Here is a 54,863-nt window from a genome sequence, read left to right on the forward strand (position 1 = left end):
CCATTCATAATTTATAATCAATCACTGATTTGTGAGATATCAGCAGTAGTAGATCATGTTTAACTGGTTTAATATTGTTTAAGCGCTGATTATCGGCTGTTTTTCGTGAGTATGTTGGGCGGTTTTCCATGCATTTTGGCGGAGTTTTAAATGCGCAATCTGGCAACCCTGACTGAAGCGTTCATTCATATTTTGGAGCGATGTATGTTTGTATGCTAGAATATAAATAACATCTTTTACAAACTGCTGTCTATTTACATTGACATTTTCCCTTCTGTCTAAACCTTAAAATTGGATTTGTAAAAGTAAGCGATACTGTGGATAATATATTTAATGAGCTGAACTAACCGAGAGAAGCGCTAACGGTGGTGGAAGAGTCTAAAAGGGTTTGGAACAAAGTCGTATCATCATAGCAGTACAACACAGTTTTGTCCGTAGTATCCGAAAATATTGTTAGGATAAATCTTTTGTTCAAAAGGTCCTGAAGAAAGCAGTCGAAGGAAGTCCAGAAAGTACTCTTTAAAACACTTTATTAAGTGTAAAAATAATCTGTGAATATATATCAGAGCTAAGCCGGCCGGCGCTCCTTTTCTCCTGCAGTCTAGACACACCACGTAAGAAAGAGGCCGATCTGAGCCCGCCATCCCTTTTTTAAAACTAGTCTAGGCTCCTCCTACGCCGCTGCTGTTGGAGCCAATGAAATGTGCTAAAAAGCCCCGGGCTCCGCCTCCCCCCTTCGGTATGAGTCAGGGGGGGGGGATCCGGGTCACGGCGTCATTTTGAACAATAGACCATGTGGTCTGGATGTAATTTATGTTTAATAATGATATGTTAAAAACCTAACAATCCCCCCTTGGAAGCATCTTAATGCTTTCACAATAACTTTTAACTATAGGTTAGGTGTTTCTAGATCCCAGGAGATAAGGATAGCTGTCAGCAACCCCCCAATTTAACCCCTTCTGACTACATGGCCACTGGGCTGAATTTTATACAATAAAACGTTTCTAAAAATAAAAAGGCTACCAATTAAACTAAAGGAACCGTACCTATCGCAACAGCTCCTAACCCTGAAACAAACAAACAAAAAATAATAAAAACAGGAAATCAAAAATAAAGTAATTTAAAAAATAGGAAATCAAAAAGAGAAGAAAAATAAAATAAACACAATGGGTGCGTAGCTTCCACAGGAAGTCCGTTCAGGTTGTCCTCCACCAGACGGAGCTGCAGATATTCAGAAGGGGCCCATAGCTCCTGTGTCTCTGCATGACTCCTAATGTCTTATGGATTCTCCCCTGTCGGTCTTACCTGTTTCCACAGCAGCACAAACATTTCCTAAAAGTACCAAACATATATACATTGTAAACAATCCTGAACTAACCCCTTGCGTCTTGTAGCTAAACTATGTGTGTTGCACTTAACTAGTGTTTTCAAAGATGGTCTATGTGTCTGCGAACTATATGTTTATGTTTTTGTCTCCTAGTCTAACTAAATTCTCCCCCCTCGTCTTGTTCCGCTCCGTTGATTCCGCTGGACTCTTCTTCCACATAGTCGGTTTTGTCGGGCTTTTCTGCTGTGGGTTGTTCCCTGTAGGCAGGTCCAGTTAGTGCCACTTCTGTCCCTTGGAGTGGGTCTTCCAGTCCCCTCAGTGTCTGCCTCTGCCAGTCCTTCCAAGTCTCCTTCCTTCATCACGGTGTGTGATTAGTAGTGCTGGTCCTCTCTCCTCATCTTGTCTGGTCGGTTTTACCTTTAATTAAGCAGAGTTAGTAGCACTTATGCCGCTCGAAGTGGGTCTTCCGGCCCACCTTCAAGGGTATCCTCCTCATCATCATCTACCTGATATCTCGACAAATCATCCAACACCATCTGGATAACTGGTGGATCCTGCCCCCCTCTGCTTCCTCTACTCACTATATCTATTACAAATCTTCCCATTAACACCCTGATACACGGGACACAACAACCACATACCACTAAAATTGCCGTTCCCACGCATGCTGACATCACCAAACTTGCAATAACTTCCTTCCATGGCCCAAACATCCCTTCTAGCCACTTAACCCATTCATACACACATACAATCATACAACAGACAAACATATAAGCTACTTACCCAGCCCTCACCGCAGCCACCCCACTCCCAACAACGGGATACACGGCCACGGTGAGCTTAGACACCACTGCCGCAAGGCTTTCTGGGTAAAGCCCGTGCCAGACCCAGTGGCGACGCTACACTGCCCCCTCCCTAATGGTCAACCGTCCCGGTGACCCACTCACCAGCGTCCACTGGGTGGCTCCATGTCCGGACCGCACCCCATTACACTGCCGAGTCGCTCTTCCACCCACTGCTGGACCGGGCACCCTGCCCCTACAGCCACCTGGGCTAGCGCACTCGCACAGACCGGGCATATTGGCTCACCAAACCATCAGAGCCACCCAAACACCACGATCCCACTTCTGACACCAATGTGGCGCCGGCGAGTAAGGAAGGTTAGCGTCAGGGCCGCAAGTGAGCTGCCTTTGGCAGTTCATTCAGTGTTTTAGGGACAGACACCCATTCATACACACATCCCTTCTGAAAAATGTCCCCTGTTTATCGGTTCTGGTTTGTTGCTCCTGAAACAGGTGTAATTGTCTTTATAAGCTTTGATGTTGGTTGGAGTTGGTTCCTGAGTTAGTGGGTGAGACATGGATAAATTCCCTATGTGTTAAATTAGACATTTTAGACCGCTTTAAACAACCTTTCGAGCAAAATCTGTAACACGTATTAAGACAAAGATAAACTGGTTTTAACGAGACACACCCTAGAACAGAAAATTCCTGCCTAGTCGAAGAATACGAGTATTCTTTTAACATTCACTGGCACAACTCACTCGGTTGTCCAAACACAACTCAGACAAAAGAACGTAAACCTCAGTACAACAGTGTCTACTGGAAACAAACAATTACTTCACCGCGACCGACAATGGCCCTATGGAAACAAACATATACTTCAGGGCAATCGACAGTGATCCCCTGGAAACAAACATTCACTTCACCGCGACCGACAATGGCCCTATGGAAACAAACATATACTTCAGGGCAATCGACAGTGATCCCCTGGAAACAAACAATTACTTCACTGCGACCGACAATGGCCCTATGGAAACAAACAATCACTTCACCGCGACCGACAATGGCCCTATGGAAACAAACATATACTTCAGGGCAATCGACAGTGATCCCCTGGAAACAAACAATCACTTCACCGCGACCGACAATGGCCCTATGGAAACAAACATATACTTCAGGGCAATCGACAGTGATCCCCTGGAAACAAACAATTACATCACAGCGACCGACAATGGCCCTATGGAAACAAACATATAGTTCATTACTTGTCTCTCATACTGCATTAACCCTTCCTGCTATATAAAATTCCACTTCAAACAGTTCAAACTGATCAGAGCAGAAGGTGCATACACATTACATCTAACATTTTCTACACTTATTCTACTTCATCATCGTCGCATGCTAGAGAGCCTTCAAATTTTCTAAATCACATTCCAATACAAATCCCCAATCCACTATTTATTATTTACTCTGTCATACTTAAAATAACAACAGCTCTGCTATATCAACTTCCATCAGTCCTACAAACCCCTGACTTATATTATTTATTCATTCAGATTTTTACCCCAACTTTTGGTCACTGGTACTAACACACCTCCTGCTTCTAACAATACAGACTCCATTTCCCACAATCCAACAGACTCTCACATGACCATCTCCTGCTCCTAGTCAGCCAATCCCTCATGCTCATCATCACCAGCGCTTTGATCCACTTTGGCTTTCTTGAATCACATTAAACTCTACTTAAACAGTTCCATTTAGTTAACTCACTGCAAAGTACTACCAACCTTACTGTAAAATACATCCAAAACCTCTATAAGATGTTACCGAACCCCTCACTTTTTATTATGGAACTCAGATCTTCAGGTGGATGTCTATTAAAACACACTACTGTCCCACACGGTCTTGAGATTTCACTGCATAACGTCTCCATCCAGTCTCACATCAGCTTTCCCTTCCTCTTGTCTGATGAGGTCATTACTTTGGCATTCTGTACCTCAGCACCCCATATGCCTCTTGAACACTGCTTTACTCAAACATCAGAATGCAACAACAGCCATGACACACATCTGCAAGATCTGGTATTCATAATTTTTACATCATCTTTGGTACTGCATAAGTGTCCACCATCCTCAGCCAGTACACAGTAGATTAAATATCAGACTTCTCTTTACTCATGCAGGGCCTGCAGTTTATGGCCTCAACCCCCCGCTGGGTTGCTGTGTGTCTGTGAAACCTATGACCTGGGTCTCCAGTCACCCCCCTTCATGTACTTCTCTCCTAACAAGTTATTTTCTTCTCACTATTCCCTCAATCTTTAAATTGCACTCGTCTGCCACTCATCTATGATCATGCATAGTATTGCCACAAGGTTTACTGCACCACATTGAACCAATCTAACTTCTTCAATAAACTATATAGTATAAAATGAGTGAGTTGACCTGATCAATTAGCTAGAAAAGATTCATCGGATACAACACAAGCATCAAATATTACCAACTGCCAATTAACAATTTCCAAAAAATATTACCAATTAAATTGAATCTTACCGGAGTCCGTGTAAGCAATTATATTTAATCTCCTGAGACCCGAGCTTTGATTTTTTCAATGCATTTTTCCTATTCCTTATGTTTTTAACCTTATTAGTTGGGTGACACGGTGGCTCAGTGGGTAGTACCGTCGCACACTGTCACAGCAAGAAGGTCCCCCCTCCGCGGAGCCCGCATGTTGTCGCGTGGGCCTCCCCCGGGTGCTCCGGTTTCCTCCCACAGTCCAAAGACATGCCAGCGAGGCGAACCAGAGACACCGAACCGTCCATGTCTGTGCCCGATACAACCTGAATCCCGTGCAATGAGCAACCACCGCTCCTGTCATAAATGCAACCAAAGTGCAAAACATAACGTCAAAATCTTAATAAAGAAGCAAACAAACTTTATTAGTGTTCTAGTACTTTTGCTACCACTAGCTGGCAGACAAAAGTGTCCACTAATGGGGACAATCGATCGAAGTTTAGCAGGTCAAGGAATAAGGCATAACAAAACCAAAATTTAATGTCCTCATATGTGAGGTAAGACTGAAGATTACCTTCACCAGGCGTCCCTAAATCTGCATGCATATACGTACCTGAATCTGCATGCATATCCGTAGGTCTGCCAGTCCAGCTGCCCCAGCACAATGTATCACAGGATTTAATACACAAAGCGGCATTTTAAACATAAATTCTTATTCCTGCCATAATACTCCCCCCTTTTTTCAAATTTTACAATCAAATCTTGAAAATAAAATATTAAATAAACCTACTAAATGTGTTTATCCTGTTGGAAAGCACAGAATTTTAAAGTTAGTTCAATCAAAGTCTGGTGTTAGCTGGACCTGTAAACAAAAGTACACTGCAGTGTTTATACAATCATTAACTTGATACGTGAGATGTGTTCCTTTCAGTTATAGAACATAATTTGGCACTAACCGAGTTAGATAAGTATAACCCTCAAGATCACTTAGTATAACTACGGATATTTCTGTAGCAGACAAAGACAAAGAAAATTCTGCACAAATCCAGAAGGGATCAGAGTCCCTGTCCTGTACAGAAATAGTGGTACCTTCAGGCATTATTTCCAATTTAATTCAAGAGGCAAACAAATGATCACACCTCATAAGATTTATAGGGCTATGAAATCTCACTCTTCACAACTACACAATATTTTAGAAATAGTAACATATTAGCTTTTACCTTTTACTTGTATTCAGCATTTGTACACAGTGAAAAACACGACATCACTCTCAAATAAACATAAGCTTTGACAATATATAATCTAATATATCAACACATGTCTTAATCAGAAATGGAAAGAGTACAAAAAATTGTATTCAAGTAAAAGTACTATTACCTTAATGAATCTTTACTCAATTACGAGTAAAGTTACTACTTTGAAAATCCACTCAAGCAAAAAGTAGAAAGTTACTCATTTAAAATGTACTCACCGAGTAAACAGCAGGGGGTCTCCTCTGTGTAATGTAAACAGGAGTGGATACAAACCTCAACAGTAGTTTTTAATTCAAATGTAATAGAAGAAACGTTGTCCTTAACTCAAAAGCAATAAAAGAAACATGTTGATGCAACACTTAAAACAGTTAGGGATGTGTAATGTGTCATTTCAAATGACATAAAACTTTTTCAACTTGTATAATCACTAGCGATGTGTCGCAAAATGATTCGAATCTATGAACCGGCTCTTCTAACCGAAACAAAGGAATCGACTCTTCCGGGAGTCGCCATGTAAACACGCGGCTCTTCAAAAGGAACCGAGACAAAAGACTCGACTCCCTGTCGCAACTCACTGAATTCGCGATTTCTTTTAGCGTTTTTTTATTTTTATTTTGCTCGGTAACAGATGCTATTCAAAATGTAACAATTACTAATACAAAACATACTTAAGCAAAAGCAAAATTACAGTCTGTGAAATGTGCTTTAAAAACTACTGTGTTACAGTAACCAGTGTGATCAGAGCGGTAACACTAAGCACTGGATTCGTGTATGTATGTGTATTGATCGAATTTGTTTAAAATCATATCCCCGCTATTGAAACATTCCCCACTTGCGACATATTGATGTCGAATTATTGCCCAGCATTACCCCACACATTAAAACAAAAAACAATATAACAATCTCTCAACAATACATGCAAAGCTCCTAACACGATTAACAAGCGTTGGGTTAGTCAAAAAATTTTTTAATCTTATTCACTATAACAACTCTGATTAAGGAGATTTTCCTTAACTATTTGTGTGAAAATGTCCTATGTCACACATGGATGAATTCCACTCTTTCCTGGTTTAAGAACCTTAAAGTTCAAGAGCGCTATCTACCTTAAAACACACTTAATAAGGTACCATAAATACTTCATCTTAACTCAGTTATCTTAAGATTATAAAAATAAAGTTGATTATAAAATTAACTGCAGCACTTACCCAATCCAGGCGTACAAAGACAAAGATAGCCGATGGACAAGATACGGCAAGCTGCTCACATGGAGCCAAAAAGGCGGATACACAGAAAAATACGCTCAGCTCTCCCAGAAAACCACGCTCAGCCCTCCCAGAGCCAAAATGGTGGACAGACAGAAAACCACGCTCAGCTCTCCCAGAGCCAAAATGGTGGACAGACAGAAAACCACGCTCAGCTCTCTGGTCCAAAATGGCCGCCGAACAAAAGAAACCACGCTGCGCAACCCAGAGCCAAAATGGCGGACAGACAAAGCCACGCTGCGTTCTCCAAGAAACAAAATGGCGGATAGACAGAAAGCCACGCTGCGTTCTCAAGAAACAAAATGGCGGACAGACGGGAGACCACGTTGCATTCCCAAGACAAAATGGCGCCTGACAACAAAAGAAACCACGTTGCACATCCAGCACACGGTTTCACAGACAAACATACACAGAGACTTACTGACGAACAAAACTCCTGATGTACAGTTTTTCGAACCTGATTTAGAATTTAAAGTAGTCTAATTAACCGAACTCCGTTCCCGAAACAGTCAAGTCCGAATTTAGAATAATCTTAATGATCAAATCTAGTTTCCAGCACCAAAAGATTCTTTCAAGATTAAACGGCTCTCCGTTACCGTAACAGACAAGCCCGTATATAGGACAATCTTATAGATCGAATCCCGTTTCCAGCACCGGCAGATTCTTTCAAGATTTCCCACACGAATTTACGAATTCCGCTCCCATAACCGACAAATTCGTTATAATTTAGAACTATCAAATTAATTAAACCCCGCTCCCATAACAGTCAGGCTAATTAAAATGTAGAACAATTCGAATTAGACGAGTCTCGCTCCCATAGCCGACAGACTCCCCTTTCCCTCCAATAGTGTTCCATACACAATGGCGCCCTTAACATTTATTTTAACCGGTTTGGTTCAAATTCAGATATCAGGAAACACACATTTTTTAGCTCCAACATATATTCACAGTTTTAAACTATCTAATGATACTTTAGTAATTTAATCAGACACTTACGGAATCTGTGATTCACTTTCACACTCAGTACACTAAATAATAAATGCATCTAATATATATACAGAGAACGTCTGTTTACTTTAAGCAGGCGCGCGCCCTGTACTGAGTACAAAAGATTTTTTCAGAATTCCTGGTCTTACCTCAGTCAGCTGAATTAATTCTGATGCAATCCTCAGACCTCTTGAACCATCCTCTGGCTACCATTTGTTAGGATAAATCTTTTGTTCAAAAGGTCCTGAAGAAAGCAGTCGAAGGAAGTCCAGAAAGTACTCTTTAAAACACTTTATTAAGTGTAAAAATAATCTGTGAATATATATCAGAGCTAAGCCGGCCGGCGCTCCTTTTCTCCTGCAGTCTAGACACACCACGTAAGAAAGAGGCCGATCTGAGCCCGCCATCCCTTTTTTAAAACTAGTCTAGGCTCCTCCTACGCCGCTGCTGTTGGAGCCAATGAAATGTGCTAAAAAGCCCCGGGCTCCGCCTCCCCCCTTCGGTATGAGTCAGGGGGGGGGGATCCGGGTCACGGCGTCATTTTGAACAATAGACCATGTGGTCTGGATGTAATTTATGTTTAATAATGATATGTTAAAAACCTAACAATATCCAGAAGCTAATATACAAAAAAACGTTTATTTTAATAAACTTACCTTGTTGAAAAAAGTATGACCACAATTTCTAAACAAACACAGTATCCGCTGCTGCAGTCTCTACACAAACTTTTCTGCACTGAAATCGCAAGGACACATTTTATGGATATTACGGTAATGCACTGAAAACTCGTCCTACAGTCATGCAAGCACATACAACAGTGTGAGTTTACACTAATCAACCATAACATTAAAACCACCTCCTTGTTTCTACACTCACTGTCCATTTTATCAGCTCCACTTACCATATAGAAGCACTTTGTAGTTCTACAATTACTGACTCTAGACTGCTCACTCTGTTCTTCAATGGTCAGGACCCCCACAGGACCACCACAGAGCAGGTATTATTTAGTAAGTGGATGATTCTCAGCACTGAGAATCAGGGCAGTGGTTCATTATTCCTGGTTCAATCGATTAAGACTCCCATGAAGTCACCCAAATGTCAAAGCATCCCCACACAATCACACTTGATAGATGGCGGCGCCCATGTCGGCAGCGGCTGCATCGGCTCACGATAAAAACACCGGTAAAAACACCGTTAGGGAATCTGGCATTGTCCGAAATCGCGCAGAAAGACTGATCTATGATCGTAACAGCTTGTTGTTACTGCATAAAACGATACAAACGAGTCCTGTTGATTCAAATACTTTGGATACGTTAAAAGAGCTCGGCTTGCTACGCTCACCTGGAGAGGCCTGTACAACACCGACAACTCCTACCAACGCTGCCCGTTTTCGGAGGAGACGCAGACGGTGTACGCGGAGGCGCAAGCGGGGTACCCGCGGAGGAGCTAGCGCTAGGCTAAGAGCTAACCCATGGAGAACACCGATGCCGTCTATATTGCTGGCCAACGTCCGCTCCTTGGAGAATAAACTGGACTACCTCAGACTGGATTTAACAAGAAAACGGGAGGTGAGGGACTGTTGTGCTTTAATCTTTACCGAGACCTGGCTTAACGACGCGGTTACGGATGACGCGATTAGCATGGAGGGGCTAACCATCTTCCGAGCAGACAGATCTGGAGCTCTGAGTGGTAAAACCCGTGGCGGTGGAGTGTGCATTTATATAAATAAAAGATGGTGCAGAAACGCTGACAGGATCTATTCTTATTGCTCTCCGGACATTGAACTTTTGTCAGTTAAATGCCGTCCCTTTTATCTCCCAAGGGAATTTTCCACCATAGTCATCAGCGCTGTTTACATACCCCCCGACGCAGACGTAAAGGCAGCCCTAAACACCCTCTATGTTTTAATGAATGACTGGCAAACCACCTATCCTGAGGCAGTATTTATTGTTGCTGGAGATTTTAACCAAGCAAACATGCGGAAAGTTCTCCCTCACTTTTACCAACATGTGGACTTTGGGACAAGAGGTGACAATCTATTGGACCATGTGTACACTAACATCAAGGGAGCATTCAAAGCATCCCCCCGCCCCCACCTTGGCTCTTCTGATCATAACTGTGATGTTAACACCCGCATACAGACCCATGCTCACCAGAACTAAACCTTCCACAAGACAGGTGAGGATCTGGCCTGAGGGAGCCACAACAGCTTTGCAGGACTGCTTTGACTGCACTGACTGGTCTGTTTTTAAAGATGCTGCCACCAAGGACCAAATCACAGATGTCAGTGAGTATGCTGAAGTAGTCTCAGATTACATACAAAAATGCATGGACGACGTCAGTGTCACAAAAAACATCACTGTCCGGGCAAACGAAAAACCATGGATGACTACTGAGGTTCGGGCTTTGCTGAAAGAAAGAAACTCAGCTTTTAAATCTGGCAACACTACTGCCCTCAGGTCTACCAGGGCCAATCTGAACAAGGCTATCAGAACGGCAAAAAGAGCCCATGGGCAAAGAATTCAAGGACACTTTCAGGACCACAGAGACACAAAGAGCTTGTGGCGGGGAATCCAGTCTGTCACAGACTACAAGTCTACTCCTCAAACCTGGGATGACAGCACTGACTTTCTAAACAACCTCAATAACTTTTTCAGTAGGTTCGAAGCTCTTAACAATACACCTGCAGTAAAAGTCACACCGCATCCTGACGACCCAGTGTTAATTCTGGACCCATCGGACGTCCGTCGAACACTAAGGAATATAAATCCTCAAAAAGCTGCAGGTCCTGACAAGATACCTGGTGGTATGCTCAAGAGATGTGCGGATCAACTGACTCTTGTCCTAACAGACATATTTAACATCTCCCTGAGTCAAGCTGTTGTTCCATCATGTTTCAAAACCTCAGCTATTATCCCAGTTCCAAAAAAATCCACAGTAACTAGTCTAAATGACTTTCGACCAGTAGCACTCACCCCCATAATAATGAAGTGTTTTGAAAGACTAGTCAAGAACCATATAACATCTGTCCTACCTCCATCACTTGATCCTTTTCAGTTTGCCTACCGCCCTTGCCGGTCTACTGATGACGCAATTTCAACTGCTCTTCATCTAAGCCTGGAGCACCTGGAGAAAAGGAACTCACATGTACGGATGCTGTTTGTCGACTTCAGTTCGGCTTTTAACACAATAATCCCCCAGCATCTGGCCAGCAAACTGGTCACACTGGGACTAAACACCACACTGTGCAATTGGATTCTGGATTTTCTCACAGACAGACATCAGTTTGTGCATGTAGGCAACAACACATCAACCACGGTCTCACTGTCTACTGGATCTCCACAAGGATGTGTGCTGAGCCCTCTACTGTTTACTCTGATGACCCATGACTGTCGTGCTAAGTCCAACACAAATCACATAATAAAGTATGCAGATGACACAACAGTTGTGGGACTCATTCTGGACAACAACGAGACTGCATACAGAAAGGAGGTGAGACTCTTTGTGGAATGGTGCAGCAATAACAACCTGGTCCTGAATGTTGATAAAACCAAAGAGATGGTGATTGACTTCAGGAAAAAACAGCCCATTCACACCCCGACCTACATCAATGGCACGCCGGTTGAAATTGTCCAGAACACGAAGTTCTTAGGGGTTCACGTTACGGACAACCTGACCTGGTCCTTGCACACCTCCTCTCTGGTCAAAAAGGCTCACCAGCGATTGCATTTCTTACGCCGATTGAGGAGGGCCCATCTCAGTCCACCCATCCTCACTACTTTCTACAGAGGCACAATAGAGAGTGTTTTAACCAGCAGCATCTCTCTCTGGTATGAGAGTTGTAACATCTCAGAAAAAAAGGCCCTCAGGAGAGTGGTTAGGACAGCAGAAAAGACCATAGGGGCCAGACTTCCACCTATTGAGGATCTGGCTCAAAAGCACCTCTTGTCAAAAGCCAGGAGCATCATTAGTGACTCCACTCACCCCTGTCACAGACTGTTCACCCTTCTGCCCTCGGGTAAAAGGTACAGTAGTCTACGCTGCAACACGGACCGGTTCAGAAGAAGTTTCTACCCAACTGCCATCAGACTTCTGAACAGAACAAATTAACCCAAATCTGATAAATATTTTCATCTATGGGTATAACATGTGCAATATCCTTAAATCTTAACAAGCAGTAACAAAATGTGCAATAACAAAATGTGCAATAATTATCATTATGTATAACCACTGTGAATTTTTATGCATGTGCAATACTTTAACTACAATGTGCAATTTTCATAATGTCAGTATTATTATTAGTAGTATTATTTAACTTTACTATTCTATTACTATTCTATATATATTTCTTATTTTTTAAACCTGTGGTGTTTTTAACGTGAACCAATGCACGTAATCTCGTTTTTTCTGTACACTTCGGTGTACAGTAAAATGACAATAAAGTAAATCTTGAATCTTGAATCTCTTGAACAATCACACTTCCACCACCTGGTGGTATGATGGATGTTCTTATTGTTTCTTATTATGGAATACATTAATTCATTCACTGCCTGTTTTATCCTGGTAATGATCACTGTGAGTCTTTTTTTTATAAAAAAAAAACTTCAAAAAGTAAATAAAAAAGATAACAATAATATCATTTCAGTTATATAAATAGCAGCGATCAAACTAAGAAATAAAACTCTGGTGCATTTTAATATTGTAGCATTATAAGTTCATGCGTTTCTGTCAAAACAAAACAAAAAAGTTATGTAAATAAAACTGTTTAAGAGTAAACAGGGCGTTAATGACATTGTAACACTGACAGACTGGCCTAAAGATTAATGCTGCAACGAATTTCACCATAATTTTATCATTTCAGATTCCGAGTTGCTGCCAAATGATCATAATGTTTCTGCACTGGAGAATGCGGGCATCGATCCCACTACCTCTCGCATGCTAAGCGAGCGCTCTACAATTTGAGTTAATTCCCCTTACGAAGACCCCACCTTTACTAATGTACTAACAGAGCGTTGATGCTGCATTATAAAGTCAGGGTGCAAGTGTTTAAGCTCAGACTCAGCTTTATAGTCATTCTATTACATAATACAATATTAACTGTATTTATATTATTCAATCTTGTGGACGATTGAATAGCCTACAACAAGCACAAACCGGGTTTGAGTTCGTAACAAATAATCCAGTCAGTTAAAAAGCCAACAAGAAGGCTGTACCTAATACACTCATATACCAGAGAAAACACACCCTAACATGCTAGTGCCGTTACAGTGCTAAGAATGGTCCACCCAAAAAACATTATTTGGTCAGTTGGAGATCTCATATGGGGCTCCCTTTCTATTGATATATGGTTTACAGCCTAGTGACAAAGTGTACAGTGCAGCAAATGGGTTACAGATTAAGGAGTTTGTACAAATCTTAGTCCGTGTGGGGTGAGAGTGGTATTAATCATATCCTGGCTAGACAGGATGGCCGAGCGGTCTAAGGCGCTGCGTTCAGGTCGCAGTCTCCCCTGGAGCCGTAGGTTTGAATCCCACTTCTGACAGCACATACTTGATATAAATTTATGTCATTAACCCACTACCATACATAATAATGTGAAAAGATATAACAGTTCGTACAAATCTTAGTCCTAGTTAGTCTTAGTTTTCTATTACAAAAACTATCCTTTACTCTTTGTAAATTTTAATGGATTAACAGAGCGTTGATGCTGCATTAAGTAGGAGTGCAACGTGTTTAATCTCACATACTCTTTTCTATATTATGTGGTGCTTTTATATCATCACAGACTCAGTTTATTTAAAATGTTCATCCCAGCTTTTAGGACGAACTGAAAAAAATAATAACTGTCTTTGTACCACTGACAGACTGACTTAAGGGTTGATGCTGCATTTAAAGGGGATGTCGTGAGTTTCAGCTGTTTATCTTTTACAAAGCAGTTCACCAGATGAAAAACCAACAAAATGTCACGTACCGCTGCTTTAACCAAAAACATTTCAAAATTGAAAAATTACAAGTTATTGCGTTTGTCAATTTAAAAATCAAAAATTATTTTTAAAAAATCTTTTAAAAAATTAAAAAATGATTTGAGTGAAAATAGAGCATAAATGTTATTGTTACATTGTAAATTTTGATGCTGCGTTTCAGTGAGCATTGACGCAACAAGTTTCATATTACGTGATGCCTTAAATGATCATAATGTTTCTGCACAGGAGAATGTGGGCATCGATACCGCTACCTCTCACATTCTAAGCGAGCGCTCAGCCATTTGAGCTCATTCCCCCTACTATGAACCTCCTTTACCCTTTGCAAATTGTAATGTACTGACAGAGCAGAGTGTTAATGCTGCATAACTGTCTTTGTACCACTGACAGACGGACTTAAGGGTTGATGCCAAAATAGTGCAGTTCAAAAAGTCTCAGTCAGCCGACAGTGCCAACATGCAGCCATATTCGGGGATGAGATCTTTTATGAAGTGCATTCTCTTTGATTTTGTTGGACTTGTAGGAGATAGTTCTGTTCTTGTTGCAGTGCTGCTGGAGGGTTTTCTTTTTAATGGTGGTGGTGGGGTGTTTGTGATTATATGTAACTGTAATACCTTATGTGCATTTGCATCTTTGTTCCCATTTTGAAGGTATAAAGCATGAGCTGTCAGAAGAGGAATTCGAACCCACGGCTCCAGGGGAGACTGCGAGCTGAACGACTGCTTGGCCATCCTGACTTGCTTGCACATTACCAATGCCAATTTTGCTCAACACCCCCACATGTCCTGAGATTTGAACTGCAAGCTGCTTGAGCTACAGCAACAAGGCGCCGAGGAACTAATACACAGAGTTTTGCTCGAGTCCAATCATAAAGGCCAATTCCCATAGCAGAAGTCGAAAACCTGGGTAAAAATCAGGAATCCTGACCGCTAGACCATATGGGAAACTGCAAGGCTCAGCACCGGCTGACGCCAGAATCAGCCACTTCATTCTGCTCTGCCAAGTCTTTGTCACCTTGACAAGACCTGCATTGTTGGATCTGGGGTACAGAGAACCATACACAAGGAGTTAGAGAGACAAAAAAAGAGTGAGAATAGGAACCTTCGAAGCACGGCATACAAAAAGACAGTGCCGTGACCCAGATTCGAACCGGGGTTGCTGCAGCCACAACGCAGAGGACTAACCACTATACGATCACGGCTTCCCAGCAGTCTGCCACTGGTGGCTCATGTCGGCTGCTCCCTGATAGACTGCAGTCATAGTTCCAACAGCATCAGCCACTTCTTTCCGCTCTGACAAGTATTTTTCACTTAAGACCTCCATTGTTGGATGCATTGTTTGTGCTCCATACACAAAGAGTTAGAGAGACAAAAAAAAGGCATAAGGTAACCGAGCCAGCCAGGAGTCGAACCTTTAGGTCTTTAACCCTCTAACATACATAATAATGTGAAAAGATTTAGCAGTTCGTACAAATCTTTGGCCATGTGGGGGTGTTGAGGAGAATTGGCTTTGCTAAAGGACATTCAAGTCAGGGTGGCCGAGCGGTCTGAGGCGCTGCGTTCAGGTCGCAGTCTCCCCTGGAGGCGTGGGTTCGAATCCCACTTCTGACAGCTCATGCTTTATACAAATTTACATCTTTAGAGGACACAGCCATCAGGGAATACAGTTTTCATCAAAGGGTGTACATGGTCTGCAACAATGCTGAGGTAGGTGGTACGTGTCAAAGTAACATCCACATGGATGCCAGGACCCAGGCTTTTGATCACTGAAAATGTGAGAAATTTAATCATGTATTTATACTGATCCAGGGCTGGACGATATGGCTAAAATTTATATCACAATATAACTCCTAATTTCGGTCGATACGATATAATTCCGATATCGATATGAATAATACAAATGTCAGAAAAACTGCTAAAAACACCAAAATTGGATGGCTGTACCTGCAAACCTCTTTTCTGGTTTCTGGCAAGAAATACAAGCTGAATACACCACTGAATTAGTCCTTCATCTCTTATCAGCTATTTCGTCTCTGCTTCTTTTTCAACTGTAGACAGTGGCAAAGCCAGACAGTTTTCATAGGGGTGGCCAAACTGAGACCATTAATCACACAGGGGCGGCACAGAAACTGTCTGATACCTTATTTTTTGTATGTGGCTAGTGGCTGTTGATCTAGTAGCGTTTTGGTCACTCACTCGTTTACCTATGGCAGTGAGTACCATGTAGAATTACATCAAGCCTAGCATAATACGCTTTTTTTATTTTTTTCTCATTTTCCCTGACAAGTGAAAAACTAAAATACAGCCTATAACCTTAACAGAATTTCAAAGATATTCCTGTGCAATACTTGATCATTTGACTGCAAACTTGTGTGTACTGATGAGACTCATTTGAACCCCAGAACATGCTAGTGTGAATGCATGGAAAACAAACTTTAATTTTCTTTCAGGAATATGATACATTCTGACCAACACTATTAAGCCAAATCAGCATTGAAAATTGACTTTACTTTTAATAGCCTTGTACAATGTTGGGGCTTCTTAAAACTGAACATTATATTTTCAATAGAAGTGTTATTTAAATGCTATTAAATTGTCTTTGAAAAAAAAAAACCCCGCCCAATTAGGAGGAAAACCGCCCAATCTGGCAACAGCGGAACGCTAATATTCCGTTGGTGCCTTTACTCGTAGCGCGCCACAACTAATAAGAAGTAGTAGTAATAACTGGTATTGGTACTCAGTAGTATTAGTACTCAGTAGTACTACTTCTTCTGTAATTGTCTTGGTGGGTGACATTCATGTTAAATGTGTTACTGCACTGTTTTGGTGAAGAACTACTTGCTTGAGGTGCGCTGTTGAATTGCGTCCCTGTGGGAACACCTGCGTGCAGAAATGCTTCCGCAAAAAAAGTAACACTTGTGTTGATGCTGCATTATGTAAGGTCCAGAATAGTGCAGGATATACCAACTGTTTAATGTAGTGCAATTACTACAGTTTGTTTGAAACGGCTGAGCGTACAACTAGTTGGTGTGGAGAACATGTTACACATACAGTGTGCTATTATTTCAAGCTGATCAAGTACATGCTATTTCACTTAGAAATATCTCACAAAGTACAAATTCTTCATCATTCTAAATAAACCATGTAGTACGGGACATTACTGCTCTACCGACTGAGCTATTCGGGCTCTGCAACCTGCTTTAATCCCACAAGGATGTGACATAAATTACAAACTTTAACATACGTTGTCATGTAAAACTTTCAAGAATTTTAACAATTAATATAAAAAGGTTTTATTGCCAAAAGTATTTACTCGTCTGCCTTCACACGCATATGAGTTCACCCTAACACGCTAGTGCCGTTACAGTGCTAAGAATGGTCCACCCAAAAAACATCATTTGGTCAGTTGGAGATCTCATATGGGGCTCCCTTTCTATTGATATATGATTTACAGCCTAGTGACAAAGTGTACAGTGCAGCAAATGGGTTACAGTCAGTAAATTTACCATACATAATAATGTGAAAAGATTCAGGAGTTTGTACAAATCTCAGTCTGTGTGGGGCGAGGGTGATGTGTGTGGTGCTCCAGCTAGTCAGGATGGCCGAGCGGTCTAAGGCGCTGCGTTCAGGTCGCAGTCTCCCCTGGAGGCGTGGGTTCGAATCCCACTTCTGACAGCTCATACTTTATACAAATTTACATCTTTACCTTTCTACCATACATAATAATGTGAAAAGAAATAACAGTTAGTACAAATCTTAGTACTAGTTAGTCTTAGTTTTTTATTATTTCAAATGCCATTATTAATTTGTAATCACTGATTTGTGAGATATCAGCAGTAGTAGGTCATGTTTAACTGGTTTAATTTTGTTTAAGCGCTGATTATCGGCTGTTTTTCTGTTTTCCATGCATTTTGGCGGGCTTTTAAATGCGCAATCTGGCAACCCTGACTGAAGCGTTCATTCATATTTTGGAGCGATGTATGTTTGTATGCTAGAATATAAATAACATCTTTTACAAACTGCTGTCTATTTACATTGACATTTTCTCTTCTGTCTAAACATTTTTGGAATTGGGTTTGCTGAATATCAATACAGGCAAATGAAGCGCATTTAAAAAAGCTTTAAAGCATTCTTGAAAAATGATCAGGCCAACCTTTTTAAAAAGTAGATCCCGATGACCTGTTGACTGAAATAGTAGATCCCAAGCCACAGAAGTGTGGGCACCAGTTTTACATTGGCTACGTTTTAACAAGACGTACCAAGAATGGCCTGTAGATGGCGCACTGTAGTCGTTTTTTAAAAGCAAGCTATGGCCAATTATGCCACCGAACTTAAATATGTACAATACTTTATAATGTATCAATTGTAACAGTATCAAATAATAAAACATTATAAAAAATTATAAGTTTATGCGTTTCTGTCAAAACAAAACAAAAAAGGTATGTAAACAAAACTGTTTGAGCGTAAATAGGGCGTTACTGACATTGTAACACGGACAGACTAGCCTTATGGTTAATGCTGCAACGAATTTGACCGTAATTTCATCTTTTCAGATTGCAAAATGATCATAATGTTTCTATACTGGAGAATGTGGGCATCGATCCCACTACCTCTCGCATGCTAAGCAAGCGCTCTACCATTTGAGCCACTAGGTTTACAGCCTAGTGACAAAGTGTACAGTGCAGCAGATGGGTTACAGTCAGTACATTTACAATACATAATAATGTGAAAAGATTAAGCAGTTTATGTGTTCAAATCCCACTTCTGACAGCTCATGATTTAAACAAATCTACTTACAGCCATTAGGGAATACAGTTTTCATCAAAGGGTGAACATGGTCTGCAACAATGCTGAGGTAGGTGGTACGTGTCAAAGTAACATCCACATGGATGCCAGGACCCAGGCTTCTGATCACTGAAAATCTGAGAAACTGAATCATGTATTCATCCTGATCTTGTTCTGTTTATTGTTGCAGCTCTGCTGGAGGGTTATTTTTTTGGTGTTTGTGGTGGTGGTGGTGGTGGGGTCTTTGTTCCCATTTTGGTTTATTTAGTATATGATGTACTTTACATCCATTTAAATATGTACTTAAATACTTAAATATCCATTTAAGTATGTTTATTCAGCGTCCATTTACATTGTTACAGCAGTATTTTACGACAAAAATGGAAATGTTCACATTATTTAAATGGATGTAAAGTACATCATATACTAAATAAACCAAAATGGGAACAAAGACCCCCCCACCACCACCACAAACACCAAGAAAATAACCCTCCAGCAGAGCTGCAACAAGAACAGGACAATCTCCTACAGGTCCAACAAAATCAAAGAAAAAATGCACTTCATAAAAGACCTCACATTGTTCGTCCTAAAGGCTAAGATCAACGTTTTAAATAAACTGAGTCTGTGATGGTTTAAAAACATAGCGTAATACAGAAAACAGTACGTGAGCTTAAACACGTTGCACCCTCACTTTATAATGCAGCATCAACGCTCTGTTAGTACATTACAATTTACAAATTCTAAAGGAAGGTTCTGTGTAAGGGGAATTAGCTCAAATGGTAGAGCGCTCGCTTAGCATGCGAGAGGTAGTGGGATCGATGCCCACATTCTCCAATGCTGAAACATTATGATCACTTAAGGCAACACATAATATAAAAGTCGTTGCTCACTGAAACGCTGCATCAAACATTAGGTCAGTCTGTAAGTTCTACAGTGACAGTTATGCTCTATTTTTACTCAAATCGTTTGGTTTAAAGACCTTTTTTGACATGTTTAAATTGACAAATATAGCGTCCCCTAGCACCCCTGGCTGTATTTGGAAAGCACTCCCTGACTTCTTTTAATTGTTTAAGAAATCTCTTTCTTTGTGGTAATGTAAGGATTTAAAAGGGCCACTACTTATCAGTACTTACGATTATTTTATATTTAAGCTATACTCTTATTTAAACCGAAAAAACTACTTCAATTTCCCTATATATATGTGGTACTAACCTTGCACAAAAAAACCTGCGACTAACACCATTTACAGTAGCTGTATTAACATTATCCCTGACTCACATACCAAACTTGTATACGTTAATAATACTTAAACAAATTAACTATTTACTCATTTACACAATCATTAATATGCATTTCAAACCCCAATATATTTTACAAAAATGTTATAATACAGATTCACTCAAATTACCATCAGTAATATTCAAAATATTATCAATCTCTCCTAAGTTAGGTAAATAACTAACTAAAAAAAAGGGTACCCAAAATTTCCGTTGCAGGCCTGATCCAACCTAATAGTCCCAATCAGCACAGATCATGAAGTATATTTGGTCGGTTGTGGTGGAGCTGTCCACGTTCTTTGTTTACATGGATGAAACAGAAAAAATCCACCAGTCTTTTTCCTTTTGATCTTGGATGAAACAATCAGAGTTTATCCGATGCTTTTAATCCACTGTAATCATCACAGCTGCTGAGGAAGCGTACTGCCTTCAATGTCCATGCGCGAAACTCAAGAGACGAAGTTCACGGCTGATGCAGCATAAACAATGTCACTAATCGACTGTAAGATGTTAATATAAGACTCACTGTCCGTTTGTCTTTACGCATCAAGAGAGATAAATCCTAAACAGGTGTTTTACCCGCTTACATGACACTTGTTTCACATCACGCTATTTTCTCCACTTTTTTCTTCTTTTTCCACCCACTTTCTCCCGCTCTTTTCCCGACCTGTGACAGTTCATGCTGATTGGCTTAAAAATAAATCAAGGGAGGGCTATACATACACTTTACTTTAAACAGCATAAAACAACCAGAACATTATTTACAGAACAAATAAGAACAACTTATTTACTAGTTATAAATTAACATAAACAAAATATTAGTAATCTCCAAATTTTAATTGGGCTACACAAACACACAATAACTTATAATTCTCCAATTTTGAAATGTCTCGGAGTTTTATCTGAAACGACTTTTTGTTAAAGTAGCGGTACGTGACTTTTTAATGGTTTTTCTTCTGGTGAAACTGCTTCATAGAAGATGAACAGCTGAAACTCACGACATCCCCTTTAAAATGCAGCATCAACCCTTAAGTCAGTCTATCAGTGGTACAAAGACAGTTTTGATTGGGTTTAGTTCGTCCTAAAGTCTGCGATAAAAGTCTGTGATGGTTTAAAAGCAAGGTATAATACAGAAAAGAGTATGTGAGCTTAAACACGTTGCACCCTCACTTTATAATGCAGCATCAACGCTCTGATAGTACATTACAATTTACAAAAGGCTAAAGGGGATTAATCGTAAGGGGAATTAGCTCAAACGGTATCGCGCTCGCTTAGCATGCGAGAAGTAGCTGGATCGATGATCGCATTCTCCAATGCAGAAGCAGTGCAAACTTTTAAGCACATTTCCCTGTGAGATTAGTAGTAAATAACATTTAGACTTTCTAAACAAACCATGTACTACGGGACAATGCCGCTTACACAACACAGTCAGAAACAACTCGCCCGAACAAGGACTTGAACCCTGGACCCTCAGATTAAAAGTCTGATGATCTACCGACTGAGCTATCCGGGATGTGAAAACCTGGGCTGTCTCTCTTGAGGGTGATTATATAAAGTTTTAGGTGAAGGCTGTTGCTGTTTACACACAAAGAAAAACACCTCTTGAGGAGAATTTTGCAGGTGGATTACAAACAGATTCCTTTCTTTCACCTTTTTCCTTTTTTTTCTGTATCAACTGCACGACTGTTTTCCAGTCATTAAAATGTTTTGTGCATTTATATGTGGCAAGAGAAAAAAAAATTCATAAAAATCAAATTGAGTTAGCAAAGAACCTTGAATTATACTAAAGGGTTCTTCAAGTAGAAACAGTTCTACCAAGAACACAAAAAGAACCCTTTCAAAAAAACATTATTTGGTCAGTTGGAGATCTCATATGGGGCTCCCTTTCGATTGATATATGATTTACAGCCTAGTGACAAAGTGTACAGTGCAGCAAATGGGTTACATTCAGTACATTTACCATACATAATAATGTGAAAAGATTAAGCAGTTCGTACAAATATTAGTCCGTGTGGGGCGAGGGTGGTGGTGATGGTACCCAAGCTAGTCAGGATGCGGTCTAAAATGCTGAGTTCAGGTCACAGTGTCCCATGGAGGTCTGGGTTTGAATCCCACTTCTGACTGCTAGTGCTTCATACAAACTTATGTCTTTAACCCTCTAACATACAGTGCCTTGCAAAAGTATTCAGCCCCCTTGAACTTTTCAACCTTTTGCCACATTTCAGGCTTCAAACATAACGATATGAAATTGTAATTTTTTGTGAAGAATTAACAACAAGTGGGACACAATCGTGAAGTGGAACAAAATTTATTGGATATTTTAAACTTTTTTTTAGAAATAAAAAACTGAAAAGTGGGGCGTGCAATATTATTCAGCCCCCTTGCGTTAATACTTTGTAGCGCCACCTTTTGCTGCGATTACAGCTGCAAGTCGCTTGGGGTATGTCTCTATCAGTTTTGCACATCGAGAGACAGAAATTTTTGCCCATTCTTCCTTGCAAAACAGCTCGAGCTCAGTGAGGTTGGATGGAGAGCGTTTGTGAACAGCAGTTTTCAGCTCTTTCCACAGATTCTCGATGGGATTCAGGTCTGGACTTTGACTTGGCCATTCTAACACCTGGATACGTTTATTTGTGAACCATTCCATTGTAGATTTTGCTTTATGTTTTGGATCATTGTCTTGTTGGAAGATAAATCTCCGTCCCAGTCTCAGGTCTTTTGCAGACTGCAACAGGTTTTCTTCCAGAATGGTCCTGTATTTGGCTCCATCCATCTTCCCATCAATTTTAACCATCTTCCCTGTCCCTGCTGAAGAAAAGCAGGCCCAAACCATGATGCTGCCACCACCATGTTTGACAGTGGGGATGGTGTGTTCAGGGTGATGAGCTGTGTTGCTTTTACGCCAAACATAACGTTTTGCATTGTGGCCAAAAAGTTAGATTTTGGTTTCATCTGACCAGAGCACCTTCTTCCACATGTTTGGTGTGTCTCCCAGGTGACTTTTTATAGATATCTTTGAGAAATGGCTTTCTTCTTGCCACTCTTCCATAAAGGCCAGATTTGTGCAGTGTACGACTGATTGTGTCCTATGGACAGATTCTCCCACCTCAGCTGTAGATCTCTGCAGTTCATTCAGAGTGATCATGGGCCTCTTGGCTGCATCTCTGATCAGTCTTCTCCTTGTTTGAGCTGAAAGTTTAGAGGGACGGCCGGGTCTTGGTAGATTTGCAGTGGTCTGATACTCCTTCCATTTCAATATGATCGCTTGCACAGTGCTCCTTGAGATGTTTAAAGCTTGGGAAATCTTTTTGTATCCAAATCCGGCTTTAAACTTCTCCACAACAGTATCTCGGACCTGCCTGGTGTGTTCCTTGGTCTTCATGATGCTCTCTGCGCTTTAAACAGAACTCTGAGACTGTCACAGAGCAGGTGCATTTATACGGAGACTTGATTACACACAGGTGGATTCTATTTATCACCATCAGTCATTTAGGTCAACATTGGATCATTCAGAGATCCTCACTGAACTTCTGGAGTGAGTTTGCTGCACTGAAAGTAAAGGGGCTGAATAATATTGCACACCCCACTTTTTAGTTTTTTATTTCTAAAAAAAGTTTAAAATATCCAATAAATTTCGTTCCACTTCACGATTGTGTCCCACTTGTTGTTGATTCTTCACAAAAAATTACAATTTCATATCGTTATGTTTGAAGCCTGAAATGTGGCAAAAGGTTGAAAAGTTCAAGGGGGCTGAATACTTTTGCAAGGCACTGTATGCTGCCATTAGGCCAAATGCTACAGGCTAACAACATTGATTACCATAGTTATGCAGATGACACACAGATATATCTGGCTCTCTCATCAGATGATTACAGCCCAATAGATTCACTGTGTCAGTGTCTGGAGGACATCAATAACTGGATGAGCCAGAATTTTTTACAATTAAATAAGGACAAAACAGAGATTGTGGTGTTTGGCAGCAAAGAAAAGAGGTCTAGTGTCAGTGAGCACCTCAGTTCCCGGGCTCTAAAAACCAAAGACCAAGTCCGAAATCTTGGCGTGCTAATAGACTCAGATCTTACATTCACCAGCCATATTAAAACCATCACCAAAACAGCCTTCTACCATCTTAGAAATATAGCCAAAATCAAGGGTCTAGTGTGCCAACAAGACCTAGAGAAGCTGATCCATGCTTTTATCTCCAGTAGGGTGGACTATTGTAATGGTCTCTTAACTGGACTTCCCAAAAAGACAATTAAACAGTTACAGCTCATTCAGAACGCTGCTGCTAGAGTTTTAACTAAGACGAAGAGAACTGAGCACATCACTCCAGTTCTAAAATCTCTACACTGGCTTCCGGTTAGTTACAGAATAGAATTTAAAGTGCTGCTACTGGTCTATAAATCACTGAATGGGTTCGGCCCAGAATACATCTCAGATATGTTTAGAGAATATAAACCTAGTAGATCTCTTAGATCCATGGACTCAGGTCAGCTAGTTGAGCTCAGAGTCCAAACTAAACATGGTGAAGCAGCATTTAGCTGTTGGGCTGCATATAACTGGAACAGACTGCCAGGAGATATTAGATGTTCCGCAAATGTAGAAATGTTTAAATCCAGGTTAAAAACTTTTCTTTTTTCTTGTGCCTATGATTGAGCTCGAAATTTTTGCTATTACCCTATTTCTTTTAGTTTTTCATGCTCTTAATAATTCTTTTTATAGAGTAGTGTACATTCTAAATTGTAGTGTATATTTTACTATATTTTCTTTTAGTTTTCATGTTTTAATTGCTTATCTCTCTTGTTTTAATTTCGTATTTCCCAAATTGTAGGGTATATTTTACAATATTTTCTTTTAATTTTTCATGTTCTTAATTTTTATCTCTCTTGTTTGAATTTCATGTTGTCTTAATTGTAACTAAATGTTTGCAAGAAGTCTTTCTGAGGTTCTAGATCTCAGGAATGTTTTAATGCTTTTAATTTTTCCTTATGTAAAGCACTTTGAATTGCCACTGTGTATGAAAGGTGCTATACAAATAAACTTGCCTTGCCTTGCCTTGCCTTGCCTTACGCCCAGTTTAAATCTATATTTATGTGCAGCCTAATAATGCACTGAGTTTTACATATTAATACCCACGTATTTTATGTTGCCTTAAAGACTCACTTAGATCCTGACCAAATTTTTGATGCTGTGTTTCATTAAGCAATGCCGCAACAAGTTTCATATTACATGTTACCCTTAAATAATCATAATGTTTCTGGAGAATGCGGGCATCGATCCCGCTACCTCTCACGTGCTAAGCAAGCATTCTACCATTTGAGCTAATTCCCCTTTCAAAGAACACACCAAACTGTATAATGTACTAACAGAGCGTTGATGTTGCATTATAAAGTGAGGGTGCAACGTGTTTAAACTCACGTACTCTTGTTTATATTATGCGTTGCTTTTAAACGATCTAAGACTCACTTTATTTAAATGTTGATCTTAGCATTTAGGATGAACAATGTGAGGTCTTTTATGAAGTGCATTTTCTCTTTGATTTTGTTGGACTTGTGGTGGTGGTGGTTAGGGGAAGGGGGTTGTGATTATATGTAACTTTACTACCTCATGTGCATTTGTGTCTTTGTTCCCATTTTGAAGGTTGTGATATTACTTTAAGCTTAACTTTTCTTTTTCATGTAATTACTGATATTTTACTGGATCTCTGCTGATATCTTGTGGGCCATATTGACTAATCAGTGAAAATTAATGTTTCCTTGTATAATAAAACCATTATGCTTATTTAGCTTTAATTAGCTTTAATTATTAAAGAGTTAATAAAATAGTGATGGTGAAACTAAAAACCTGTTATTACCATCACTAAGTGTCTTTACCCTCACAAGAAGTTATGTGTTGGTAATGACATGTTGAGGTAATGACAGTTTTTACTTAGGAAAAAAGTAAACAGCTAGTATACAATGTACTTTACATACATTTAAATAATGTGAACATTTCAATTGTAAAATACTGCTGTAACAATGTAAATAGACGCTGAATAAACATACTTTATGATCAGAATGAATACGTTTAAATTTCTCACATTTTTAGAAATCAGAAACCAGGGTCCTGGCATCCATGCGGATGTTACTTTGACACATACCACCTACCTCAGCATTGTTGCAGACCATGTACACCAAGTTCATGCAAACTGTATTCCCTGATGGCTGTGTCCTCTAAAGAAGTAAACTTGCATAAAGCATGAGATGTCAGAAGTGGGATTTGAACCCACGCCTCCAGGGGAGACTGCAACCTAAACGCAGCGCCTTAGACCGCTCAGCCATCCTGACATGCTCGCAAGTTCGTTATGCCAATTACCAACAACACCCCCACATGGCCAAAGATTTGTACAAAGCGCTGAATCTTTTCACATTATTATGTATCTTAGAGGGTTAAAGACATAATGTGTATAAAGCACTAGCAGTCAGAAGTGGGATTCAAACCCACACCTCCATGGGACACTGTGACCTGAACTCAGCGTTTTAGACCTCATCCTGACTAGCTTGGGTACCATCGACACCACCCTCGCCCCACACGGACTAATATTTGTACGAACTGCTTAATCTTTTCACATTATTATGTATAGTAATTGTACTGACTGTAACCCATTTGCTGCACTGTACACTTTGTCACTAGGTTGTAAATCATATATCAATCGAAAGGGAGCCCCATATAAGATCTCCAACTGACCAAATAATGTTTTTGGGTGGACCATTGTTAGCACTGTAACGGCACTAGCATGTTAGGGTGTGTTTTCTCTGGTATGAGTGTATTAGGTACAGCCTTCTTGTTGGGTTTTTAACTGACTGGATTATTTGTTAAGAACTCAAACCCTGTTTGTGCTTGTTGTAGGCTATTAAATCGATCACTAGATGGCATAATATGAATACAGTTAATATTGCGTTAGACTCAAGCAATAGAACACGAGAGGGAGTGTGTTATCGCGAATAACATCACGGCTGTGATTCGGTCGCAGGCACGCGTGTTATTCGCGATAACACACGACCTCAAGTGTTCTATTGCTTTTATACAACAGTTTTTACAAAATAAAGAAAGAAAATAAATCAAAGAAGCCCTGAATTTCATAATAAATATGCTTTAATATTGACAATACCTTCCGCCAAAAAGTAGTTCCACAACGAATATAAAGTTTAACACTACAAAGCAGACATCCCAAGTTGCAAAAACTCATTTCAGGGAGGTAAGAACAACAAGAAGAAAAAGGCAAGAACCTCCGAAGGAAAAAATAAAAATAAAAAACCTCTTGCACACACCAAAGGATATTGGTGATAACAGAACTTTTAGGAGCTGCTAACTGGGCTATTAAACTAACTGTTCGCGTTACAAACACATTAATGTACATACATAGTGCACTAGATTGTGTATCAGATCACGGATTTATGTTCCCTACATAGTGCACTAGACAGTAAATTAGACAACTGATTTATGTTCCCTACACAGTGCGCTAGATTGTATATCAGATAACGGATTTAAAACGCGATCGGGAAAAAGGTCTGTGTCGCCTGCGTGCGCGTTTGTGTGCATGAAGCTTGTCGTTACTGGCAACGCGTCAGCGGAGTAATACAGTTGTGGTGTGAAAAGGCTGTGCTGTTATCACGAATATCAGCACGGTTAAAACGCTTCTCAACCAATCAGATTGTAAGGTCGGAACTAACTGTTGTATAAAGTAAAACGATGTCTGTTTCTATCACAGTTTCATCGCATGCTGACCTCTAGAATACAACTAATGTATGTAGCACTAAGAAGTGTTTCTTAAGGGTTCTTTTTGTGTTCTTGGTAGAACTGTTTCTACTTGAAGAACCCTTTAGTATAATTTAAGGTTCTTTGCTAACTCAGTTTGAGTTTTATGGATTTTTTTTTCTCTTGCCACATATAAATGCACATAACATTTTAATGACTGGAAAACAATCGTGCAATTGATACAGGAAAAAAGGAAAAAGGTGAAAGAAAGGAATCTGTTTGTAATCTACCTGCAAAATTCTCCTCCCGAGATGTTTTTCTTTGTGTGTGTAAGCAGCAACATACTTCACTTAAAACTTTATATAATCGCCTTCAAGAGAGACAGCATGGATTTTTAAAGCCTGGGTAGCTCAGTCGGTAGAGCATCAGACTTTTAATCTGAGGGTCCAGGGTTCAAGTCCCTGTTCGGGCGAGTTGTTTCTTACTGCATTAGGTAAGAGGTAATGTCCCATACTACATGGTTTATTCAGAAAGTTGAAGAATTTGTACTTTGTGAGATGTTATTAAGTGAAATATCATGTACTTGATAAGCTTGAAATAATAGCACACTGTATGTGCAACATGTTCTCCACCCCAACTAGTTGTTTCTAACAGACTGTAGTAAATAGAGGACAGTTTAAATCTATATTTATGTGTAGCCTAATAATGCGCTGAGTTTTAGATATTAATTTCCACATATTTTTTGTTGCCTTAAAGACTCACTTAAATCCTGATCTAATTTTTGATGCCGCGTTTCATTAAGCGATGCCGCAACAAGTTTCATATTACATGATACCCTTAAATAATCATAAGGTATCTGCACTGGAGAATGCGGGCATCGATCCCGCTACCTCTCACATGCTAAGCGAGCGCTCTGCCATTTGAGCAAATTCCCTTTATGATGCACCTTTGTTCCCATTTTGAAGGTTGTGATATTGCTTTAAGCTTAATTTTTCTTTTTCATGTAATTACTGATATTTTACTGGATCTCTGCTGATATCTTGTGGGCCATATTGACTAATCAGTGAAAATTAATGCGCTGCCTTGTATAATAAAACCATTATGCTTATTTAGCTTTAATTAGCTTTAATTATTAAACAGTTAATAAGATAGTGATGGTGAAACTAATAACCTGTTATTACCATCACTAAGTGTCTTTACCATCACAACAAGTTATGTGTTGGTAATGACATGTTGAGGTAATGACAGTTTTTACTTAGGGATGCACTGTGCGATTGACTATAAGATCGTGATCGACGTATTGGGCACCCCTGATGTAAAACAACTGTACTTTTGGTAACCCCTTTTGGAGTCTTTCCAAGAAATTGCTCCTGATAACTTTTATTGTTTATTGAAACACAACATTTCCATCACAGATCTGCTTCAAACTTAGGAAAATCCGCTGTCAGAACTCGGACACAGTCTCTATGTTCAAGTCTAGATTGAAAACATGTTTATTTACTCAGGCTGTTGATTGGTCTTTTCAAACTAAACAAGCAAACCTAGTTATGCTGTAATAGTTAGGGGTGGTGGAGTCTAAACCTGTAAAACTCTCTGATATTTTACTCCTAACGATTTCACATTGTAACAACATCTTCTGTTGTTTTAACCCGAGGTGGTTCTGACGGAAACCTGTTCACCCTCTCGAGGTTAAAGACTGCAGTGCCAACAATGCTGCTCCTACTAGATGTGACGGACACCTGGCGTGTTTGCACCAAAAATGTCCAGAATGTACAACAGACTTTATCACAGACTGGACTGAACAATGAAGAACTTACATTATTTTTTTGCTAGTTACAACTTTCAGTTCAATTTAATTTTGTGTTTGTATGATTTGTGTAAATCCTTTTTATTTAAAGTATCCTCCAGGCCACCCAAGAAGGATGGGTCCCTGCTGAGTCTGGTTCCTCTCAAGGTTTCTTCCTGAGTTTTTCCTTGCCACAGTCGCCCTTCGGCCTGGATTCTGTAAAGTTGCTTTGAGACAATGTTCATTGGAAAAAGCGCTATATAAATAAATTTGACTTGACATGTGTCCGAGATCTCTAACTCAAGCACCGTTTATGCAATCCATTTGAGTACTACTGTATTTTATAGAGTACATACTGAGCTTTTTATTAATGTCACATTTGTGGGTGTGTGGCAAGCAGCTCATGAACTTTCTTTTAAAAATGGCTGCCATGTCATATTTCACATTTCATGGAAATAAGCAAAGTAAGAGATCAGTTTCGTTCAATATGAGTCGTAACTTCAGTTTATAAAGATTACAGAAATGTACAGCAATTTTAACCCTTTCTCAACAAAACATTTATCCAATGTCCTTTGTTGTGGACAGCAGGACTTACTACACCCGGTTTTTAGCCTATTTCTATACAAGGAAGCAGAGGGCTGAGTAAGGCAGAAAATATTTTATGGAACAGATTTATGCAGGAAATTCAGGTGGTGGTGTGTTAGTGTGTGTTGTGCTGGTATGACTGGATAAGACACAGCAGTGCTGCTAGACTGAGAATAGTCCACCAACCAAAAACATCCAGCCATCAGCACCCAGTGGGAAGCGTCCTATGTCCACTGATGAAGGTCTAGAAAGTTTTGTGTAAGGGGAATTAGCTCAAATGGTAGAGCGCTCGCTTAGCATGCGAGAGGTAGTGGGATCGATGCCCACATTCTCCAGTACACAAACATTATGATCATTTTGCAATCTGAAAAGATGAAATTACGGTAAAATTCGTTGCAGCATTAACCATAAGGCTAGTCTGTCCGTGTTACAATGTCAGTAACGCCCTATTTACGCTCAAACAGTTTTGTTTACATACCTTTTTTGTTTTGTTTTGACAGAAACGCATAAACTTATAATTTTGTATAATGTTTTATTATTTGATACTGTTACAATTGATACATTATAAAGTATTGTACATTAAGTTCGGTGGCATAATTGGCTTGCTTTTAAAAACGACTACAGTGCGCCATCTACAGGCCATTCTTGGTACGTCTTGTTAAAACGTAGCCAATGTAAAACTGGTGCCCACACTTCTGTGGCTTGGGATCTACTATTTTAGTCAACAGGTCATCTGGATCTACTTTTTAAAAAGGTTGGCCTGATCATTTTTCAAGAATGCTTTAAAGCTTTTTTAAATGCGCTTCATTTGCCTGTATTGATATTCAGCATTACAGGGCAAGCGTGGGTCCAGTGTCACGAACACGGGGCTCAAGACAAAAATACACCCTGGACAGGGCGCGTCAAACCATCGCAAAGCATCACACACTAATTTATCCACTCACTCACACATACAGGTGCAATTTAGAGCAGCAATTACACCTACTGGCACGTTTTCATATCCGGAGGAAAGCCACGCATACATGGTGAGTATACACCGATCAGCCATAACATTAAAACCACCTCCTTGTTTCCACACTCACTGTCCATTTTATCAGCTCCACCATATAGAAGCACTTTGTAGTTCTACAATTACTGACTGTAATCCATCTGTTTCTCAACATGCTTTTTTATCCCCCTTTTATGCTGTTCTTCAATGGTCAGGACTCTCCTGTGTTGTGCTGGTATGAGTGGATAAGACATAGCAGCGCTGCAGGTTTTTAAACACCTCACTGTCACTGCTGGACTGAGAATAGTCCACCAACCAAAAACATCCAGCCAACAGCGCCCTGTGGGAAGTGTCCTATGACCACTGATGAAGGTCTAGAAGATGACCAACTCAAACAGCAGCAATAGATGAGCGATCGTTTCTGACTGTCTCTACAAGGTGGACCAACTAGGTAAGAGTGTCTAATAGAGTGGACAGTGAGTGGACACGGTATTTAAAAACTCCAGCAGCGCTGCTGTGTCTGATCCACTCATACCAGCACAACACACACTAACACACCAACACCATGTCAGTGTCACTGCAGTGCTGAGAATGATCCACCACCTAGATAATACCTGCTCTGTAGTGGTCATGTCAATAATTGTAGAACTACAAAGTGCTCCTATATGGTAAGTGGAGCTGATAAAATAGACAGTGAGTGTAGAAACAAGGAGGTGGTTTTAATGTTATGGTTGATTAGTGTAAACTCACACACTGCTGTATGTGCTTGCATGACTGTAGGACGCGTTTTCAGTGCATTACCGTAATATCCATAAAATGTGTCCTTGAGATTTCAGTGCAGAAAAGTTTGTGTAGAGACTGCAGCAGCGGATACTGTGTTTGTTTAGATTTTGAGGTCATACTTTATTAACAAGGTAAGTTTATTTTTTAAAGAAAAGTTTGTGTATATTAGCTTCTGGATATTTTCGGATGCTACGGACAAAACTGTGTTGTACTGCTATGATGATACGACTATGTTCCAAACACTTTTAGACTCTTCCACCACCGTTAGCGCTTCTCTCAGTTAGTTCAGCTCATTAAATATATTATCCACAGTATCGCTTACTTTTACAAACCCAATTCCAAAAATGTTTAGACAGAAGGGAAAATGTCAATGTAAATTGACAGCAATTTGTAAAAGATGTTATTTATATTCTAGCATACAAACATACATCGCTCCAAAATAATGAATGAACGCTTCAGCCAGGGTTGCCAGATTGCGCATTTCAAAGCCCGCCAAAATGCATGGAAAACCGCCCAAACATACTCACGAAAAACAGCCGATGATCAGCGCTTAAAGAATATTAAACCAGTTAAACATGACCTACTACTGCTGATATCTCACAAATCAGTGATTATAAATTATTAATGGCATATCTTTTCACATTATTATGTATGGTAGAGGGTTAAATATGTAAATTTGTTTAAAGCATGAGCTGTCAGAAGTGGGATTCGAACCCACGCCTTCAGGGAAGACTGCGACCTGAACGCAGCGCCTTAGACCGCTCGACCATCCTGACTAGCTGGGGTACCATTGATACCACCCTCACCCCACATGGTCTAAGATTTGCACAAACTGCTTAATCTTTTCACATTATTATGTATGGTAGAGGGTTAAAGACGTAAATTTGTGTAAAGCATGAGCTGTCACAGTGCCTTAGACTGCTAAAACCATTCTGTCTAGCTTGGACACTGTTGACGCCACTCCCACCCCACACAGACTAATATTTGTACAAACTGCTTAATCTTTTCACAAATTATTATGTCTGGTAAATTTACTGACTGTAACCCATTTGCTGCACTGTACACTTTGTCACTACGCTGTAAACCATGTATCAATAGAAAGGGAGCCCCATATGAGCACTCCAACTGACCAAATAATGTTTTTTGGGTGGACCATTGTTAGCACTGTAACGGCACTAGCGTGTTAGGGTGTGTTTTCTCTGGTATGAGTGTATTAGGTCCAGTTTTCTTGTTGGGTTTTTAACTGACTGGATTATTTATTATTTTTTAAGAACTCAAACCCTGTTGTGCACCACCCTTAGGCCAGACTTGGTACTCTGGTCCCCTTCATTGAAGTATGTATACATCACAGAGCTCACAGTTCCATGGGAGAATTCAACAGAAGAGGCCTATGAGCGCAAGAAACTGCGCTACACAGAACTGGCAGCAGATGCTCAGCAACGAGGATGGAACGCGAAAGTCTATCCAGTTGAAGTGGGATGCAGAGGTTTTGTGGCTTCTTCCACCATCAGGCTGCTGAAAGAACTTGGCATCCATGGACAGGCTCTACGACAAACAATTAGATCAGTCTCTGAAGCGGCCGAAAGAAGCAGCCAGTGGATATGGATCAAGCGGAAGGACCATTGCTGGGCTCAAAGAGCATCGACAGGACCCGCTCACTAATTCCCCCCACACCCCATCCCATTAGAGAACCCAGGTCACAACCCTCCAGGAGGAGGATGAACAAGGTATACGATTAGCCTTGCATAGTCCCGTGGGCTGCGCCACTTAAATAACCAGGCAATTCTCATGATTGGGCATGGGACACAAGCTCAGGTTTGATCATCCTGTAGCTGTATCGAACCCACGCCTCCAGGGCAGACTGCGACCTGAATGCAGCGCCTTAGACTGCTCGGCCATCCTGACTAGCTGAGTCATCCTCAACACCATCCTCAACACCATCCCCACCCCACACGGACTAATATTTTTATATACTCAGAATGTGGCTCCGCCCATCCCGCCACTCACCAACCCAACTACTGGAGGACCAACACTGGTTCTAAACCACCACCAGGTGAGAACCACCCTGAGGAAAGTCAATGCAAGCAAAGCAGCAGATCCAGATGGAGTTCCCGGCCGGGTGCTGAAAGCATGTGCCGACCAGCTTACAGAGGTGTTTACCAGCATATTCAACCTCTCACTCCAACAAGCTGCTGTCCCAACGTGTCTCAAATCCTCCACCATCGTTCCAGTACCCAAGAAATCAGCTTCATCATGCCTGAATGACCCCTCATGTACTGTCTATTCACCAGTTACCTTAAACACCTGTGACCTGGTTCTGCCTTTTATCTGCTGCTATACTGAATCGTGCACTTTAGATCTGCATAAAGCTGCTGTAGTTCCTGTGCAATACTTGAATGTAAATGTAAATATTTAAAATTCATATCTTAGTTATCTCTTCTAGTTTTTAAGTCTTAAGTTTTATTTTTACTAAACATAGTTTCTCTTGCCATTTATATTTTATATTTTATTATGTTTACACACACCGAGACCTGAGTAACTGCATTTCGTTCTAATCATGTACATGGTTTTGAATGACAATAAAGCTGAGTCTGAGTCTGATAGAAAGTATTCTGACCAGCAATTTCACAGAGTGGTATTCAAGCTGCACTGCCGCCGAGTGTAAGGATCTGCATCGCGTAGTGAAAACAGCTCAACGGATTATTGGCACAGTTAGTATTTAATATTTAAAGCAAAAATGTAAATTCACTTAAAAGTGCACATATTTTTATTGTTCTTTCTTTTTTTTTTTTGTGATTACTACTACTGTCTTTCTTCTACTGCTGCTACTCTATTGGAGAGATGCCACTCGAAATTGCATTGTACTTGTGTATAGTGACAATAAAGATTCTATTCTATTCTTCTATTCTATGCTGCATTATAAAACGAGGGTGCAACGTCTTTGATCTCACGTACTCTTTTCTATATAATGCGTTGTTTTTGAACCATCACAGACTCATATACTAAACATTACATCATATACTAAATAAACCAAAATGGGAACAAAGACCCCACCACCACCACCACAAACACAAACAAAATAACCCTCCAGCAGAGCTGCAACAATAAACAGTGCAAGATCAGGATGAATACATGATTCAGTTTCTCACATTTTCAGTGATCAAAAGCCTGGGTCCTGGCATCCATATGGATGTTACTTTGACACGTAGCACCTACCTCAGCATTGTTGCAGACCATGTTCACCCTTTGATGAAAACTGTATTCCCTGATGACTGTGTCCTCTAAAGAAGTAGATGTGTATAAATCATGAGCTGTCAGAAGTGGGATTCGAACCCACGCCTCCAGGGGAGACTGCGACCTGAACACAGCACCTTAGACCACTCGGCCATCCTGACCTGAACGCACATTATGAAAGACAATTTTCCTCAACACCCCCACATGGCCACAGATTTGTACGAACTGCTGAATCTTTTTACATTATTATGTATGTTAGAGGGTTAAAGACATAAGTTTGTATAAAGCACTAGCAGTCAGAAGTTCAAACCCACGCCTCAATGAGAGACTGTGACCTGAACGCAGCTCGTTAGACCGCATCCTGACTAGCTTGGGTACCATCGACACCACCCTCGCCCCACACGGACTAATATTTGTACGAACTTTTCACATTATTATGTACAGTAAATGTACTGAGTGTAACCCATTTGCTGCACTGTACACTTTGTCACTAGGCTGTAAACCATATATCAATAGAAAGGGAGCCCCATATGAGCACTCCAACTGACCAAATAATGTTTTTGGATGGACCATTGTTAGCACTGTAACGGCACTTGCATGTTAGGGTGTGTTTTCTCTGGTATGAGTGTATTGGGTACAGCCTTCTTGTTGGGTTTTTAACTGACTGGATTATTTATTAAGATTATTTATTATTTTTTAAGAACTCAAACCCTGTTGTGCTCGTTGTTTGCCTATTAGTTCCTCGTTGCCTTGTTGCTGTAGCTCAAGCAGCTTGTTCTGTTGAAACTGTGACTATAGTCTATCAGGGAGCAGTGGCTGAGCATTGGGGAGCAGTGGCTGAGCATTGGGAAGCCATGCTCATATACAGGTCCTTCTAAAAAAATTAGCATATTGTGATAAAGTTCATTATTTTCCATAATGTAATGATAAAAATTAAACTTTCATATATTTTACATTCATTGCACACCAACTGAAATATTTCAGGTCTTTTATTGTTTTAATACTGATGATTTTGGCATACAGCTCATGAAAACCCAAAATTCCTATCTCAAAAAATTAGCATATCATGAAAAGGTTCTCTAAACGAGCTATTAACCTAATCATCTGAATCAACGAATTAACTCTAAACACCTGCAAAAGATTCCTGAGGCTTTTAAAAACTCCCAGCCTGGTTCATTACTCAAAACTGCAATCATGGGTAAGACTGCCGACCTGACTGCTGTCCAGAAGGCCATCATTGACACCCTCAAGCAGAGGGTAAGACACAGAAAGAAATTTCTGAACGAATAGGCTGTTCCCAGAGTGCTGTATCAAGGCACCTCAGTGGGAAGTCTGTGGGAAGGAAAAAGTGTGGCAGAAAACGCTGCACAACGAGAAGAGGTGACCGGACCCTGAGGAAGATTGTGGAGAAGGGCCGATTCCAGACCTTGGGGGACCTGCGGAAGCAGTGGACTGAGTCTGGAGTAGAAACATCCAGAGCCACCGTGCACAGGCGTGTGCAGGAAATGGGCTACAGGTGCCGCATTCCCCAGGTCAAGCCACTTTTGAACCAGAAACAGCGGCAGAAGCGCCTGACCTGGGCTACAGAGAAGCAGCACTGGACTGTTGCTCAGTGGTCCAAAGTACTGTTTTCGGAAATCAAGGTGCCAGAGTCTGGAGGAAGACTGGGGAGAAGGAAATGCCAAAATGCCTGAAGTCCAGTGTCAAGTACCCACAGTCAGTGATGGTCTGGGGTGCCATGTCAGCTGCTGGTGTTGGTCCACTGTGTTTTATCAAGGGCAGGGTCAATGCAGCTAGCTATCAGGAGATTTTGGAGCACTTCATGCTTCCATCTGCTGAAAAGCTTTATGGAGATGAAGATTTCATTTTTCAGCACGACCTGGCACCTGCTCACAGTGCCAAAACCACTGGTGAATGGTTTACTGACCATGGTATTACTGTGCTCAATTGGCCTGCCAACTCTCCTGACCTGAACCCCATAGAGAATCTGTGGGATATTGTGAAGAGAAAGTTGAGAGACACAAGACCCAACACTCTGGATGAGCTTAAGGCCGCTATCGAAGCATCCTGGGCCTCCATAACACCTCAGCAGTGCCACAGGCTGATTGCCTCCATGCCACGCCGCATTGAAGCAGTCATTTCTGCAAAAGGATTCCCGACCAAGTATTGAGTGCATAACTGAACATAATTATTTGAAGGTTGACTTTTTTTGTATTAAAAACACTTTTCTTTTATTGGTCGGATGAAATATGCTAATTTTTTGAGATAGGAATTTTGGGTTTTCATGAGCTGTATGCCAAAATCATCAGTATTAAAACAATAAAAGACCTGAAATATTTCAGTTGGTGTGCAATGAATCTAAAATATATGAAAGTTTAATTTTTATCATTACATTATGGAAAATAATGAACTTTATCACAATATGCTAATTTTTTGAGAAAGACCTGTAGTGGTTAGTACTCTGCGTTGTGGCCAAAGCAACCCCGGTTCGAATCCAAGTCACGGCACTGTCTTTTTGTATGCCGTGCTTCAAAGGTTTCTATTCTCTCCTCGGGCAAGAGACCGAAATGAGGCTGGAGCTTCAGGAAAGTCAGAACCATAGTCAAACAGGGGCCAGTGGCGCAATGGATAACGCGTCTGACTACGGATCAGAAGATTCTAGGTTCGACTCCTGGCTGGCTCGGTTTCCTTATGCCTTTTTTTTGTCTCTCTAACTCCTTGTGTATGGAGCACCAACAATGCATCCAACAATGGAGGTCTTGTCAAAGTGAAAAAGACTTGTCAGAGCGGAAAGAAGTGGCTGATGCTGTTGGAACTATGACTGCAGTCTATCAGGGAGCAACCGACATGAGCCACCAGTGGCAGACTGCTGGGAAGCCGTGATCGTATAGTGGTTAGTACTCTGCGTTGTGGCCGCAGCAATCCAGGTTCGAATCCGGGTCACGGCACTGTCTTTTCGTATGCCGTGCTTTGAAGGTTTCTATTCTCACCTTGTTCTAACTCCTTGTGTATGGTTCTCTGTACCCCAGATCCAACAATGCAGGTCTTGTCAAGGTGACAAAGACTTGGTAGAGCGGAAAGAAGTGGCTGATGCTGGCACCAGCCGATACTGAGCTTTGCAGTTTCCCATATGGTCTAGTGGTCAGGTTTCCTGGTTTTCACCCAGGTGGCCTGGGTTTGACTCCCAGTATGGGAATTGCCTTCTATGATTGGACTTGAGCAAAACTTTGCCCATTACTTCCTCTGCGCCTTGTTGCTGTAGCTCAAGCAGCTTTTTCTGTTGGAACTATGACTGCAGTCTATCAGGGGGCAGCCGACATGAGCCACCAGTGGCAGACTGCTGGGAAGCCATGATCGTATAGTGGTTAATACTCTGTGTTGTGGCTGCAGCAACCCCGGTTCGAATCTGTGTCACGGCACTGTCTTTTCGTATGCCGTGCTTCGAAGGTTTCTATTCTCTCTCTTTTTTTGTCTCTTTAACTCCTTGTGTATGGTTCTCTGTACCCCAGATCCAACAATGCAGGTCTTGTCAAGGTGACAAAGACTTGGCAGAGCGGAATGAAGTGGCTGATTCTGGCGTCAGCCGGTGCTGAGCCTTGCAGTTTCCCATATGGTCTAGCGGTCAGGATTCCTGATTTTTACCCAGGTTTTTGACTTCCGTTTGGGAATTGGCCTTAATGATTGGACTCGAGCAAAACTCTATATTCGTTCCTCGGCGCCTTGTTGCTGTAGCTCAAGCAGCTTGCAGTTCAAATCTTAGGCCATGTGGGGGTGTTGAGGAAAATTGGCATTGTTAACGTGCAAGCAAGTCAGGATGGCCAAGCAGTCATTCATAAAAGATCTCATCCCCGAATATGGCTGCATGTTGGCACTGTCGGCTGACTGAGACTTTTTGAACTGCACTATTTTGGCCCTTACATAAAGCAGCATCAACCCTTAAGTCTGTCTGTCAGTGGTACAAAGACAGTTATGCAGCATTAACGCTCTGCTCTGTCAGTACATTACAATTTGCAAAGGGTAAAGGAGGTTCATAGTAGGGGGAATTAGCTCAAATGGTAGAGCGCTCGCTTAGCATGTGAGAGGTAGCGGTATCGATGCCTGTATTCTCCAGTGCAGGATCATTATGATCATTTAAGGCATCACGTAATATGAAACTTGTTGCGTCAATGCTCACTGAAACGCAGCATCAAAATTTACAATCTTACAATGATGCTCTATTTTCACTCAAATCATTTTTAAATTTTTTTAAAGATTTTTTTAAAATAATTTTTGATTTTTAAATTGCCAAACGCAATAACTTGTAATTTTTAAATTTTGAAATGTTTTTGGTTAAAGCAGCGGTACGTGACATTTTGTTGTTTTTTCATCTGGTGAACTGCTTTGTAAAAGATGAACAGCTGAAACTCACGACATCCCCTTTAAATGCAGCATCAACCCTTAAGTCAGTCTGTCAGTGGTACAAAGACAGTTATTATTTTTTTCAGTTCGTCCTAAAAGCTGGGATGAACATTTTAAATAAACTGAGTCTGTGATGATATAAAAGCACCACATAATATAGAAAGGAGTACGTGAGATTAAACACGTTGCACTCCTACTTAATGCAGCATCAATGCTCTGTTAATCCATTAAAATTTACAAAGGGTAAAGGATAGTTTTTGTAATAGAAAACTAAGACTAACTAGGACTAAGATTTGTACGAACTGTTATATCTTTTCACATTATTATGTATGGTAGTGGGTTAATGACATAAATTTGTATCAAGTATGTGCTGTCAGAAGTGGGATTCAAACCCACATCTCCAGGGGAGACTGCGATCTGAGCACAGTGCCTTAGACCGCTCAGCCATGAAATGATTAATACCACTCTCACCCCACACGGATTGAGATTTGTACTAACTCCTTAATCTGTAACCCATTTGCTGCACTGTACACTTTGTCACTAGGCTGTAAACCATATATCAATAGAAAGGGAGCCCCATATGAGATCTCCAACTGACCAAATAATGTTTTTGGGTGGACCATTGTTAGCACTGTAACGGCACTAGCGTGTTAGGGTGTGTTTTCTCTGGTATGAGTGTATTAGGTACAGCCTTCTTGTTGGCTTTTTAACTGACTGGATTATTTGTTACGAACTCAAACCCAGTTTGTGATTGTTGTAGGCTATTCAATCCTCCACAAGATTGAATAATATGAATACAGTTAATATTATATTATATAATAGAATGATTATAAAGCTGAGTCTGAGCTTAAACACTTGCACCCTGACTTTATAATGCAGCATCAACGCTCTGTTAGTACATTAGTAAAGGTGGGGTTTTCATAAGGGGAATTAACTCAAATTGTAGAGCACTCGCTTAGCATGCGAGAGGTAGTGGGATCGATGCCTGCATTCTCCAGTGCAGAAACTTTATGATCATTTGGCAGCAACTCGGAATCTGGAATGATAAAATTAAGGCGAAATTCGTTGCAGCATTAATCTTTAGGCCAGTCTGTCAGTGTTACCATGTCATTAACGCCCTATTTACTCTTAAACAGTTTTATTTACATACCTTTTTTGTTTTGTTTTGACAGAAACGCATGAACTTATAATGCTACAATATTAAAATGCATCAGAGTTTTATTTCTTAGTTTGATCGCTGCTATTGATATAACTGAAATGATATTATTGTTATCTTTTTTATTTACTTTTTGAATTTAAAAAAAAAAAAGACTCACAGTGATCATTACCAGGATAAAACAGGCAGTGAATGAATGAATGTATTCCATAATAAGAAACAATAAGAACATCCATCATACCACCAGGTGGTGGAAGTGTGATTGTGTGGGGATGCTTTGACATTTGGGTGACTTCATGGGAGTCTTAATCGATTGAACCAGGAATAATGAACCACTGCCTTGATTCTCAGTGCTGAGAATCATCCACTATCTAAATAATACCTGCTCTGTGGTGGTCCTGTGGGGGTCCTGACCATTGAAGAACAGAGTGAGCAGTCTAGAGTCAGTAATTGTAGAACTACAAAGTGCTCCTATATGGTAAGTGGAGCTGATAAAATAGACAGTGAGTGTAGAAACAAGGAGGTGGTTTTAATGTTATGGTTGATTAGTGTAAACTCACACACTGTTGTATGTGCTTGCATGACTGTAGGACGAGTTTTCAGTGCATTACCGTAATATCCATAAAATGTGTCCTTGTGATTTCAGTGCAGAAAAGTTTGTGTAGAGACTGCAGCAGCGGATACTGTGTTTGTTTAGAAATTGTGGTCATACTTTATTAACAAGGTAAGTTTATTAAAATAAACGTTTTTTGTATATTAGCTTCTGGATATTTTCGGATGCTACGGACAAAACTGTGTTGTACTGCTATGATGATACGACTATGTTCCAAACCCTTTTAGACTCTTCCACCACCGTTAGCGCTTCTCTCAGTTAGTTTAGCTCATTAAATATATTATCCACAGTATCGCTTACTTTTACAAACCCAATTTTAAGGTTTAGACAGAAGGGAAAATGTCAATGTAAATAGACAGCAGTTTGTAAAAGATGTTATTTATATTCTAGCATACAAACACACATCGCTCCAAAATATGAATGAACGCTTCAGCCAGGGTTGCCAGATTGCGCATTTCAAAGCCCGCCAAGATGCATGGAAAACCGCCCAACATACGAAAAACAGCCGATAATAAGCGCTTAAACAATATTAAACCAGATAAACATGATCTACTACTGCTGATATCTCACAAATCAGTGATTATAAATTATTAATGGCATTTGAAATAATGAATGGCATTTGCAATAATTAAAAACTAAGACTAAGAAGTCTTAAGAAGTGTTTCTTTAGGGTTTTTTGTGTTCTTGCTAGAACTGTTTCTACTTGAAGAACCCTTTAGTATAAATCAAGGTTCTTTGCTAACTCAATTAGATTTCTATAGATTATTTTATTTTGCCACATATAAATGCACATAATATTTAAGGACTGGAAAACAATCGTGCAACTGACACAGGAAAAAAGGAAAAAGGTGAAAGAAAGGAATCTGTTTGTGATCTACCTGCTAAATTCTCCTCCTGAGATGTTTTTTTTGTGTGTGTGTAAGCAGCAACATACTTCAGCTAAAACTTTATATAATCGCCTTCAAGAGAGCCGAAACAGAAATAAAATTTTTTTATATTAATTGAATTTCTACAGGACAACATATGTTAAAGTTTGTAATTTAAGTCACATGCTTGTGAGGATTAAATCAATTTCCAGATCCTGTATAGTTCAGTCGGTAGAGCATCAGACTTTTAATCTGAGGGTCCAGGGTTCAAGTCCCTGTTTGGGTGAGTTGCTTTAGGTAAGAGGTAATGTCCCGTACTACATGGTTTATTTAGAATGATGAAGAATTTGTACTTTGTGAGACATTTCTAAGTAAAATAGCATGTACTTGATAAGCTTGAAATAATTGCACACTGTATGTGTAACATGTTCTCCACACCAACTAGTTGTTTTAAACAGACTGTAGTAAATAGAGGACCGTTTAAATCTATATTTATGTGCAGCCTAATAATGCACTGAGTTTTAGATATTAATACCCACATGTTTTATGTTTAATGACATGCATCATAATTTCAGTTCTTGCTTCACAGAGCCGCTTTGTTATTGCTCTGCACTAAACAGTTGGTATATCCTGCACTATTTTGGCCCGTCATGCAGCATCAACCCTTAAGTCAGTCTGTCAGTGGTACAAAGACAGTTTCGATTTGGTTCAGTTCGTCCTAAAGGCTGCGATAAACGTGAGTACGTGAGCTTAAACACGTTGAACCCCCACTTTATAATGCAGCATCAATGATCTGTTAGTACATTACAAAGGGTAAAGGAGAGTTAAGGAAAATTAGCTCAGATGGTAGAGTGCTCGCTTCGCATGCAAGAGGTAGCGGGATCGATGCCCGCATTCTCCAACGCAGAAAAGTTACGATAATTTAAAGGCATCACGTAATATGAGACTCGTTACGTCACTGCTCACTGAAACATTGCGTCAGATACGAGGGCAGTTTTCGCTCTATTTTCATTCATCGTTTAGTTTTAAGACCTTTATTATTTTTTTAAATTGACAAACATGCAATAACTTTAAAACAATCTTGAAACAAATCTTTTCACATTATTATGTATGGTAGAGGGTTAAAGATGTAAATTTGTATAAAGCATGAGCTGTCAGAAGTGAGATTCAAACCCACGCCTCAATGAGAGACTGTGACCTGAACGCAGCGCCTTAGACCGTATCCTGACTAGCTTGGGTACCGTTGACACCACATCATGTATCAATAGCATATGAGCACTCCAACTGACCAAATAATGTTTTTGGGTGGATCATTCTTAGCACTGTAACGGCACTAGCATGTTAGGGTGTGTTTTCTCTGGTATGAATGTATTAGGTACAGCCTTCTTGTTGGGTTTTTAACTGACTGGATTATTTATTAAGAACTCAAACCCTGTTTGTGCTGGTTGTAAGGCTATTCAATCGATCACTAGATGGCATAATATGAATACAGTTAGAAAGTAAAACGATGTCGCATGCTGACCTGTGTGGAATACAACTAATGTATGTAGTACTAAGAAGTGTTTCTTAAGGGTTTTTTTGGTGTTCTTGCTGGAACTGTTCTATAGGACAACGTATGTTAAAGTTTGTAATTCAAGTCACATCCCTGTGAGGATTAAAGCAGCTTGCAGAGCTCGGATAGCTCAGTCGGTAGAGCATCAGACTTTTAATCTAAAAGTCGTTTATTACTGCATTAGGTAAGTGGTAATGTCCCGTACTACATGGTTTGTTTAGAATGATGAAGAATTTGTACTTTGTGAGATATTTCTAAGTGAAGTAGCATGTACTTGATAAGCTTGAAATAATAGCACACTGTATGTGTAACATGTTCTCCACACCGACTAGTTGTACGCCCAGTTGTTTCAAACAGACTGTAGTAAATAGAGGACCGTTTAAATCTATATTTATGTGCAGCCTAATAATGCGCTGAGTTTTACATATTAATACCCACATATTTTTTGTTGCCTTAAAGACTCACTTAAATCCTGATCTAATTGTTGATGCTGCATTTCATTAAGCGATGCCGCAACAAGTTTCATATTACATGTTACCCTTAAATAATCATAAGGTATCTGCACTGGAGAATGCGGGCATCGATCCCACTACCTCTCGCATGCTAAGCGAGCGCTCTAACTTTTCTTTTTCATGTATCTACTGATATTTTACTGGATCTGGATAATGTTTCCTTGTTTAATAAAACCATTATGCTTATTTAGCTTTAATTAGCTTTAATTATTAAAGAGTTAATAAGATAGTGATGGTGAAACTAAAAACCTTTTATTACCATCACTAAATGTTTTTACCATCACAACAAGTTGTGTCGGTAATGGCATGTTGAGGTAATGACTTACTTAGGGAAAAAAGTAAACAGCTAGTATACGATGTACTTTACATACATTTAAATAATGTGAACATTTCAATTGTAAAATACTGCTGTAACAATGTAAATAGACGCTGAATAAACATACTTTATGATCAGGATGAATACATGATTAAATTTCTCACATTTTCAGTGATCAAAAGCCTGGGTCCTGGCATCCATGTGGATGTTACTTTGACACGTACCACCTACCTCAGCATTGTTGCAGACCATGTACACCCTTTGATGAAAACTGTATTCCCTGATGGCTGTGTCCTCTAAAGAAGTAACTTTGTATAAAGCAGGAGTTATCAGAAGTGGGATTCGAACTGGCCATCCAGAAATGTCTGTAAGGTAACAATGCCAATTACCAACAACACCCCCACATGGCCAAAGATTTGTACAAACTGCTGAATCTTTTCACATTATTATGTTTGTTAGAGGGTTAAAGACATAAATTTGTATGAAGCACTAGCAGTCAGAAGTGGGATTCCAACTCACGCCTCCATGGGACACTGTGACCTGAACTCAGCATTTTAGACCGCATCCTGACTAGCTTGGGTACCATCGACACCACCTTCACCCCACACGGACTAATATTTGTACGAACTGCTTAATCTTTTCACATTATTATGTATGGTAAATGTACTGAATGTAACCCATTTGCTGCACTGTACACTTTGTCACTAGGCTGTACACTGTAAGCCCGGATAAGTTCAATCTACTTAAAAAATTTGAGGAAACCGGTTGCCTTAAAAAAGTTAAGTAATGTATAATGAAAACTTGAGTTAGCATAACTTAAAACATTAAGTTATTACACCTAAAAGGCAAGTTGATTAAACTTTCTATTTTTTGTTATACCAACTGCTTTTCCCAATAATTCTACTTATTATCTTGAGCTCAATGGAAAAAACTATTGATTTCTTCTTAGTTTTCATGTTAATTACATTTTAAATATGAATTACAAATGTTTATAGAAAAACAGACACAATTATAAAATTATTTTTCTTTATTTCACTTCAGAAGTATTTACTTAAAATACAACATGTCAAGAAAACATCTTTAAAACTGTACAAACTGTATATAAAGTTCTGATGAAACACAAACAGCTCCTCACAGTAACATGAACCTGTAAAACAACAAAAAGAAACAAGAAACAGAAGTATTAAAATCAACATTAATAGCATTAATTTAAGGATTAAAATAAAGCAAGCCAGCACACTCTTTGCTTCGTATGAAGACTAGCATGCTAACATGCTAGCATGTAGCCTAAATACGGCAAATAAAGCAGCGCTGTTTGATTATTTATTTAGTGTCAACATTAAGATCATTTATTTTAAACAAAATTGTTAAGTGAAGTACAACACTTACCAAAATTAGACGGAAGATGAAAAAGCCCCATCAGACTGGTGTACATGCTACTCAAAAATAGCATAATGAGAAAGAAAATGTTTGTCCACTTAGTTTAACAAAGGTTCCACTTCACAAAATACATTTCAGGAAGACAAGTTTACTTTTGCAAAAAGCCTAAAATGAAAAGTAAAAAGTAATTTGCAACAACAGGTTACAAAAGTTAAAACAAATGGCTGCCTGATTCACCAACAGCAAGCTGAAAAAAGGCGGACTTACATGTAAATGGGGGCGTTTTTCTGTTTTATTACCTTAACTTAACTTTTTTAAGTTAATCTGATAGAAAAGTAATTTTTTTTGTTTAGTAAACTTAAACCGTTTAGCACATTTAAATGTGTACTCAAATTAGTACAATGTACTCTGCATTTTATAGTAGAGCAAAAAAACAATTTATGTATGTTGTACTAAAAATTTTTGATTAAATATAAAGTCCGGGCTTACAGTGTAAACCATATATCAATCGAAAGGGAGCCCCATATGAGATCTCCAACTGACCAAATAATGTTTTTTGAAAGGATTCTTTTTGTGTTCTTGGTAGAACTGTTTCTACTTGAAGAACCCTTTAGTATAATTCAAGGTTCTTTGCTAACTCAATTTGATTTTTATGGATTTTTTTTCTCTTGCCACATAAAAATGCACATAACATTTTAATGACTGGAAAACAATTGTGCAATTGATACAGAAAAAAAGGTGAAAGAAAGGAATCTGTTTGTAATCTACCTGCAAAATTCTCCTCCAGAGATGTTTTTCTTTGTGTGTAAACAGCAACAACCTTCACCAAAATTTTTTTATAATCGCCTTCAAGAGAGCCAGCACGGATCTTTACAGCCCAGTCGGTAGAGCATCAGACTTTTAATCTGAGGGTCCAGGGTTCAAGTCCCTGTTCGGGTGAGTTGTTTCTTACTGTGTTGGCTAAGCGGCATTGTCCCGTACTACATGGCTTGTTAAGAAAGTTAAAGAATTTGTACTTTGTGAGATATTTCTAATTGAAATAGCATGTACTTGATCAGCTTGAAACAATCGCATAGTGAATGTGTAACATGTTCTCCACACCAACTAATTGTACCCCCAGCCGTTTCAAACACACTATAGTAAAAAGAGGACCGTTTAAACTATAATTATGTGCAGCCTAATAATGCACTGAGTGCTTGTGCCTGTGCTGACTTGATCATTTAGAAACTACACACCCAGAAGCAGCAGCCACCTCACTGGCCTATAGTATGTCATCTATATTTTATTGTTCAGTGTTTTGTACTCGTCGAGTACTTTATGCCAATTTGTAAAGACAGTAAATAAGTCTCTATAGTTCTACCTAATGTTTAGTCATGTGATTTTCAAGTCCATGCAGACACAAGTACTACAATGAGCAATATAGAAATATAAAAAGTCATTCGTTTGCATGAATAGTTAAAAGCTACTGAATGGATTGTTGGATGGATAAATGCATTTAGATTCCCTCGATTTTACTTTATGGTAAAAACCCTACACAGACAGAAGAACAAAATAAATATTATGAAGACCATGTTTTTAACTACAGTGCGTTACAAGTCTAAATGTTATTCTCACAGGAAAATGTGCTTAAAAGTTTGCAATGCTTCTGCATTGGAGAATGCGAGCATCGATCCAGCTACCGCTCGCATGCTAAGCGAGCGCTCTACCATTGGAACTGATTCCCTTTACGATGAATCCCCTTTAGCCTTTTGTAAATTGTAATGTACTATCAGAGCGTTGATGCTGCATTATAAAGTGAGGGTGCAACGTGTTTAAGCTCACATACTCTTTTCTGTATTATGCCTTGCTTTTAAACCATCACAGACTCCGTTTATCGCAGACTTTAGGACAAACTAAACCCAATCAAAACTGTCTTTGTACCACTGATAGACTGACTTAAGGGTTGATGCTGCATTTTAAAGGTGCTGTCGTGAGTTTCAGCTGTTCATCTTTTACAAAACAGTTTACCAGATGAAAAATCATTAAAAAGTCACGTACCTCTACTTTAACAAAAAGTCGTTTTAGATAAGACTCCGAGACATTTCAAAATTTAAGAATTATAAGTTATTGTGTGTTTGTGTAGCCCAATTAAAATCTGGGGACTACTAATATTTTGTTTATGTTAATTTATAACTAGTAAATAAGTTGTTTTTATTTGTTCTGTAAATAATGTTATGGTTGTTTTATGCTGTTTAAAGTAAAGTGTATGTATAGCCCTCCCTTGATTTATTTTTAAGCCAATCAGCATGAACTGTCACAGGTCGGGAAAAGAGCGGGAGAAAGTGGGTGGAAAAAGAAGAAAAAAGTGGAGAAAATACCGTGATGTGAAACAAGTGTCATGTAAGCTGGTAAAACACCTGTTTAGGATTTATCTCTGTTGATGCGTAAAGACAAACGGACAGTGAGTCTTATATTAACATCTTGCAGTCGATTAGTGACATTGTTTATGCTGTATCAGCCGTGAACTTCGTCTCTTGAGTTTACGCGCATGGACATTGAAGGCAGTACGCTTCCTCAGCAACTGTGACGATTACAGTGGATTAAAAGCATCGGATTAACTCTGATTGTTTCATCCAAGATCAAAAGGAAAAAGACTGGTGGATTTTTTCTGTTTCATCCATGTAAACAAAGAACGTGGACAGCTCCACCACAACCGACCAAATATACTTCGTGATCTGTGCTGATTGGGACTATTAGGTTGGATCAGGCCTGCAATGGTAATTTTGGGTACCCTTTTTTTTAGTTAGTTATTTACAGTGGGGCCAAAAAGTATTTAGTCAGCCACTGATTGTGCAGGTTCTCCTACTTAGAAAGATGAGAGAGGTCTGTAATTTTCATCATAGGTACACTTCAACTATGAGAGACAAAATGAGAAAAAAAAATCCAGGACATCACATTGTAGGATTTTTAAAGAATTTATTTGTAAATTATGGTGGAAAATAAGTATTTGGTCAATAACAAAAGTTCAACTCAATACTTTGTAACATAACCTTTGTTGGCAATGACAGGTTAAACGTTTCCTGTAAGTCTTCACCAGGTTTGCACACACTGTAGCTGGTATTTTGGCCCATTCCTCCATGCAGATCTCCTCTAGAGCAGTGATGTTTTGGGGCTGTCGCTGGGCAACACGGACTCCACAAATTTTCTATGGGGTTGAGGTCTGGAGACTGGCTAGGCCACTCCAGGACCTTGAAATGCTTTTTACGGAGCCACTCCTTCATTGCCCGAGCGGTGTGTTTGGGATCATTGTCATGCTGGAAGACCCAGCCACGTTCCATCTTCAATGCTCTCACTGATGGAAGGAGGTTTTGGCTTAAAATCTCACGATACATGGCCCCGTTTATTCTTCCCTTAACACGGATCAGTCGTCCTGTCCCCTTTGCAGAAAAACAGCCCCAAAGCATGATGTTTCCACCCCCATGCTTCACAGTAGGTATGGTGTTCTTGGGTTTTTCTTCTTCCTCCAAACACGATGAGTTGAGTTTTTACCAAAAAGTTCCATTTCGGTTTCATCTGACCACATGATATTCTCCCAATCCTCTTCTGGATCATCCATATGCTCTCTGGCAAACTTCAGACCGGCCTGGACATGTACTGGCTTAAGCAGGGGGACACGCCTGACACTGCAGGATTTGAGTCCCTCTTGGCGTAGTGTGTTACTGATGGTAGCCTTTTTACTTTGGTCCCAGCTCTCTGCAGGTCATTCATCAGGTCCCTCCGTGTAGTTCTGGGATTTTTGCTCACCGTTCTCATGATAATTTTGACCCCACGGGATGAGATCTTGACCCCAAGGGAGATTATCAATGGTCTTGTATGTTTTCCATTTTCTTACAATTGTTCCCACAGTTGATTTATTCACACCAACCTGCTTGCCTATTGTAGATTTACTCTTCCCAGCCTGGTGCAGGTCTACAATTTTCTTCCTGGTGTCCTTCGACAGCTCTTTGGTCTTGGCCATGGTTGAGTTTGGAGTCTGACTGTTTGAGGCTGTGGACAGGTGTCTTTTATACAGATAACAAGGTCAAACAGGTGCCATTAATACAGGTAACGAGTGGAGGACAGAAGAGCTTCTTAAAGAATAAGTTACAGGTCTGTAAGAGCCAGAAATCTTGCTTGTTTGTTATTGACCAAATACTTATTTTCCACCATAATTTACGAATAAATTCTTTAAAAATCCTACAATGTGATTTCCTGGATTTTTTTTTCTCATTTTGTCTCTCATAGTTGAAGTGTACCTATGATGAAAATTACAGACCTCTCTCATCTTTCTAAGTAGGAGAACTTGCACAATCAGTGGCTGACTAAATACTTTTTGGCCCCACTGTACCTAACTTAGGAGAGATTGATAATATTTTGAATATTACTGATGGTAATTTGAGTGAATCTGTATTATGACATTTTTGTAAAATATATTGGGGTTTGAAATGCATATTAATGATTGTGTAAATGAGTAAATAGTTAATTTGTTTAAGTATTATTAATGTGTACAAGTTTGGTATGTGAGTCAGGGATAATGTTAATACAGCTACTGTAAATGGTGTTAGTCGCAGGTTTTTTTGTGCAAGGTTAGTACCACATATATTTAGGGTAATTGAAGTATTTTTTTCGGTTTAAATAAGAGTATAGTTTAAATATAAAATAATCGTCAGTACTGATAAGTAGTGGCCCTTTTAAATCCTTACATTACCACAAAGAAAGATATTTCTTAAACAAATAAAAGAAGTCGGGGAGCGCTTTCCAAATACAGCCAAGGGTGCTAGGGGGCGCTACATTTGTCAATTTAAACATGTCAAAAAAGGTCTTTAAAGCAAACGATTTGAGTAAAAATAGAGCATAACTGTCACTGTAAAACTTACAGACTGACCTAATGTTTGATGCAGCGTTTCAGTGAGCAACGACTTTTATATTATGTGTTGCCTTTAAGTGATCATAATGTTTCAGCATTGGAGAATGTGGGCATCGATCCCACTACCTCTCGCATGCTAAGCGAGCGCTCTACCATTGGAGCTAATTTCCCTTACACAGAACCTTCCTTTATGATTTGTAAATTGTAATGTACTAACAGAGTGTTGATGCTGCATTATAAAACGAGGGTGCAACGTGTTTAAGCTCACGTACTCTTTTCTATATTACGCGTTGTTTTTAAACCATCACAGACTCAGTTTATTTAAAAAGTTGATCTTAGCCTTTAGGACGAACAATGTGAGGTCTTTTTTGAAGTGCATTTTTTATTTGATTTTGTTGGACCTGTAGGAGATTGTCCTGTTCTTGTTGCAGCTCTGCTGGAGGGTTATTTTCTTGGTGTTTGTGGTGGTGGTGGTGGTGATGGTGGGGCCTTTGTTCCCATTTTGGTTTATTTAGTATATGATGTACTTTACATCCATTTCAATAATGTGAACATTTCCATTTTTGTCGTAAAATACTGCTGTAACAATGTAAATGGACGCTGAATAAACATACTTAAATGGATATTTAAGTATTTAAGTACATATTTAAATGGATGTAAAGTACATCAAATAAACCAAAATGGGAACAAAGACCCCACCACCACCACCACCACAAACACCAAAAAAATAACCCTCCAGCAGAGCTGCAACAATAAACAGAGCAAGATCAGGATGAATACATGATTCAGTTTCTCACATTTTCAGTTATCAAAAGCCTGGGTCCTGGCATCCATGTGGATGTTACTTTGACACGTACCACCTACCTCAGCATTGTTGCAGACCATGTTCACCCTTTGATGAAAACTGTATTCCCTGATGGCTGTGTCCTCTAAAGAAGTAGATTTGTTTAAATCATGAGCTGTCAGAAGTGGGATTCGAACCCATAAACTGCTTAATCTTTTCACATTATTATGTATTGTAAATGTACTGACTGTAACCCATCTGCTGCACTGTACACTTTGTCACTAGGCTGTAAACCAAAAATCAATAGAAAGGGAGCCCCATATGAGATCTCCAACTGACCAAATAATGTTTTTGGGTGGACCATTCTTAGCACTGTAACAGCACTAGCATGTTAGGGTGTGTTTTCTCTACTATGAGTGTATTAGGTACAGCCTTCTTGTTGGGTTTTTAACTGACTGGATTATTTATTAAGAATAATAATTATTCTCTAAGAACTCAAACCCTGTTTGTGCTCGTTGTAGGCTATTCAATTGTCCACTAGATGGCATAATATGAATACAGTTAGAAAGTAAAACGATGTCTGTTTCGAGCAAAGTTTCATCGCATGCTGACCTGTGTGGAATACAACTGATGTATGTAGCACTAAGAAATGTTTCTTAAGGGTTCTTTTAGGTGTTCTTGGTAGAACTGTTTCTACTTGAAGAACCATTTAGTATAATTTAAGGTTCTTTGCTAACTCAATTTGATTTTTATGGATTTTTTTATTTTGCCACATATAAATGCACATAACATTTTAATGAAAAGCAACGCATAATATAGAAAAGAGTACGTGAGCTTAAACATGTTGCACCCTCACTTTATAATGCAGCATCAACACTCTGTTAGTACATTACAATTTACAAAGGGCAAAGGAAAGTTTTGTGTAAGGGGAATTAGCTCAAATGGTAGAGCGCTCGCTTAGCATGCGAGAGGTAGTGGGATCGATGCCCACATTCTCCAGTATAGAAACATTATGATCATTTTGCAATCTGAAAAGATGAAATTTCGGTCAAATTCGTTGCAGCATTAACCATAAGGCTAGTCTGTCCGTATTACAATGTCAGTAACGCCCTATTTACGCTCAAACAGTTTTGTTTACATACCTTTTTTGTTTTGTTTTGACAGAAACGCATGAACTTATAATTTTTTATAATGTTTTATTATTTGACACTGTTACAATTGATACATTATAAAGTATTGTACATATTTAAGTTCGGTGGCATAATTGGCTTGCTTTTAAAAACGACTACAGTGCGCCATCTACAGGCCATTCTTGGTACGTCTTGTTAAAACGTAGCCAATGGAAAACTGGTGCCCACACTTCTGTGGCTTGGGATCTACTATTTCAGTCAACAGGTCATCGGGATCTACTTTTTAAAAAGGTTGGTCTCATCATTTTTCAAGAATGCTTTAAAGCTTTTTTAAATGCGCTTCATTTGCCTGTATTGATATTCAGCATTACAGGGCAAGCGTGGGTCCAGTGTCACGAACACTGGGCTCAAGACAAAAATACACCCTGGACAGGGCGCGTCAAACCATCGCAAAGCATCACACACTAATTTATCCACTCACTCACACATACAGGTGCAATTTAGAGCAGCAGTTACACCTACTGGCACATTTTCAGACCCGGAGGAAAGCCACGCATACATGGTGAGTATACACCGATCAGCCATAACATTAAAACCACCTCCTTGTTTCTACACTCACTGTCCATTTTATCAGCTCCACCATATAGAAGCACTTTGTAGTTCTACAATTACTGACTGTAATCCATCTGTTTCTCTACATGCTTTTTTATCCCCCTTTTATGCTGTTCTTCAATGGTCAGGACTCTCCTGTGTTGTGCTGGTATGAGTGGATAAGACATAGCAGCGCTGCAGGTTTTTAAACACCTCACTGTCACTGCTGGACTGAGAATAGTCCACCAACCAAAAACATTCAGCCAACAGCGCCCTGTGGGAAGTGTCCTATGACCACTGATGAAGGTCTAAAAGATGACCAACTCAAACAGCAGCAATAGATGAACGATCGTTTCTGACTGTCTCTACAAGGTGGACCAACTAGGTAAGAGTGTCTAATAGAGTGGACAGTGAGTGGACACGGTATTTAAAAACTCCAGCAGCGCTGCTGTGTCTGATCCACTCATACCAGCACAACACACACTAACACACCAACACCATGTCAGTGTCACTGCAGTGCTGAGAATGATCCACCACCTAGATAACACCTGCTCTGTGGTGGTCATGTCAATAATTGTAGAACTACAAAGTGCTTCTATATGGTGAGTGGAGCTGATAAAATGGACAGTGAGTGTAGAAACAAGGAGGTGGTTTTAATGTTATGGTTGATTAGTGTAAACTCTCACACTGTTGTATGTGCTTGCATGACTGCAGGACGCGTTTGTCAGCGCATTACCGTAATATCCATAAAATGTGTCCTTGCGATTTCAGTGCAGAAAAGTTTGTGTAGAGACTGCAGCAGCGGATACTGTGTTTGTTTTGATTTTGAGGTCATACTTTATTAACAAGGTAAGTTTATTTTTTAAAGAAAAGTTTGTGTATATTAGCTTCTGGATATTTTCGGATGCTACGGACAAAACTGTGTTGTACTGCTATGATGATACGATTATGTTCCAAACCCTTTTAGACTCTTCCACCACCGTTAGCGCTTCTCTCAGTTAGTTCAGCTCATTAAATATATTATCCACAGTATCGCTTACTTTTACAAACCCAGTTTCAAGGTTTAGACAGAAGGGAAAATGTCAATGTAAATAGACAGCAGTTTGTAAAAGATGTTATTTATATTCTAGCATACAAACATACATCGCTCCAAAATATGAATGAACGCTTCAACCAGGGTTGCCAGATTGCGCATTTAAAAGCCCGCCAAAATGCATGGAAAACCGCCCAACATACTCACGAAAAACAGCCGATAATCAGCGCTTAAACAATATTAAACCAGTTAAACATGACCTACTACTGCTGATATCTCACAAATCAGTGATTTATTATAAATTACATTATTAATGGCATATCTTTTCACATTATTATGTATGGTAGAGGGTTAAATATGTAAATTTGTTT

General features: G+C 39.7%; 9 non-coding genes across 9 annotated transcripts; 7 read left to right on the plus strand and 2 right to left on the minus strand.

Moving 5' to 3' along the window:
- The first annotated feature begins 17,693 nt into the window (after positions 1-17,693).
- Positions 17,694-17,776, plus strand: trnal-cag (transfer RNA leucine (anticodon CAG)). Its single transcript has one exon. It is a non-coding gene; the product is annotated as a tRNA-Leu (tRNA).
- A 1,871-nt stretch (positions 17,777-19,647) lies between these two features.
- Positions 19,648-19,720, plus strand: trnaa-agc (transfer RNA alanine (anticodon AGC)). The gene has a single exon. It is a non-coding gene; the product is annotated as a tRNA-Ala (tRNA).
- Positions 19,721-26,406: 6,686 nt separating this feature from the next.
- Positions 26,407-26,489, minus strand: trnal-uag (transfer RNA leucine (anticodon UAG)). Its single transcript has one exon. It is a non-coding gene; the product is annotated as a tRNA-Leu (tRNA).
- A 1,810-nt stretch (positions 26,490-28,299) lies between these two features.
- On the plus strand, positions 28,300-28,372 carry trnak-uuu (transfer RNA lysine (anticodon UUU)). The gene has a single exon. It is a non-coding gene; the product is annotated as a tRNA-Lys (tRNA).
- A 2,161-nt stretch (positions 28,373-30,533) lies between these two features.
- On the plus strand, positions 30,534-30,606 carry trnaa-agc (transfer RNA alanine (anticodon AGC)). The gene has a single exon. It is a non-coding gene; the product is annotated as a tRNA-Ala (tRNA).
- Positions 30,607-35,354: 4,748 nt separating this feature from the next.
- trnal-cag (transfer RNA leucine (anticodon CAG)) lies at positions 35,355-35,437 on the minus strand. Its single transcript has one exon. It is a non-coding gene; the product is annotated as a tRNA-Leu (tRNA).
- Positions 35,438-37,886: 2,449 nt separating this feature from the next.
- Positions 37,887-37,959, plus strand: trnar-acg (transfer RNA arginine (anticodon ACG)). Its single transcript has one exon. It is a non-coding gene; the product is annotated as a tRNA-Arg (tRNA).
- Positions 37,960-38,400: 441 nt separating this feature from the next.
- On the plus strand, positions 38,401-38,472 carry trnae-uuc (transfer RNA glutamic acid (anticodon UUC)). Its single transcript has one exon. It is a non-coding gene; the product is annotated as a tRNA-Glu (tRNA).
- Positions 38,473-52,664: 14,192 nt separating this feature from the next.
- On the plus strand, positions 52,665-52,737 carry trnaa-agc (transfer RNA alanine (anticodon AGC)). The gene has a single exon. It is a non-coding gene; the product is annotated as a tRNA-Ala (tRNA).
- The last annotated feature ends 2,126 nt before the right edge of the window (positions 52,738-54,863 follow it).

Source organism: Trichomycterus rosablanca, unplaced genomic scaffold (assembly GCF_030014385.1).
Source record: "Trichomycterus rosablanca isolate fTriRos1 unplaced genomic scaffold, fTriRos1.hap1 scaffold_253, whole genome shotgun sequence".
NCBI lineage: Eukaryota > Metazoa > Chordata > Actinopteri > Siluriformes > Trichomycteridae > Trichomycterus > Trichomycterus rosablanca.